This window comes from Eupeodes corollae, chromosome 1 (assembly GCF_945859685.1).
Source record: "Eupeodes corollae chromosome 1, idEupCoro1.1, whole genome shotgun sequence".
Taxonomy (NCBI): domain Eukaryota; kingdom Metazoa; phylum Arthropoda; class Insecta; order Diptera; family Syrphidae; genus Eupeodes; species Eupeodes corollae.
The window spans coordinates 283,775,635-283,847,723 of NC_079147.1; the positions used below are offsets into that span (position 1 = coordinate 283,775,635).

The following is a 72,089-nucleotide window of genomic DNA, read 5'->3' on the forward strand; positions in this document are numbered from 1 at the left end:
AAAATGTATCTCAAAGTCAAGTTGAAAAAATAAGGAGAAAAATCCCACTTCTGATTCCATTATTTTCATTTGTGCTGACAAAATGATGAGAGGTGGTCACAAAAACAAAATAAACACCAACAATCCAAATTGCAACAGTTCACACATTTATGCGACTATAAAAAAGGGGTGGTGGTCAAGAGGTGGACATTCTGTCACATCCCGACCGACCCAATGGCATCAATGGGGCGCTTTCCGCCCCCGTATTTCCTGCGTTGACAATTCAAACTGCTGTCACCCGGACAGAGAGATGGTATAAAATATTTTATAATATGGAGCTTGAGAGTGTCGAGCGGTCCACTTCACGGCCATTTTGAAAGCTTCATATCCCCTTCCACCCAAAAAGAGGGTTTTTGATATGAGCTGTTTGTGTTTTGACAGGACATACACTCGGTAAAAAATCAAATAAAAAAGTTGTGTGCGCTTTTTTGACAGATAAATTGTTGAATGCATAATGCAGCTAGTGCTATGAGAGTCTCACGCCTTCCCATCATCGCCATCCCAATCCCCGTCCCTGCAAAACATCCGTTCTGTACAGTGGTGTGATGGTGAAGATATGAACGATGTGATATATTTCAGCCTTTTTTTTGCACAAAATCTGCAATCACAAATTTTTCGTCCTTGACTGCTTGAAAGGATTTTATATATTTTGTCATCGCACAAATTATATTTAGATTCCTCTCGATCTTGGGGGTTTTGAATTGGGGTTTTATTTATTTTAAGAGTTTTTTCGGTCTTCTCTTGTTTACCGCCTGCCTAAAGTCCAGAGAAAGTTTGTGTATGCGTCCGTTTCGGTTATGAAAGTCATATCGTCCTTTGGTCCATGCCCAGCCTCTAGTAGCTTCCTTGAGCATAACTGATGATGGTCCTACTTCTAATTTGGGTATATATTTTTATTAATTTTGTTCCGCATCAGGACAGGACAAAGTTTTGTTTTCCCCCCATACCCAAAATAAAAAAGTTATATCTAGGTCAGGTTGAATTTCTTTACGTTTTTAAAGAGCAACGATATTATAGAAAGGTGCATTGAAGTTACCTGGATTTAGAGAGACGAGGATAAGATTCGTCCAGGTACAAGTTTGACCCATAAAACCAGTATGTCGTTATTTGTTTCATAGTGGCGATACCGGTGTGCGGTTTGTGGGACTGCATCGGTCGTCGTCGTATCGTAGATATAGATGACGATGGACAGACGGATTGGTGGACTGGACATCTCTCTCCTCTCATTCTTTAGGTATATAATACCCCTTCAATTCAAATGCAAATAAAATGCAAAACTTTTCCAAGGAAAAGTTTTTTAACTTCATCCACAAGTTTTCCAGTTCCAAGAACATAAATATATACCCTTAGCCTTAGACATCATATACATACCTTGGTAAAGTAGATTAAGTCGGTCGAATTTGTATAAGGGTAGAATACCCTATCTGTATATAAACCTTCTGCTGCACAAAAAAGAAAACCCTTTTACTCAAAGTTATACCAATGACGATGATGATGATGACCATGGAAAATGAGACGAAAGGACACGCTGTTGGCCAAGAACGAGAGAGAGAGAGAGTTGGTTTCAATGCTTTTGGTCAACAAAAACTTTAGTTACTTAAGTATGTTAGAGTGTGGTAAATGACATTTAAGTTAAATTTGAAATGCATCATTTCCGGGATATGTTTTTTTTTGTTTTTTGCTTTTGCTAAATTTTGTTTTAGTTTTGGTTAAAAATATATACGGTACATATTTTCCTTCGAATTTATATATTATATTGAAGAAAACTAAGAACAAAAATGTTTTGGATGGAATTTTGTAAAATTTAATGTCGTTTAGGACAAAAACTTTGTAGGTTTCTATAGTTTCAAGGATCAAGTTGAATTCTTGACATAATTGTAAATTGAACCTGAAAGCTAAGTAGGTACTTGCATAACATAGGTGGATGTAGTGAACATGTACTTATGGTATACTTGTGGGTATGTGTTAAACTTTGACGATACATCTTTTGGATTTGTATGATTAAATTTGTTGATTATTTAAGAATGCTTTAATAGGGATTAGGGTTTGGAAGAGTTGGCATACTTTTTCAATAATTTTGATGTATGTAAATGGGTTTTAAAATTACTTCACTACATAGATTCTTGGACTATTTTTATTCTTTCAATTAATGTAACGGCTTTGTACCTTATTCTATATTTGTATGAAAAAATATGTTTGGGTTGGAAAATTTATATTTGATTTTTGTTTCTTAAAAAAAGTTAAGTTAAAATTATTTTAAGAGCTTCTAGACGAATTAAAATCACATACCCACCGCAACCTTGTCGGCACACCGCTGTCCAATGGCACAAATTTTGATGATGCTGAGGCATAATTGAGGTTCCTTAGTTAATGTGCCAAAATATCTTATCCTTCAAATCTTAAATTGTTCCTGGCTTATCGAAGCACACCTTTTCTTTCAATAGCCTCAAAGAAAGAAGTCTTCACCACCACATGAGATAACACTGCCATTGAATTTAAAATGCCAAAGATCCATTTTTCGTTATCTCAAGACAGCGAACACCATTTACTTTAATTGCCTCATTTTCCAAAAAAATACTACTCGATGATCCTACCAGCCCATGAACCATACCAAACATTTACTCTTTGTGGTTGACGTCCAAATACGGCAATTGTGCCTCATCATTGAAGGTGATTTACTTAAAAAAAACGCCTATTTTTATAATAAGATTGACTGACTTAAACTTTCCCTTGGTTCAAACCGCATGATGGTTTGCGGGTTCGAATAACCATGACCTGGAAAACAGAGCCCTACTTAATCACTTTTACTTTCGAAATGATATGACACAATGGCGATTTGAGAACCGCGGTTTCATACGGACCAATGACAATTCCTTGGCAAATGCCATAATCTCCGAGCAAACGGGACTAAGTCCCTTTTTATAGTGACGAAGTTTAAGCTTAAGCTCATCTTAAACTTAATAAAAAAAAATTCAGGAGGTGTCAATGGTGTATCCAACGTTGTACCGTTGCCGACAGAGGCAATTAACATTCACACCACACTCTTCAATAATGCACTGAATAATGCATATTATCCAGTGCATTGGAAGACCCCTGTGGTTCATCCCCTCTCGAAAAAGGGAAAGGACAACTCCAACCCGTCAAATCTTTGGTCGATAAGTCTTCTTCTGAGCATCAACAAAGTTTTCGAAAAAATTATCAATAGGGCTCTGACTAAATGAGCTTCGGACAGCAAAATAATTCCGGATAAATCCGGGATCAAGGCGGGTCATGACACAATTCATGCTGCGTCTAAACTCGCTTCTGATATCCAATAGAATAAATAAATCGACCGAAAGGTCGAGAATATTAAAATTCTCTTGCACGGTGATTTCGACAAGATTCAGCGATATTGCGACGACTGGAAACTGAAAATAAATGTTCAGAAGTCGGAGACAATTCTCTTCCGGACTCCGTTGGCTTGGGCCACTGGGGATACGTGCAAGAATCGGCGCAAGATGGTCATTGTTGATCTTTACGGGCAGCCATTAGCGAACAAAAGTGTAGTGACGTACCTCGGTATCTAGTAAGATCAGTATTTATATCTCGACAGACATATAAATGTTGCTCTGACCTGGGCAAAAGGAGCCTTCGCTCTGAGGAAACGGCTGTTTTTTAGCAGAGTGAATGTAATTTGCTACATGGCCCTCATACGGCCGCTGATCGTTTATGGTTGTCTTGTGTGGTTCAACGTTGCCCCTTCCCAGTTGGAGAAGGTTCGGGTGTTCGAGCGGCAGTGTTTATGACGCTGAACCGGCTTATATCGAACTGCCAAATCATCTTATGTGCATTACTATTCCAACGAGGTCTTATACAACGGGGCTCAAATCAACAGAATTGACAAATTTGTGATAAAACTCGTTCGAGGTCACATTGCAAGAGCTATGTCTTCGACCAACAATTTAATTTTCGGGGCGTTCTATCCGAACGACGAGTATTTTGAAAGTGCACGCTTAAACGGCTTTATTAGACCAGAGGCATTCCTCTTTTAAGATAGATGCGGTCCGATACAGGATAGATGGGCAGTTCCGCTTATCTATCAAGTCTGACTACTAACCGTGGAAAGGCGACTTCTGTACAATTGGGACGTGACGGCATAAGACTAAGCAGAGCTTCTTCGGTTCAGTAGGGCTGTGTCCGAATGGGACGGAACTGATAGGATGAGGCAGTACCAGTTTTGGTGGCTTCAATCGGCAATTTATAGTGGGTAGTCGGGATGGGGCTTAAGGCCTTGGCCGGCTTACAAATTTCTTTTATAGTTTTAGGGTTAAGTTTTAAGTAGAATAGGCATGGTGGCACAAACAAATATTTAAAACAAAATTATTAAGTAAAAAAAAGAAAAAACAAAAAAAAACATTTAAAAAAAAACTTGAAAAAAAGGAAAAGAAAAAAAAAATAATAATAAAAACAAAAAAAGGTAGATAATTAGATTTGCTGCTGTGGTTGTTTTAATTTAAAGTAGTTTTTAGGTAGTTAGTTATATATTTTATTTTAAGGAACTAATTTTAAGTAGTTTTTGAGTAGCTTTAAAAAAAGATATTGAAATAAGTTTTTTTTTCAAATGTCTAATTAATAAAAAACAAACAACATTGAATCGAAGGAAAATAGATCTTCTTGCTGAAAGGCATTAGCATTAAGTATTATAGTTTAACTTATAGTGCCTGTACGGGACCAGTAAGTTAGTTGTAACTTATGGTTTATTTATTTATTTATTTTTATGCTGTTTTAACGTTCCAAGGATCTCGACAAAAAATAACTTAAGACTTAACTCTTGATTACCCACTTTTGAAGTTATTTTATTGCAATAAAATAACAATTTTGTTGGAAAGCATTGGGAAGCTATTAATGTGGACAACAACTTTCTTTTCATTTTTTATTCCATATGGCACGTTTTGAGAAGTAGCAATAAATTTATTCTAAGTGGTTAGATTTTAGACTTTAATAGAAATAAAATGATTTTCTATCACAGGATCGTAGCAGAAATTAAGCTCAAAAACCCATACGCGCGATTTCTTATTCCCAGATCTAATTGTTGCTTTTATTATTAGGCATGAAACAACGTCTTTTAAGAACCACAACTATAATATTATACTTTCAAGTTATGGCTAAAGAAAGCCGGTCTTTATGGTAAAGGTGTCTCAATTTTAAGAGTCGGTTGAAATAATCACGTTTAGATTTATGTTCTGTCATGGATTGGATTGGAGTTCAATCTCAACATTTTCTTTTATGAAAGATGTCCCTTAAGAATCGTAATGGTTTGAATACCTAGTCATGCAAATTCGACGAATCGATATTTTGCGTTTTCAAAAACTATGTTTCTAGTAGTAAAATTCTAAATGCTGAATTTTAGTTGTTTTTTTCCTTAGTATGTCTTTAGAACTTCCTAAAAATCACCGAAAATTTTAAATGGAGCACACAAATGTGAAGCGTATTTTTATCCAAATCACTCAAAAACTTTTTTTTTGGAAACAATTGTTAGCACATATCTAAGGCATAACACTCAATTAACAAAAGATAGGAGAAAAATTCAAAAATATTGGATTTCAATCCATATATCTCAACAGTTAAAAAAAGGCCATTATATTATTTTCTGTGGATTTACATAATGTGCAGTGAATATAATTTTATTTTGAACTTACAGTTCTCTGGTATTTTCAAAACAAGTGTACTGTAGCTCCTTTCAACCCCCCCATTAATTATTGTTTTAGGTTCAATGCTAGGATACTCTTAAAAATTGCTTAAGATCCTCTAAAGGAGGCCCTCCACCAAATTATTAGTCGGAATTTTTAAGAATTGATTCCAAATTTGCATCTAACTTCTCGAACTGTCTTTATTTAAAAAAAAAAAGAAAGTGTACTGAAGTCCATAGTGTGACGAACAAATCACGGTTAGTGGGAGCTTTGCCAGAATTTCCATAATGGATGCCATACATTTATCAAATTATTCGAAATCTAGTTCACATCCATTAAGAATAGCCAAATTAACTAATCATAGTTATAAGGTTGACATTGGACAATTAGAAATTAATATTTCAGAAATAGAACAAGGTCTTTTGTATTTAAATATCAATTGCAAGCAAGGCCCTGATGAAATTCCCCCAATTATTTTTAAGAAATGTGCACTTGCTGTATCTGAGCCCCTTTATTTCATTTTCAATGCCTCTCTTGGGTAAGTTGAATTTCTTTCAGTGTGGAAAAAATCATTTCTTTCTCCAATTCATAAAAATGGTCCTAAGCAGGAAGTAAATAACTACCGTCCTATTTGTAAATTATCATGTATACCGAAACTCTTGGAGAAAATTATATGTGAAAAGTTGACATTTCTCCTTAAGGAACATATTTCACCTTTTCAACATGGCTTTATTGCAGGAAGATTCACTACCACTAATCTTTCTAACTTTTCCACTTTCGTTTTAAATATACTCGAAGAAGGCTACCAAATTGATGTTATCTATACTGATTTTGTGAAGGCTTTTGACACAGTTAGTCATACTATTTTGATTGAAAAACTGAAAAAAGTTGGTTTTCACTCAAATATGTTGAAATGGTTGGAGTCATATCTAAGAGGTCGTGTACAATTCGTTTGTATTGTTCAAGTGCTCTTTAGTCCAATTATTGTTACCTCGGGTGTCCCGCAAGGAAACCATCTTGGTCCCCTCCTTTTTTAATATTCTTCAATGACCTGGTTGATATTTTCTTAAATTCTAGTACACTTTTATTTGCATGTGATTGAAAGCTTTTCAGATGCATTCATTCTTTAAATGATTGTATTCTTTTGCAAAATGATCTCCAAAAGTTAACAGAATGGATTACAATTAACCAATTATTCTTGAACGTTAATAAATGTCAAATTTTTTCCTTTTGTGGCAAATTTTCGAAAATTTCTTTTGATTACAAAGGTAATAACTTTGTTCTTGAAAGAGTTTTGGAGAAAAAGGACCTTGGTGTATTGTTTAATTCAAAACTTAACTTGAGCTAGCATATTGAATATATTGTAGCAAAATCCAATTAAACGCTAGGTTTTATTAAATGTAATTCAAAAGACTTCAAGGATCCTTTTGTCCTTAAATCTCTATTTAACTCCTATGTTAGATCAAACTAAGAATACTGTTGTGTGATTTGGAACCTTACTACAATATTTATTCAAATAGAATTGAAATGGTCCAAACAAAATTTAGAAGGTTTATAATTCAGAAATTAGGTTGGAACATCGAAAACCCGTCGTACTCGACTAGATGTAAACTTCTTGGAACTCAGTCACTTGAAAATAGAAGGAAAATGTTTTCAGTAATGTTTATAAGTGAAATTTTGTCGCATCATATCAAATGCCCTTTCCTTTTATCGTTGATATATTTGTATGCTCCCTCGCGTCAAATAAGAGAACGTTGCTTACTCTGAGAAAAGGAAAATAGGGTAAACTATGCTTGTAATGAACCTTTAACTCGCTGTGTTAGAGAAACTAATCTCATTTCAAATCATATTGATTTTAATTTTCATATAAACAGATACACTTTGAAAAATAATATACTTTTGTTCTTTTCGAATTAATTAATCAAACCACGTTTTTAAAATTGTTATTTTAAGCACATAATGTTATTTATTACTAAGCCTTTTATTTTTGTTATAAATGATTATTTATTTCTTGATCTTTTGTAATCTAATTGTAGATTTTGAGATCTCTAATTGATGTGAATAATAAATAAATAAAAAAATGGGTTCAAAATATGAGGTTTTACTGCTTACGAAAAATATTGCAGTTACCACATTTCATATTTTTTAATAGTTATTTGCTCATTTTTGAAATATTTTGTAGAGTTTAATTAGTTCTAGTTGAAAAACACAGCCTTTCAAATATGTACACATAAAAGATACTATATTTCTTGAGTGTTTACGTTTTTCAAGAACTTTTGCTTGTGTTTTTATATTTCACGACAAAACTCGTGATTCATGACATTTAGAAAAATAAACCCAGTCTTTTATACGATTCATCCTTGAAAAACAAAATCAATACCAAATTATTGATTAAAATAAACTACATATTCAAATATATACGCACACATAGGCTAAGTCCTCAGATTGAGTGGTACTTAAATCATTATATCAATAAATTTCAATTTAATTAGTGTGATATTGTTAAGAAGAATTCCATCCTTTGTTTGGCATTAATATCACCTTTTATATACGACTTCCCAATCTACATAAGGATAGATATGGAGATACATATACAAATGACACAAAGCAAAATAATCTTCATTTCAAGGATATATCCACTTCACAATCCAATTCAACGAATAATACTCCTTGCATAGGTAGGTATTTTGTGTTTTCTGTATAAATGTAGCTTGATTCCTCATTATTCAAGCCAAGTGTGTTTATTTAATGTTCCCTAAGCTGACACCTTTATACACAATCACCATCAGCTTATATGTAGGTACTTTGCAACTGCAACTACAACTGCCTGACGATGACTGGGTTCTTCTGAGAATTTCCAATCGCATCTGCCTCTTAAAGCACACGCACCCCATCATCACCATCGAACAGACAATCAATCTCTATCCAAAATGGGATACGCCGCAGAGCCAGCCACACCGTGCGCCGTAAAGACGTCAATTCACTTTCTGATGAAAAGACCAAATGATCTACTCCCCCTTTTCATCTCAACCCAACCAAAAGTATAAACAAACTTGACTTGGAAACGAACACAATATCCAAGAAATCGTCTCTTGGTTTGGTTTATCTTTATAGTTTGGGAATGGGATGCTGATGGAAGATGTCCTGCAAAATCATTTATGCAAACAAAAATTCTTAAACAAGCCACAAGATATAAGTAAGGTAGGGGCTATAAATTCCAACCTTATAACGTTTCTCGTATTCAACGCTTGTCTTCAGATCGGAGGCGGCTGTCCATCTTCTGCTGGCTATGAGTCTTTTCTTAGGGAAACAGCACAGCAAAAAGAAAAATACATATAATATCTGTCTTTGACTTTTACAGTGTGTGTGGAAGATGAAAAGCACAAATCATTCCTTCAATTAAAGTGAACTCTCCAGAAGATCCACAGAAAAAAAGGAACACCGCGACCGATCCACCACCTCCACCGCCGGCCTTTCGCCGCTACCACACCAAAAACCACCTTGACATTCTCAAGTGCATTCAAATTGAAAAACTCACACTTCAGCACTCTCAACGTCACGTCATCACCATCGTCCGCGTCGCCGCCAATGTTCTTGATGTCGTCGTCTTCGTCGTTGTCGCTGCTGCATGGACCTGCCTCTATCAAGCCCCATCATCATCATCATCAGCGAGCTGACGTCTTTGCAACAATGGACAGCCAAATGATCTACAAAGAATCAGATACTTTGAAGGAAAAGGAATCAAAAGTAACAGAAAACAAACCCAAGACGATATAAAAACACCATAACCAGAAGATTCCCTCATCAAAAAGGTGATGTGTGGCATGAAGTGATCTATTCTAACCGAAGACGACGACCATCACGACAACGACGACTGAGACTGAGATATAGAAGACTTTGACGAACCTGCTTCTTCACGGGATTTTTAATGTTGTTTTGTTATATTTTTCAAGTGCGATAGATTTCCTTGGAACACTTCTTTATTTTCTAGGACCATCTTTCCCAGCACACACTTCACGTGGATTTAGTGACGGCTTGAGATGATCTTGAAAATAAACTTTAAAGACACACCAGCTAGGCTTCATGAGTCAAAGTGTTCGTCGAAGCTACCTGCTGGTAGTTTTTGCTATAAAGATAAAATCTGTTCCCAAACCATTTTGAAAAATATGAAAAGTGCAATGTAGCGTATACGTAAATTTTTTCTATTTATGGATTTTTCATTGAATTTCCTTTCTAAATGAAATTTTCTTTCCGTATGAAATTAAGAGCCTCTACAAAAATTACAGCTAACAAGACACAATTATTACGGATGCTATAAGTTAGCAGGATTAGAGGGGACCTACAAATTTCTGCTAAATTCTACCGGTTTAAGTAGAAGGCACTTTTTATATACTTGGGAGTAGTTTTCTTTAATGAAGAATGGTAAAAGTAGAAATTAGGAAGTTTCAAAGAATTAATTATTTTTTAATTAATTATATTTTAAGTATTAAGTTAGTTAAAGTTTATTTAATAAATGTTAAACATGTAAATATTTATCTAGTAGTCTAATTGTAGATTTTTAAATCTCATATTGATGAATAAATAAATAAATAAATTCCAAAGAAAGAAAGACAACCCCAGTTAAAACCGACTGAAATTGAAATCATTGCAAAGTATTTTATTACAACTTTTATTCTTGCAGTAAGAAAATCTAAATCTCAAGACTCTAAATAATTTTTGACACAGAAGATGAATAAAGTGGTCTAAAATCGCATTTTTACGGATGGCTCAAAATTAACCAAGTGCAATAACTTTGAAATTGTAAGATTCAATCAGGGCTTCCATTTTGGACCACTTTCTTTTTCTACCATCATTTCAGCTGTTTTTGTGAACACAATACTTCCCTCAAAGATGATGTGCCAATCCCATCGCAAAGGACACAAAACTCTATCCGTATACCCTTCATTTCGGATGGGACGTTATCGAGATCAATTTAAGGCAACACGAAAAACCAGCAATAGAAAATTGTTCCTCTGAGGTTTAAGAAACACCCAACATATCTCTTTTGGGACTCAGCTCGCTAGCCTTCTTCTTTCCCTCTCCCCATATATCTGTCTAATTCATCTCAAATAGTTTTCTTTGCTGTCTTGTGTTGTTGTTGTTGTTAGTTGCAAGAACTGCATATTGCTGCAATGCAGCACCACTACTCATCACATCAACATCAACATCACAGTGTCATACAAAACCCGCAGTTGAACTTGTCGCTTGAAATGTTTTTTGAAAAGCAAAGCCAAAAAGAAAAAGGGGGAAAGATCCATGGCACTGTTAAGAAAATGGGGGTTTTCGGAATGGTGAAGTGCTCTGAGAAGTGTTGCCACATTACAAATTTTAATTTTAGTTTTATGTTTTTTTTCACTTATGTAGATTTTGTTTGGGAGTATGAAGAACCGGCGGAGTTCAACAAATACGGATTTGTCACAATGAAGAGTACATCCTATAAGGTACCCTCCAGTATCCTACAAGAACGTAGAGCCCCAAACGCTAAAACTATCATCGGACAATATCATACTTACTTATAAACTTAAGGTGGCACTACAGTCCTGTGTGAACTAGGGTCTCACCCAACAAACTTCTCCATCTAGCTCAGTGCCTGGCTAGACGTCTGCATTTTTGCGATTCAAGTTGGGTGAGGTCACTTTCCACTTGTGCGAGCCACCTGATTCGTGGTTTCCACCTTCTGCGCTGTCCTTTGGATGTGGATTCGAAAACTTTCCGTAGATCACAATAATAACTTTTCTCTCGAAACGACCCAAGGTGCTTTCATTCGCTTTTGTCATAGTCCATGCTTCTGCACCGTATACCAGGACGGGGATGATGGGCGTCTTATATAGCGATGCTTTGGTCCTTCGAGAGAGGACTTTTCCACTCAATTAATTTCTTAGCCCAAAGAAACAAAAATTAGCAAGATTTATTCTTCGTTTGATCTCAGCGCTGTAGTTGTTTTCTACGTTCGTAGGAAAAAAATCGCATGACAGCAGATCACCTTGTCTAAGACCTTTGTCGACAACCAAAGGTTCTGTTAGTTGTTTCCAACATTTATGGAGCAGCGTCCTCCATAGTCATCCCACACAAACGGACGAGTTTGGCAGAGATAGCAAAACTAAACATGGCTCTATACAGCTCGACCCTGTAGATACTGTCATATGCGGCCTTGAAACCGATGAAAAGATGGTGGGTGTTTATTTGGTGTTCTTGGGTTTTTTCCAGGATCTGCCGTTATGTGAATATTTGATCAACTGTGGACTTTCTTGGTCTAAAACCACATTAATAAGGATCTATCAGGTTGTTGACGATGGGCTTTAGACGTTCACACATTACGGCAGAGAAGATTTTATAGGCGATGTTAAGTAGTCTTATTCCTCTATAGTTGGTGCAGTTTAGGGGGTCTCCTTTTTCATGATCGAGCAAACAATACTGAGGTTCCATTCATCGGGCATACTTTCTTCCCCCAATATCTTACAGATAAGTGTTGGTTTATGCTCATAACCAAGTTATCTAGAGATTCTTTAAGGAGCTCGGCATTTAAGCTATCCGCTTCAGCGGCCTTGTTATACTTCAGCATAGATATGGCAATCTTTACTTCGTCTAAGTCGGAAAGACGGGATTGTTGGCTTTCGTCGTCTTAGTTGAATGTATAATTCTGCCTGACAGCGGAATTTGGTTCAGTGCCGTTATACAGTCTACAGAAGTGATCCTTCCATATCCTCAGCATTGACTGCGATTTAACTATGAATTTTCCAATTTCGCCTTTGCAGCCTTCGGTTCTCATAAAAGTTTCGAACTTAATTCCTGATTTTGAAACTGTCAACATCTTCGACGGCACGCTTCTCATGCTCTTTTTTTTTCCTTCTGATAAGTCGGTGTTTCTCTCGCCTTTTCTGCACGTAGAGCTCATGAGCTGCTCTCGTCCTTCTATGCATCACTGCTTTGTGTACCTGTTGTTTGGCTGCATTTACTCTACGATATTTCTCATTAAACCAGGAGTTCCTTGTTGGTTTGTGCTTGAAACCCAATATCATCCCAAGCAAATCAACAACCGATCAAATTTGTACCTTAACCAAGGCGATGGAAAAATGTCTAGAATTTAATTTTCCAACTTATCACCTATTTCAAGGATTAAAAGCCGTCTACGATAGCATAGCCAGGGTAGAACTTTACAAAGCAATGGAAGTATTCCAATTTGACACAACTTTGTAGAATGACCATGACCAATAAAGCAAGCCAAGTTAAAATAGCCAGATTGAGATCCAGATCAATCAACATTTGCAATGAACCCCGCCAAGAAAATAGTTTGGCCTGCCTTCTCTTCAATCTGACCTTGGAGAAAGCAATTCTTGAATCTGGCACCAACAAGGAGGTCTATTGTAACCAGGACATTTAAGATACTTGCTTACGCTGATGACATTGACATCATTTTAGGAACCCAACAAGCTGTACAAGATGCATTAATACAGATCGACCAGGCTTGAAGGAAAAGCAAATAACATGGTGGCGTCGACTGCGAGAGCAAAAATTGGTCAAGCAATCAGTGTAAAAGGGCATGAATTTGAGATAGTGCAATTCTTCAAACGTTCCTTCAAAAATAGCAGCAGCAGATAACAATTACAGCTTTTGAGGAAAGTCTGCAATTTTTAGTCCCTTATGTGAGGATGGACGCTCCGGAGACGCTTCAAGCATGAACTGCATGCAATCTGCCTCGAAGAAGATACCGTGACAAAAATGATGATTAATAGACTGCGGAGAACTAGACACCTAGTTTAGAAGAGGAACCAGCTTAAAAGTCTTTTCTAGTACATTTCATGGTATACGACAGCGTGGCACAATTTCTTACGCTGGAGAGATGGCGTAGATAAGAACACCCGAACCTTGAGATGCCCAACACGATGGGGTCGGCTTGAGATTGCCACAAAGGGAAAAGCTTCTTAATTAAGGCCAGGGCTGGCTCCGGGTTTTTGAACCGATAATGATGATAAAAATGAAAAGGTAAGTATTAAAGAAGATATAGGTATACCAAATGTTTGTTGTCATTTATCTCAAAGAGAGGTTCCTGGATTAAGTATTTAAAGTCTAATAAGCCTTCTAAATAAAATTTTGTCTACACACAAAAAGGTATCACTGATTGTAGCATTTGTTGATGTTATTTTTTCCTAAAATTAATTTCCTGAAGAATGACTCTTCTTTAGTTCTCATTGAATTGTTATTTTTTGCAAAAGTGGCAACACTGGTTCTTGCTTTAGAGCTAGATAGTGAGCATTAGAGCAATCATAGATACAAATACTCTTGGTGTATACTTAGTTTGGTGTACACTAAATCGCACGAAGGGACACCACATGGCATTGGACTGCCAACGGACGGCCGACGACGACGACGACGACGACGACGACGAGGACGACTACGACGACGAAGCCACATGCATGAGTGCATGCAAAGAGGTGGAATTCTCTGCTGCAACAGCAGCACCTTCACCACCAGCAGCAGCACCAGCAGTAATAACATCTTCAAATTGGACATGAAGTCCACGATTTTCTGTAGCATCAGAGACATCGCAAAAAACCTTAAAAAAAAACACAGAGACAGCGGCGGCAGGGAGGTATGGTAAAAGGGAACACATCAGGTAACTTGAGAGCGGTTTTTTTTCGCAAAGCAAATGACGGTCTACCTAAGTCCTCCATCCTTATAGTTTTGTCTGTTTATCTGTTTGTTTATTTGTAGATATGTTTGCATCTCCTCAGAGTCTCAGCTTGAGCTGGAGTGTATATCTGGTGTATCTTTAAAAAGAATCGTGGGGCTGTCGTCCTTCATGACGAGGATATGTGTTCCGCTGCTTCTTTCTATACCACGCCAGGCCAGGCCAGTCCAGGCCAGAGAACTAGTGTGCTTTAGTGCATTCGATTCGAAATGCATCATGGCATGTTGTTTTGTTGTTGTTTTTTTTATGTTGGTTGTAGCACTGTTTTTAGGAGAAGAGGCCTTGATTCGGTTGATGTTGATGTTGTTGTTGGTTTTAGTTTTTAGTGTTTTTCTGTGTTGGTTCGGTGTATTCCTTTTGTTTGAGCATTTAAAAAAGATAATAATGGCTGCAGTCGTGTGTATCCACAGCCAGAGGCCTAGTTAAATTCAGTCCGTCGCTCGTCCGGGCCAGGCTGGGCGACTTATAGGATCGTACTTTTAGCCGTCGACGTTTTCGTAGTTGTAGTCGTCGTCGTCGGTCGTCCGTCCGGCAGGTGTGTTTCTCACGCGTTTTTCCTTTTGGTTTATTTGGTTCTCCTCCTGCCACAGAGACTCCTTACCTTACCTACCTGTTTTTTGTTTCTGTAGAGCGTTTTATTTTTCCTTTTGTCTGGCGTGTATCTGAGCGAATTTATCTCAGCAAGGGCGGTTGAGCGGAGGTCGTGAGGTAGATTTTTGTCTTTTCGTCTGATTTCAGTTGTTGGTAGGTTTGGGTATGAGTATAGAAGTTGGAGGATTTTTGTTGTTGTTGTTGGTATAATTTCTCTGCCCATCAGAAAAAAGCCTTGGGGAGACAGAGATTTGCACTTCTGCAAGCGGTGTGCATATTTTCATTGGACTTTTATGTCTTTTGTAACAGAAAAATAGTATTTAGAGTAGGAATGATGATGCTGATGATGATGATGATTGCGGGTTGTATTTTTTAGTGGAAGGTTTGGTATCTCTCTGGCCAAATCAAAGGAAATAACTTTTTTTCCATCCTTCGCATACTTCGAGAACTTATATGAACATATCTTTTGTTTTTTGCTGACCAGAGGGCAAGATCATCATCAGAGATTACACTTTGTTTGAGCAGAAGAAAATGTAACAATTTTATGGTAAATCTTTTCATAATCAATGACCTGGTTAAGGACGAACATTTAATTGATTTGCAGGCAATCCTTCAGGGGTTAAGGTTAGATATGTGGACGCAGAGTAGTGTACTATTAGATTTCGTGATAAATTACTATTATTAGAGTTTTATATTTCCTATGGGAATGTTATCTAGTTTGAGATTGATGGTGGGAAATTCTACCTTAAAGCGTTATAAAAAATCCTGTTCCAAAAAAATTCAATAATTATACGAAAAATGTTGTTTTGTTTTATTATAAATAATTTTTCGTACTCGTATAATTAACAAATCAATGATTTCAAGCAATTTATTTAAATCTAAAAATGAACAATACTAACTCCTATCAAAAAAGGAGGGTAATGCCAATTTTTGTAATTATTTTTTAGATATACATATTAATTACGACCGTAGTACCTGTGGCATGATGGTTAGTGCTTAGAACAATTTTGCCTTCTAACGTTTTGGGTTCAATCTCTGCCTGTGCCATCTAAAAGTTTTTTTTACGGGTACTGCCTTATTCAAGTAATTGACAAATCCTCTAAGAGTAATTCTTGTCATGAAAAGTTCTTTCTGAAATTAGTCTTTTGAATTCGTCTTAAGACTGTATAAGTGCCCTAGATCAAAAAGATAAAAATGAGAACATGAGCAACGTTTTGAGACAACAATTATCAACCGAACACATTGGGCCGAATTCTGCGGATTCAAAAACCCGAGCAATAAGTCCGCTATGAAAAATAATTTGAACTAGAATTACGTCAAGTTCAAAATTCATAACTGTTATCAATTTATGTTTAGCAGAGTGATATTAAAGTTCTTCTTAATAATAAAAACTTGTTTTGCATGATTTTCTGTGTTTGTAATTTAACAACAAAACATCATTGTGCTACACGTTAGAATTTAATGATAACAATAAATCTTTTAAACTTATTATATATACACCTCAAATTTCATTACTCTAAAGGTATAATAAGTTTCCTACTAACTGAATGATGACAAATATATAAAAAGAAGGTGGATATCACGCCTTTTAAAACTAAATATGTGATTTGCTAGTTCTTTTGTTAATTTGATGTAGCGAGAAGTGTTTCATAACGTTAGCTCTATCTCATTCAGAAATTTAGTGAATCAGTTAGACATTGAATCTGCAAAGTGAGTAAGTCAGTAATTCATTAAGTCAATAAATCAGTAAATCAGTAAATTAGAAAGTCAGTAAGTCAGATAGTCAGTAATTCATTAAGTAAATCAGTAAATTAGAGGTTCAGTAAGTCAGTAGTTCAGTCAGTTAGAAAGTCAGTAAGTCAGTTTTTCATTAAGTCAGTAAATCAATAAATAAGTAAGTCAGTGAGTCAGTAAGTCAGTAAGGCAGTAAGTCAGTAGGTCCGTAAGTCAGTAATTCAGTAAGTCAGTTATTCATTACGTCAGTAAATCAGTAAATCAGTAAATAAGTAAATCAGTAAGTCAATAAGTCAGTGAGTCAATAAGTCTGTAAGCCCCTTAGTCAGTAAGTCAGTAATTCATTAATTCAGTAATTCAGTAATTCAGTAGTTCAGTAATTCAGTAACTCAGTAATTCAGTAAACAGTAAGTCAGTATTTCAGTAAGTCAGTAAACCAGTAATTCAGTAAGTCAGTAAGTCAGTAAGGCAGTAAGCCAGTAAGTTAATAAGTCAGTAATTCAGTAAGTCAGTTAATTAGAAAGTCAGTAAGTCAGTAAGTCAGTAAGTCAATAAGTCAGTAAGCCAGTAAGTCAGTAAGTCAGTAAGTCAGTAAGTCAGTAAGTCAGTAAGTCAGTAAGTCAGTAAGTCAGTAAGTTAATAAGTCAGTAAGTCAGTAATTCAGTAATTCAGTAATTCAGTAAGCCAGTAATTCAGTAATTCAGTAATTCAGTAATTCAGTAATTCAGTAATTCAGTAATTCAGTAAGCCAGTAATTCAGTAATTCAGTAATTCAGTGATTCAGTAATTCAGTAATTCAGTAATTCAGTATTTCAGTAAGTCAGTAAGCCAGTAAGTCAGTAAGTCAGTAAGGCAGTAAGCCAGTAAGTTAATAAGTCAGTAAGTCAGTAATTCAGTAAGTCAGTTAATTAGAAAGTTAGTAAGTCAGTAAGTCAGTAAGTCAATAAGTCAGTAAATCATTAAATCAGTAAGTCAGTAAGGCAGAAAGCCAGTAAGTCAATAAATCAGTGAGTTAGTAAGTCAGTCAATCAGTAACGCAATTTTTTATTGATAATAAAGTTGATTTCAAATATGATATGTTTCTGACTAAGAAGGTTTTGAAGTTTTGACGATAGAAAATTATCTTGGTTTGTTTCTACAAAAGTGAAATATTGGCTGAAAACTTGATAATACTTGATATACAAAAATAGAATTCAATATAACTTTTGGATTAAAAAAATTCTTTAGGTAGAATAAGAAATGCATAAAAAATATTTTAAAATTTCAAAGATTTAGTTTAGTCACACTGAAAGTCATGTAGATCCTCTAAAGGCCTCGTACGACTAGACTATAATCTATCACTCGTTTTTTTTTTAAATATATTTTTTATTACTTATTTATTTACATTGAGGCTTGCTACATTAAAAACACATAATTTTGTGAAATAAAAAAAACATGCACCCGCTTTTTAAAACCATCAGTTTAAACTCTTGGATTATAAATATAGATGCAACTGCAACAGTAAACAATACCAACCTTTCACACTCAGGTGTTTTAATTATTTTCCATCTATAAATGAGTTAAATGCGTTCTAACTTCCTGCTGGGTGTCCCTATGCCCATTAATTCTAAATCACAAGGACACAATAGAATAATAATAAATTGAACATTTTGCATGACTTTCAAAAATATAAAAAAGACAATGTTGAAATCCTATTTGTATACTGATTGTTTTCATGTCCATGTGCAACCAAAAACCTATAGACTATAGACATACAGAGCCTCATTTTATAAAAATATATAAATAATAAAAACACCTTATCCGGTATTGACAGGTATCGAATGTTTCAGGCATTGTTTTTGAAAGTAGTTAACCTCTGGGCAAACAATTTATTATGTTTTTGTCTATATTTTTGTGTGCGGTGTTTGAAGTGACGTTGTTTTCTATAGAAATGTACTTTACCACCCGCTAACACTTTAAATGTTTTATTTTAAATTTGATATTAACACGATTTTAAATATTTTCTAAATTCTAAAGGTACTTGTTTTTTAAGTTACCTGCAGCTCTTATTCCAAGGACATTAAATTTTGTGTTTTTCTAAAAACTCTTTAAAAAATATTTAGAATTCAGTTTTTAGCGTGAAGCATTATTAACTGAAGTGTGTCAAAATAAAAAAATTAAAATGAATTAAAAAAATACTCGAAATATATTTAAAATGCAATACAAAAATTGTATACAAAACCGAAATCAAATGTTAAATATTAAACTAAGTTCTTAGAAGTCTTCTAGTTTATAGAAATGGTGATGGTCAATTTGTTTCAGAAAGGCTTTTTTGTATTTAGACGAAGTCTCCATTTTATACCTCGTAGAGACTGACTTAACTGCGTTATGTTGTAAGGTCTGCCTCTAATAAAATAAACTCAGGAGTAATTTGTAAAGAATTAACATACCTTTAGACTCGAGATCTAAGATAGTGTGTTTCTTTTTTTTAAAGGTTTGTTTACTTTTTTCATTTATAGCTTCCCTTTTATATGAAACTGTGATGATGACGATGAGCATACATTTTGAATGAATAGAACCAAAGGCCGGCGTCGATCAAGATGATTACAATGATAAGAAAGTCAAGGCTTTCGTCTCAGCGTGTTTTTTTCTTTGTTGATGATTTTGATTATCAGCGTTTGTTGCTTTTATACGAGTATACGCACAATGGAGCAGTTTCTTAGTTTTAAGTGATGATGTTTGTCCTAGCTCTTTTTTCAAAGGCCAACAGACAGACAGACAGATATAGGCAGACAAAAAGACCCAAATCAGACGTAAATGAATTGAATTATTTGTTTAAATTTTATGGTATAGAAGTTTTATACAATAATGTCTTGAGAGTGGAAATGAATTAATTGCCTATTTCTGTAGAACGTATCTATACGGATATAAGCTAATTGAGTATATTGTTTGTTTAGATTGGAAATTTATGTTTGTTTATCTTATAAATAAAAGAGAATATATATGAGGCATGCTTTTAAAAACAAAACACAAGTTCATTTGGAGTATTATCAAAACGGATCGAAGTTGAAGTTCAATGCCCATCACGGGTGATTTTCATCATATACATAAAAAATTCTGTATACAAATTTAGTGATTTGTTGTTATCAAACATGAATAATGCTAATTAACATTTAAAACAACAAAATTATTGATAACCTTTCTGGGCCTTCAGACGTATCCCCGTCAAAATGAGATTTTAAAATTTATAGCAATTAGCTTTTTGAATTTTATACGAGAGCTCTTATGGGAATTTTTGTTTTCAAAAATAGAAATGTGCAATAATTTTAATTATCAGAATGAGCTATGAAACAAAATATTGAGATAGGGATCTGTAAGCTCGTGTGTACCTAACTTTTTAAGTTCTTAACATTTTCAGATTCTACACATAACATCAAGCCTCTATATTGTAAGTTCTAGATGATCAAATGTTACAATAATCTGTTTTTTTTTTCGGGGAAAATCACTGATGTTGCAACAGGTCAAATGACAGCCCCAGATTTTTCAAGGTTACTACAGTTAACGCACTGTGTTTGAGTAGAATGACGTTTAAAGTAAAAACAACAACGGCCGAATTCTTGACGAAATTCTAAAATAAATTTAAAACACGATCTAGTTATTCTCAGTTTGTGTTGGACCTGAACATTTTTTCATATCTTATCATATGTCCGGGCTAAATGGTGGATGCAATAAAGCCTCCCATCCGAGCTCCTGTAGCATCTACAGAGTTATCAACGAAGTGTGTGGCTTGGCATTGTCCTTGTGAAACACTGCATTATTTCTGTTGGCTAATTCTTAACGCTTCTGGTCGTTCGCCTGTTTTTAGCGGTTGATCGCAGTTGAAAGTAGAATTAGTCGTCTGGACATGGGAACAGCCTTTTGTGGATGATCAGCAAGACATTTCTGGCCGTTAATCGCGGCTTGGCCACTTTTTGAGACGATTCACCGGCATTTGACCACGACCGTTTTCGTTTCATATTGTCGTTTGTAAACCATTTTCCGTCTCCAATTACCATCCTCTTGAAAAATGGGTCGGGTTTGTTTCGTTTAAGGAGCATATCGCAGGCTTTGATTCGGTTCACAAGTTTTTTTTTGCGTCAAATTATGCGGGACCCAAACATCAAGCTATTTTGTATCCAACTTTCTGTAGTTAGTTTAAAATCGTTTGGTGATTAACTTCCATCTCCCAGGCGATGTCACGAGATGCCACTTGCCGGTCTAACTTGATGTTTTCCATGATTTGATCGGTATTCGTCGTCACCGGTCTTCCGCCTGGTGGTTTATCCATGGTGTCGTTTTAACCGTCTCTTAATCGTCGAAACCGTTCAACCGCGGTTTGAAGTGCTAGAGTACCATATCGCCTTAAACACAATTAATCTCACGGAACGTTTTTCTACCGGATTTGCCTTTAATGAAGGAAAATTTTTAATAGCCCGAATTTCGGCATAGTAAAATCCATTGTTTACACGTCTATAACACTGTTGAATACAATAATCCAAACTAATCATGAATAGCGTTTTTTGTACGTTATGTCAAGACCTTTGAAATGATGTACAGTATTTCCAGATACGAGCTCCGTAGCGCTTTTCACATATCCGCGAAATTTAAAAGACAAAAAGGCGAAAGGGAGATATTTTCTAAAAATATTTCATTAGGCCACATTACAAGTCTTAGTGGTCTGGAATTTAATGCAAAATTGGAATAAATCCCAAAATTAAGCCTTGAAAAGAAGTGAAAACATTACTGAACTGGGTTCTAATATCCTAGAGCCATAATTTTGACGTTCTATTTAATCGAAGTTCTATCTCCGACTGAGATTTTTAAATCAGTGTTTTTTACCTCCAATTTTGTTCAAAAACCTTAAGGCAAATACGGACTTTATTGTCAATTGATTGCACTTCAGCGTTGTTACACGCCGTTCAAAGATTGGCAAGAATTGGCTGCTAAACATAATACGACATTGAGTTTAGCCTTGAAGAACTTTGGTTCATGAAAGATGAATATTATGACTGCATCTCAGCAATTGACAAAAAATATTTCAAAATTCTCTGAACCGTGCTAATGAGTCCATGTCAAGAACGAAACTATATACAGGAAACTGAATCACTGTTTTGAGAGTTATTTTCGAAAAGTATTCACAGTTAACGAGATGAGTTTAATATTTAAGATCCGAACTGAAATGCTAGAGCTAAATTACAGGCCTCATAGGGTTGATATAAATCATAATTGTAATCTTTGCAACCTTAATCAAATCGAAAACGTTTATCATTTCCTAGCAAGATGTCCAATACTACAAGAAATTCGACGTTTATACTTTAGGAAAAGCTTTCTTTTTACAGAAGGGAGTTACTGGATTCTAAATGGTGAGTATGTGGTTGAAAAGTCCTTATTCGGTTTGTTACTGAAGTTATCGCTTACAGAAATACTTATGTACATCGCTTTTAGAAACAATCTATTTATTTATTGTATTAATTTACTTACTCTTTAATTGATTAATTCGTCAATCTTTAAAATTTAAATACATTAGTTTAAATAGTTTCCTTTTCTAAAAAATGTAACTTTTGCAAATTATTTATATAAGTTTCTATCAGTTTTAATTAGATCTGATTAAAGTTAAGTCTTAAACTTTTATGATATTTTGATAAAACATGTCTATGTTAACTGGCAAAATTATATTTAATGTTAAAATACTCTACACTTTTTCACTTTCAATTTTCTTGCTGTGTTTAAAATTTATAAATCTAAATTTTATTGTAATAATTTTGAATATATTCAGCATGCTGGTTAATCTCTTAGACTAAAAAAATTGTACTTTATCTGTTGAAAAAATAAAAATAATAAATCAGTGTTTTAACGTTTGATAACTTGATGAAGAAATAAGTTAGAGCTCAATCGAGTTCTAATTTATCAGTAAACAGAGTCTTAGAGACTAGAACTTTGTTAAGAAATTATCACTGGACACGTTGGCTCTGAAGGTAGATGGTCCTCGGATCACATATATCTTTAAAAAGTCTTGATGCGCTTTGTGAAAATGTACCACTTAAACTGTGTTGGAAGAAGTTGGAACATCGATTATTTTCAAAACTTTAGCAGTTGAGATTTGAACCAAGCCTGCGATTATATTTAAACTTTTGTTGCATGACAAATTTGTTTCAAGAAAAATGCTCATAAGCCCGGGCTATTTTGGACGTAGAGGCCATTACAAAAAGTCTGAAGAGTGTATTAGCTGGAGGTGCCTGTGGAGTGTGTTCCAAATCCAACGAAATGATAGGAAAAGCTTCAAAAAGGCGGCAATTTTGATTGAATACCGAACGTGTCAAATGCTTCTGTACAATTATTACAGAAATTTTGAATTTTTGACTAACAATTGAAAGTTTTTTAAAAGAACTTAAGTGATGGCCTTTGAGCTTGCTCTTATTTCTGCTAAATCCAAACTTTTCGACGGAATCTTTAACTTCGTTTAGTGTTCAGCAATTTGTACCTTATATCGTTTGATCACATTTATATAGCAACCGTACTGAAATGTTGGCTGTGGAGGGCTTTGTGATTCATATTAAATACCACATCATATAACATGTAGAGCCAATATGTATTGTTTAGTCTGATATGTAACTCAATCCTTGTATCAAAACACTTGCCCTAAAGAAAGCAAAGATATGGAACTTAAGTATTGGATGTTTTTTATCACTTTAAGTAAATGTTTGTAAATATGAACGAAAATTGTGTCTTATTGGAAAAAAAACCAGATACAAATTCCCCAAGGTTAAGTACCTACTTATTCACCGCAAAGCCAAAGCAACCAACGGAGAGTATTATTTTCTATCACAAACTAAAGCCCTTTGTACGTATAACAAAAGCCATTTTTATATTTTCTAAGCATATTTAATCTGCAATTAATTGATCAAGGGAGGAAATAATCACATTTTTAAAAGAATTTAACATTTTTAATTCTTTAATAGCAATCATTTCAACGCAATTACTGCGTAAGCTTAAATTGATTATAGACAAAAATGCTTGCAATCTATTTGATTTCATATGATTGTTTTTTTTTTTAAGTCTTAAACAGTCTTAAAAAGTATTGAATGGATTCAAGGTGCATTTTGAACTCATTATTTATTGAATTCAAAAAATTCTCAAATACCTATTTCGTCTCTGAAGGTCACCTCTTCATCACCTCTATCTTTTGACTAATTTTGCTTAAAATTCCTCCAAATTATTTTCTGAAACCTTAAAAGCACCCATTAATTAACCTCTATACGTTTATAAAGTTGGTATAGGTACTTACAGTCTACACCTACATACTATTTCAAAAAATTTCTAAAACTCAATTCGTTCTTCGTTTCGCCTCACTAGAAAAACTATCTTATGCCACATTTATAAAAATACATAATATCCCTGTCCACAACCTGCCAAAGTATCAAATTTCTTCTGATTTTAATGTTACGATTTACTTGCAACACCATTAATCTACCTAATCTCAACCAGATGACACCATACTGTCTCAATTTAAAGCGGCATTTAACACTTCTTCATACCACAAATATACACTACAAAAACAACAACAACCAAGTACGTACAATACCCATTAAACTGATCTAATGACGATGACATTTTAGTGACTAAAGAAGAACTTACTTAGAAAACCCATAAGTAATTTGAATTCAAATGAAAAATTACACAAAATAACAACCCATGTGGTAAGTGCCACAAAAATGAAACTCTCAAATTAAAAAAAAAATGTATCGTGTTTGTGTAACCTGATAGATCATAGGTCTTATCCACTTCAGCACCAAAAATTAAAAAAATAGAAAACATGTTCAAGTGCCTAAATATATACCTACCAACCCTCTGTAAGTAAGCCCTCTATGCACACATCTAGTACGTACTTAGAGGAATAGATAGTTTAACATCATGTAAAGTATGCACTTGAATTTAAATCTCAAGTCAACAAGAACTTCAACTTAGCCAAGCAACTATGCCAATGATGATTTTTACTCCATCAGAGTGAGGGTGATTAATATCCCTTAATAACCTCTAAACCAAACCACCTCAAAATTGTATTCCTATTCGTATCTTTATCTGAGTCATTATCTTGCAGATCAGAAAACTACACATTAAAATAGAAACATAGGACACAATATTTCTAAATCGCATGGGACTTTCAATAAGAGCCACGAAAAACAACGTTAGCGAAAACAAAAAATCAATTTCAACTTGGTACACCCGCATATGTTCACATTTTCAACCCAAAAACTTTGTGCTTGAAAATGATGTTTCGAAAGTAGAATATTCTAAGGCAACCTCAACCTCAGCCTCACCAAGTCGAAAAAAAAATACATACTGCGAAGGCGAACTAAACTTCCCTTGCCACTTCTAATTTACGATTGAGAGCACGTTTTTGTATCAGTGAACTCAGGAGGACAAGACAACATGTGGCGGTGGCCTAGCAAAAGTAAAAAGTAACCAACAAAATTTCTGCTGCCTCCCTCACAAAATAATACACAAAAAAGAACAAAACAATTGCAATGTGCAATCAAATGGAAACGAAGATGAACAAAATAAAATGCACAAAAAGATTGAGAACAGATGGGAATGGGAATAAATTGAGAAACGAGAGACAGAGAAAAAGGGAGAGAGTGAGCGAGAGATACAAAAAGTATCTGTGAGATACTTCTCTCTAACTACCCATCGCCCTCTGGTGGCCAGATTTAATGACTCTCAATTCTCTTATACTCGCATTGTGTCTCACTCTAACTCGAAAAATAAAGTGAAACAGAATCCTAAGAGAACAGAAAGAATTTCCAATTTTCATACAATTTTGTCCACTTCTTGCGTTTTTTTGTTTGTTTCGTTGCGTGTATCTTTTGGATACATTTTGTATGCATTTCATTCGCTCTACACCCAAATTAGATATTCTCATCCCTCTCTCGATGGTATTTCAATTCCAATTGTCTATACTCTTTGTTACTCAGCAACTGCTAACTGAACTCAGGCAGCCAAAACACACAGAAACAGAAGACAGAACAGAAATTATTTACGGTTTTTCGATTTTCAATCGAAACCGAGCTAATGTATCTTCGTTTGGAAATGCAGTTAGGTCAGTTGAGTAAGATACTTTACCGAGAGCGGACGTGAATTTTGAATCTTTATCCGTTCGCTACACATTTTTCTACACACACACACAATTTCTATCTTTATAAAGAAAAGAAGCAAAACAAAAAAATACTGAATGTACACGGATTTATTTCAATCTTTGGGTGTTTGATTCTTTTTTATTATCATTTTCTTATAATTTTAATTGGCAAATAAAATCACAAAGTAATAGTTTACGAGAACGCGGTATTGTGCGAGATTTTCAAAATAAATAAAACACGACAAACATATAAGAAGAAGAAGAAGTGTATCTCCTATCATAGAGATAGTATCTCTAGCAAACAAAAAATATATCAAAGTATCTACGAGATACAATAAGAAAATTTATAATTTTCTTAAATGTTTTATGTTTAAATTTTCGCGACGACTGTGGATATTCAAAAAATAAAGTTCTTATGATTTTTTTTCTCAAATGAAATTAATTCTCTACGATAATTAAAGTGAAAAAGGATTTACTACATAAGAAAAGAAAAATAAAGGATAACCAACCTATCAAATTCAAATCTTATCTTCTATTTGAAAAAAAAAAGATACAATTTTGTAACAAGTGATTTTTCAAATTTTGTGAAGTGAAGTTACAAGGGAAAAAAAAAAACGAGTTGAATTTTAGTGATATATCAAAAAGAAATTCAAAATTCAACTCTAAATTTTATACGAGTGAAAATTATACGAAATTTTAAACCAAAATAATTAAAAATCATATCAAATTGGATACCATTTTAAAATTTTATCAAAGTGATCAAAAAAGACATCGCGGTTATTTTTTTTGGATACTTAAGAAAAATCCTCAAAAAAAAAAAATTCTACCTAAATCGAAATCTTCTTGGAATGATAAATATTTCAAAATCAAAAGGAGCTCAATTTTGAAACATACAAAAAATAAAACTAAGGTAAGTTTTTAATAAATGATTAATGGACTTATTTTTAAAAAGTGTGAGAGGGTACTAGGAAGGCACCTAACAAACACTTAGGTGTAAAACGGATGTTCCATAAGTTAGGCAGGGTCGATGTTCAAGTTTAGATGATACCTACATATTTTGTGTAGGTAGGTATCATAACTGATAGAGTTTCCAAGAAATCAAAGGATTAGTACCCTTTCGAAAATAACTAAAATTAGGCAATCTCTTAAATTTGAGAATTTTTTCATAACTTTGGTAATTAACTTCCTCCAAAAAGCTAGCAAGAGGCCTTGAAAAGACATTGCGTTTTCTAAACAGTTATGTATACCTATAGTGAGTCATTAAATAATTTGGTAGAATTAATAATTAAAATCAACTCTTTTGAAACTAAAGGTTCGTAGGTAGTTTAAGTCGGATTAATTCTTGTTGGTAAATTAATGATACTGTCTATTTTTGTAGATACTCAGTTCTTAGGTTCCTTAAATAGGTTTCTAAGAGATTAATTCATGAGTATTTTTTCTATAGATTATAACTATTATCAGATATGAAAATATTTAGGTACCTAACTTCCCTCCCTACATTTTTAAAACACAAAAAGATGAAGAGAATTAAGGGTTTACGAAGATTAAAGGCTCGTGAGCTTATATGGGAACCTATTAAGGTGTACCAATTTAGCTAATTTTGATCATGTTTTTCAATTGAATTCTGATTTCCGTTTTCAAAGAAAAATTGAAAGTTTTAGACTTAGTTTTTGAATAACTTCATTTAAGTGTAAAATCTTAAATCAAATGAAATTCCCATTGGAGATTTCCTTACAATTACCGGTACCTACTACTGGTCTATTGCTTTAGGAAGAAGTGCTCTACTGGGAATAAGAAGTTTCGAATAGTTATTAATTGTATACTTATTTTATAAAAAAAAGTCAATTTCTTCGAGCTAAGATGTGGAAAGCTCTGTAGGCATCTGTTTTAACGTTAAGTCTTACATTTTAAAAAGCCTTTGATAATTGTACAAATTTGTACATTGTCTTCTTCTTTATGTTAATAGAATTTGTGTTTACAAAAATATTAAAGTTTTATAATTGGCTCAATTAGCAATTTTTCATAAAAGAAACAACTTATTTAACACTGTTTTCTGAATAAAGCTTCAGATTGCTAAATTATGACCTTTATTATTTCTGCAAACTCTTGCAATGTCAAGTTTATTCTAGGTATAAACAGAAGTCGATAGCTTACCTTATCTAGGTAACTCGAATAACACTTGGTAGGCAAATATTTGAAACGGTTTTTTGTTCAAGTTCTTGGGTGAAGTTTTTAATGGAATATTTTTGATATGCAAAAAAAAGAAAATTAATCTTTTATTGTTGTTTTATAATGAACTTAAAAATAGTTTCAAATAGGAATTGTAGATTGAAAATAAGTTTCATTATAGGTGTCTTAGCTGGAAACTACTTAATAAGTATATAGGTTAAATGTATTTTGACTTAGAGTTTCGAGCAAATGATTTTTGAAGAAGCTAGGTACATGGTTGAAGAAGTCATGCACTATCAAAAAGACTCAACTTAGAAGACCTCATCTCATCTAACAAACTAGAACAATTATGGTCTTAAAGGCTTCATAATAAGCTCCAAATGGATTTAATAGTTGCTTTTTCAGCCAGCAAATAACTTGGAGTATGTAGGTAATAAAAACCTTAGTGGATTTTCAATAAATTGTGACAAAGGCATTTATTCAGGTTCAAGTTTAAATTCTTTCGAAATTCAAAAACTGTATTAAAATATTTTTGTCTTAACTATAGAATTTAATTATTTTAATTTTAAATAGGAATTCCCCTTTACTTTCGAGTTCAAAAACCATCCGCCTATATTTATTTTGAGTCATATCTTAGTGAGTAATGATTCCGAAAGAATTCTTGGAAAAAGCAATCTTAAAATAGAAATTAAGAAAATGTATATCAAGTCGATATAAGTTCAAAACTTCAAAGAACAAACAATTGAAGACCAATCAAAGATAGGTAAACCCTGCTGTTAAACATTATATTTATAGGTATCTCCCCACTTAAATACGTACATTTATCGTGCTTTGCAAAATGTGATATAGATAGGAAGGTATAGGCTCTCACAAAGACCCTCGATGTTCCTGAGTCAAAAAGATATAGTATTTCCGTTCCAGAGCAACATTGTTGGTATTCCTTTAAAGTATATTATTTTCTTTGTTATATCTCCTCGCATAAGCATATTCTGCAATAAATTTACTTACCTTATACTTATTATTTATATCTTATCATTTTGGTTCTTGTGCAAATGGAGCAAAAGTGATATCAGAATAGGTAGCAAGTATTAGTCATACTCTAGATACAAGCTTTAATAATCTTATCTCAAACAAAAAATATTTATATATACTGAGGTATGAAGGTACTTGTGACTTGATGATTATTCACTACCTTCATTTACCTTAGTACGTAGGTCTATATTTTTAATCAAATAAGTCAAACTACTTTATCCAGGCCACATCATCATTATCATCATCATTTACTATAATATGGTATAACACTTGAGTATACATTCTAAAAGTTCCTATACCTAAATACCATTTACCCTAAAAACTATTCCATGTGGAACTAAGTAAATTATACCTAAAGTTAAGTATAAGTCTAATGCCAAAACAAAATGGTTAAAAGTTTTCTTGACACAAATAACTAACTAAGTGCGAGAACAAGAAAAACCTTTTTTATTTATTTTTGTTGTATTTTGAAAGTGAAGCAGATATCTATCTATGAGAACTTTACTTCGTATCGTTGGTAGTTCTGTATGTATCTATGAGTATTTTAGGTACTTCACTAATTAAATTATATTATTATTAAGACGCACCACAACCGCAACCATCTTTCACAAGCTATATAGAACGTATATAACATTATTTGACATTAACGGTACACTATAAGTTGTATAGGATTCGACATCTTATTACCTTCTTGTGCACACCTAACCTACCTATAGGTGTTTTCTTTAAGGCTGATAGTCGGCTTATGTATTTTTGCCTTCAACTACTGTAATGTCTTTTTATAATACAACAAATAATTATTTTCATTGAATTAAATGATTATTTTCTACTTAGGTTGAAAGACTTAAAAACACAAAAAAAAGTCTGGTGTGTAATTTTCTACTTTAAACACTTTTTTAAAAGTCTCAAGGTAGAATAATATACACCTGTTTTTTATGTGTTTACCTCATGCCTAATGGCCTATACACTATGTCATCATCAGCATTAAAATAAATTTATTACTGACTCGAATTGAATTAAGAGGCTTAGAATAAAAGATCGGGGCAAGAGACACACAATTCTATATTCAACCATTAATGAGAATCTTTGTTTATTTATATTCTTTTGGGGGGCTGGAAATCATCATAACTTATTTAAGCCTACCCTAGATTTTTAGAAATATTAAATATAATTTTCATTTAAATCATATTTTTTATTGCTTATTCTCCTTTAAGTTAAAGGCCAAAAAGAGGTTAACCAAAATTTGTATAAAGTTAGTGTTGTTAATTTTTCTATTATTTATTGTTATTGTTCGAAATTAGGTTTTTTCTCTTTGTTTATTTCTTCAAAATATGATTTTTTAAATAAATTTATTTGATTCCATATTCTGACATAATTAGACGAAGTTTCGTGTGTATTTTATTTTTAAATTCATTCTGATTCAGAAAAAAATAAGAAAAAGAAAAAAATAGAAGAACAACATCGATAAATTAAATTCGGTCAATAAAAATTAGGAAAATGTAAAGAAAATCATTTTGTTTTATTTTTGTTTGTGTGTTTTGTTTTTTTTTTGATTTCTTGGAAAATTTATTGATTGGATTTTTTATTCAAGATTAATATTCACATATAAAAGATAAATAATATTAAATGGGTATATTGATCTCTTTTCGAAGATGATGATTTTTATTTATTTAAGTTAAAATTATTAGAATTTTCAAAAACACACTTCATTAATAAATTTTGAAATTTAGACAGAAATGTAGGTATATCATTTTTATATCATCAACTTTGATATTTGATAAATAAATCAAGGCTTTAGATGAAGTGATTAATAGGTGTCTTTGATAAAATTTAATATATTGTTTTGTGGAAATTAAATTCTGATATAAAATAAATTGGTATGGTAGTGACAAGAGACTAATGTGTGTTTTCTTGTAGAAAATCTGTGCTTGCAAAACATTCACCATTTCTTTCAGTGAATTTTAATAACTTCATTGCATTGTTGAAGCAAAAATCGTTCCAGTTTTAGTAATGTCATAGTTCTAACTTGTCATATGTGAAAAGACGACATCTCTAAAAGTGACAACCTACAATATTGTGGCCTAATCAAAATGCAACCACTTAATGGAAACAATAATTGACTAATAAATCAGTCTTACGCAATAGAAATTATTGAAATAATTTATTTAGATAAAAAACCAAAACATTAAAATTGGATTTAGTTTAAATTTGCAAATATTTACTTATTAATATTTAATTTCTCAGAAAATACTGATATCTATATAAAGTTTTCAGAAATAAAGCAGAAAATTAAATTATCCAATATTCTTGATTATTTTTACAATCAACTAAAAAATTACGAACAAAATTTCAATTAATATTGAATTCAATGGAAATACTAAGAATTTATACTGTCGTAAGTCACGATTTATCTTTTTATTGTTGTAAATTGTTGTTTGTTAAATAAAAACAACAAATTCGATGTCAATAAATAAACAAAAAATAACACCATTTCATGACTTTGATGTTATTTTTTCGATGTTGGAATTCTTTGGAAAACAATTACAAAAATTCGCATACCATTGAAATCATATATATCAAAAAAAAAAAAAAACAATACAAAATAAAAAGCTCAGTGAAAAGTTGTTTATATATCAACAATTTATTGATCTTTTTCAAGAGAATTTATTTATTTTTTTTATTTTCAAAATCAACAAAAAATCCGATTATGTGCATTGAATTTTCCCCCAACTCAAAAGAACCAAAAACAACAACAACGAAAAATAAAAAAAAAGGTCAATCACTATGAGATAACCTAATTTCGTGACTCTATCAAACTTATTTACACCAATTCAATATAGAATAGCCCAGCAAATCGAGGGTGAGAGTAAGAGAGAGAGAGAAGGAAGAGGATATAAATTTTCCTCATTTATATAGAATTTCGTCACATTTATTTGTATAATTTATCACCTTCAATTTCGATTTAGTTTTCTATCATCATCATCATCATCATGGATACTTTTGTATGACATGAAGATTGTATTTATGTACGTCTGTCAATAACGTCACAACCTTGGTAACAATTTGAAATCAGATTCGTGTTTGAGTACTTACAGAACTCAAACAGACAGAACGTGAGCTTTCCAATCGATGGTGATTTTCTATCTACCAAAAAATAAAGAAAACCTTTTAACTTAAATCAAAGGCTAGAAAAATTAAATATTTACAACACCTCAGTCTTTCTTCTCTGTGTGACTCTGTAAGGTTTATTATTTTAACCTAAAAACAGTCTTCATGATGTTATGTTTGGCCCTAAATTGATAAACAAACATTTGGCTTTTTTGAGCTGCTGTCTTGCCAACGACCAACCGCATGCACTTGAGGAGGCTACAAACAGTCTTGTTAGTTTTAGACATCTAAGCATCTACAATAATGAATTGTGAAGGCACTTTAGAAAAATGTGTTTATTTGTGTGCTTGGGCCTAATCATAAGTAAATATAAAAATATATTCTTCCCCCCCCCCTCCTATCAATTTTTGTTTTCTGTAGATATTGGAATACAATTGAAAGCTTGTTTGGGAGTAAACAATTGTTTAAGTGCCGGCATATTAAGCTATTGGAGTTTTGAAAATAAACACAATCATGTAAAAGACTCGATGACCTTAATTTTGGGTGTGACTGTGATGTATTTACACTAAATTTTCAAAAACTACCTAATTGATTTTGGTTTTGATTTTGTACCTAGTACAAATTGGCTTTTGACAACATCTAGATTACGCAATTTAGAGAAGTACCTGTGATAACGTGTATCTAAGTGGGGCTGCCGGAATAGTCGGTTAAGAAGCTTTAAGTGTGTTTATGTAGATGGCGCCAAAACTAGGGGTTTTTAAGCTATTAAAGAACATTTTAACAGTCCATTTAGCACTTTAAGAAGCCTTTTAAAAATCAATAGACAACTTCGCCAATTCTATTTCTAGGGTCTTGAATCGATTGATATGCATTGGTATGGTTAAAAAGGTATTAAATCACAAATTCAGATGCAAATAAAAGGAAAACTCTTATTGGAAAACCTTATATTTATGTTAAAAAGTTTGAGGATAAACACAATTTTCTAAAATCACATAATTTTTCCAATATTCAAGTTCAAATAAAGTCACAACCATTCTAAATTCAGAAAAGAAAACATTTGTATCGTTTATTTTTAAAAATCTTAAAAAAATTACATCTATTTACGTTAAGAATCTATTTTTCAAAAATGATTCACACTGACTGAAAAAAATACTTCATGTTCATTTCATTACCTCACAATGATTAGGTACTTTATTTTAGTTCTATTTTTATATTTTAATCACACAAAAATTACTAAACATTTTGTAGAGTGTATGAATTCATTTAAACTTTTGAATATACCTGTTAGCAGTATAAAAAAAGTTCAACAAACTTAAATTGTCAATTTATCGTCTTTTTTTTGTTTTGTTTTAATTCTGCAATTTCTGTGAATCAACAAAAACAAATATGAAATTTCCAGAAATAGCAACGAAATGCAATACCATTGAAGTTAAGAAACTAATTGGGACACCATTAGTCCGATTCACCGGAAATTGACTGTTTTTTTTGTATATCTTTCTCCCTTATAACTTCACTGTAAACTTATCTGCATGAAGTTAAAAAAGTTGCATGTCATTTATTTATTCAGAGAAATGGAATTTTTTTGTAAATAGTTATTTTAGTTGGAAATATCATTATGAATTTTGTGATTTGTGAAAATAAATAAATTTTGTTTTCATCAAAAAATTCAAGTTAAATGACTTTTCTAGGAAATACCCCGACACAGACCACAGAACGATGACACGTCATCAGAACTCAAAACAGAAGCAACAGGTTTTTTTGTTAAGTATGCACAAAATGTTTGTTTACTTAAAATCGACTTGTCATCAAAAAATCAGTCATCAAAAAATCTGAGTAAAAGATACACAACATTTTGATTGATGTATCTTTTAATTTTTAAATATTTCTTGCTGTGGTAGATACGTTGGCTTCATCAGCACCATTAACATCAATATCAAAAACTTTTACTACTCTTGTCACTCATTATGTCCTTTATAATGAACTGTAAAATAAGCTTATACCTCACAAAATTATTATGACTTTTTGCATCCGTAAGATAGCTACTCGTACCGTACAATAAAAAAAAGATACACATCTTATTACCTTACCTTATACTCATTATAAATTAACTTCGCATCTTAAAATTTCGCAATGTTTTTTGTGTATGTTTGTAGATATCTGTCACATCTTGATAGCTATACAAATTTAATCACACCACCACCGTACCTTTCTTCGAAAGAAAAAAAAACTAATTTTAATTATCAATCTTACAAGTTGTTTCCTAAGATAAATATCTTAAGACAGCTCTAGGGCACAAAAATACGAACATACAAATGTAGAGAGAGAAGGACACAAAAAAAATCTAGTAAAAGTGCTAATTAACTTTGGCACTCATTTAAATAAATAAAAAAAAGAAAAAGATAAAATTTTTAAAATTGTGTGAGTTTTGTTGGCAAACCAAACTTCCTCAAATAAAAAAACAAAAAGTATCTATCTAGATTTAATTTATAGACTTTGCGTTTTGTAAATGATCATGACACTGTATACCTTCAAGTACACAAGTTCGTACCTATCTCAGTGAGTTACGTTATCAGATGCAAAAGAGCAAATAAAAAAAGCAGTATATAATTAAATCGCAATAAGTATCTACAAGTTCATAGGTACTCGCGAATTCTCTAACTACTTCTTGTGTAATTAAACCTACATCTTAAAATTTTATTTACATATAGAAAATGTTAAGATTAATTCTATATAAGTACCTTAAATAGACAAAATCTTTCCATATAATTTATACGTAGAAATACTTATAAATTTCAAGTGAATGATATCATAGATACATTTGTATCTTAATTTTATATTTCTCAGTATTTGTCGGTTAATTTTTGATTATTATTGTTTACTTCAATATAATTTGCATTGAAATTATGCAAGATACTTAATGGCTGTAATAACATATAAGAAAAAATAATGCTTAATAGTGAATAATCACGATTTATTTCTTGTAGATAGTTAATTTATTGATGAAAAAGATAGATAGATATTTAATTTTTATTATAATGTGCCAATGGGTTTATACACGGGGGTTAGGTGAAGGTCTTTTTGAGTAGTGTAAAGTAGATTTAAGTGTGATTATAATTCCGGTTCTGCCAGTCTTTTTTTTTTATTTGTATGGATATAATTATTAAATGTATCTATTAAACATATTAACGTATCTATGAGAATTAAAATTGACGTAAGTGGTTAGAACATTATTTAATTCTATTTCAAGGAAAAATTTTATGATATTTGATGTTATTTTTATTAAATCTTGTTTGTAATATTTAAGAGTTTGTTTGTCAAATACTTCAATTTCATTACGAGAAATTGCATTTAAATACAAAGTTACGATTCTCTTCTCTAACAAAAATCAAATAATTAATAAAACATCAATTAAAACAAACAAATGTAAATTCATTTAAGTTAAATACTGAAAATATATTTATTAACTACCTGCCCATTTGTTAAAAAAAGCAATAAAATTTACAAATTTTCAACATTTAACACTTGAAGTGCTAAAACAAACACCTTTTAGACTGTTACCAACCACCTCCACAATAAATTGACAATATTTACAAAAAAATAATTATTTTTCAAATTGCAACATAAATTCTAATTAATTTGCAAAAGCCTCATTACATTTCACGCCATTAAAAAAATTAAAAATAAATATAAAATGAAAGAGAGAAAAAGATAAATTTCATGTACACAATTTAAACTTAGGTAACTGATTTGGCTATAATATGTCTGATATTTCCAGCAACAACAATTCCACCACGAATAAAGTACAAACAAAATAAATTGTAAATTAAAAAAAATATCAATTTAACTTTTAAATTTCAAAGCACGTATAGGTAACTATGAGCGATTAATGCACGGCAACCACATTTTACTCTTTTATAGATACTTTTTATACATATACCTCTTTATAACAACCTTTACAAACCGGACCGGCATTTGACCAACTATTCAAAGTTAATTTTCCATTTCGATACCATAGATTTATAGATAGATTGATTTAGAGATAGATAGATAGATACAAAGTGTATGTAACCTAACTTTTAACTTGTCAGTAATTACTTGTGTGTCTGTCGCTACTGACTGAACTCAACAGAAGACACAGACACACATGAGACATAAAAATAACGAACAGAAAAAAAAATAAAAATATATTTTAAATTGAAAAATATTTTTGTATTTCCATTTTCTAAATGGAAAAAATAAATAAAAAATATTTATTTCTCTTTTTTACAGAAAAATTTAGGTGCATATTCACAATCTACAACATAACACATTATATCTATATTTTTTACACTCATGCATCTGAAAGCCAGTTTCAATTTTTTAAGCTTTTATTATTTTTTTTCTACATACCTCGTATAGATATGTTAAAAGATACAAAATATAATAACTACCTACATATTTGTATCTAGGCATAAAAATATATTTTGAACAACAATTATTTCTGGTTAGACTACTTGTCAAATAGATTTTTTTCGCTCATAGATACATTTGTACTGTAGACACACACAAAAAGATACAACGCATATAACATAAAGAGTTATAGACGTACGAGTAAATCGAAATGCAGAATTGCATGACAGTAGCATGGTTTATTTATTTAGAACTATATCTATAAGTATATAGATTGAAGTAATACATTTAGATACATTTATGCAGATACAAATGCATTCGAAATAGTTTTGAAGGTTCTTTCTGTGTCTGATTCCTTCTTCTCCACTCTTCTGAATTAAATGTATGTATCTTTTTTTTTCAAACTAACAACAACGTTAAACATGATCCTGAAGAATTTCAAGTGAGAACAATCTCACAGCAAATAAGTGAAGTATCTATGTATCCAGAGATACATTTATAGCTAAGAGTAGTTAACATAAAAGTATCTTAACACTTGATTTATTATATTGGCGTGCCTGTGTGTAAATGGATATGGGGAGCAAAATTCCAAAATTCTTGTCAAGCAAGTGTCTTTCCAAATAACAAAAACAAACCATTAAACATGACGGTTTTTGTGGGATAGGGAATTGACATATTTGCAGATATCTTTCATTCGCATTAATGTAATTTGGGTTTTTTTTGTTTGCCCTAATATCTATCTCTGTCTTACATATTCGAATACAGAAAAAAGATACAAAAAAATTGAATTTTTCACAAAAAAGATACATGGCGCGACTTTGGTTTTGTTTCGTTGTTGTTATAATTTGGGATATCAATTTCAATTGATTGTTTGTATTATTATACTCAATTTGTATATCTTTTTTTGTATCTTATATCTGTATATATTTTTATTATTATTATTCTTCCAATTCATTGGTCATTTTTGCTTTGATTAGGATGAATTGCGAGGACAAGAGATTTTGTTTGTTTTTATTTTCGTGTAATTTTATTTTGTTTATATCAGATTCTTGATTCTGAGTAATTTGTTTGGTTTTATTGTTTTTGTGTTTTACTCAATTTAATCAGAGATTTCTTTGAAAATTAATAAAAACGATAAACAAAAATGGACAATTTTATTTAAATTGACATCTGAGTTTTATGAGACTTCCTGTTTAACACTCTTCAAAATAGAGTCGTAATTCAATTATAAGGATTTAAGAAGAAATTAAAACAAGAGATAATAAACTCTTGGAAACAATTGTAATTTGGTTTGAATTTTGTGTGTTTGGTTCAATGATCTCGAAACATAATTTGGTAAATTTTAAGAAACAAACAAAAATACTTGACATCTTTTTTGTATAATTTCATTTGACTTTTCTGATTTTCTTTTAAGAATCAAAGTGTGTTATAACTAACCAAGGATAATTTTATGGAAATTCTTTATTTAATTTGGGAAAAGACTATTTCATAACGTATTTGCTTTAGGAAAGACTTTAAACCTATTTTTATTTTAAGTTATCAACTTGATATTCAAAAATTTTTTTCAAACATGCAACTTCATTTTCATAAAATTGAAAACAAATAAAATATACCTCACACCTATACATTCTATATTAAGAGACTAAACTATCTCATTCCTTAGATAGGTTGGTGACTTTGCCTATATAACTTAGATAACCATAAACTAAAAAAACAATAAAAACCAACAATCAACTTCACTCTCTAGATCGATTTCATTGCATGTGATGTGGAAAAACTTTCACTTCACACGACAAACTTACACAAAAATATGTATCTATTTTTTAACTGTTTTAAGAAAAGATAAAACTATAAAACATAGAAGATATACAAAATTACAAAATCCCAAACACGCAAGAAAATATAGCTACAAATATCTGCCTACCCAAAATAAGAAGAAATATGTCTACAACTTAAAAAAGCTCATATTTCTTTTGTTGAAAAATACAAAATAAAAGAAAAATCAATCCGAATGACACATCTTTTTTTTCTATATAAGAAAACAAAAATTACGTATTAAAGTTTATTCCTCCCATTTTGGATGAACATAATATCTTTTTATCATCGTTTATACAATTTAGTTGTAAGGTGATGGGTAAACATTTTATATGCATGCATTTTTTCCTAATTGATTTAAAAATGAAAAAAAGAAAAAAACATGACATACATTATAAATGAATGCACACAGAAAAACATGATATTTCTCATTCTTCGAGGGAAATAGGATCCATGTATCTTTTAGTTTAGATTGCTTTTTTTTGCTTTTCTCAAAAATCATTCTCATCATCATCGCATGAATGAAAGTGAAGGAATGTGGTTTAGATTTTTACCCATGATATGATGATGAACATCAATTTAACACAAAAATAAAACACACAAAACTCAATCACACACCAACCCGCAGTCTTGACGCTGCCGCGCCGTTGGCTGCCATCGCGCCGTCATGTCAATCAAAGTTAATAGACAAAATCCACACAAGACAGATACAAAACCTAAACTATCTACAGAACAACTCCACTTAAGAAAAAAAACATCTGAAAAATGTCCCATTTTGACCATGTATCTATCACTAGTCTAGTCAGACAAAAAAATAGAAAAAAGATACAAAACTTCTACTAATAGATACATTAGTACTTTTTTCATGTCTCTATCGAAGAATGAAAACTATTTCTCACTACATAGTAAGATTTTTCTGATTTTTTTTATCTCTTACTTTATTTTGGGTTGGGTTATTTTTTATATATATATATATGTTTCATTAAATCACATTGCGGTGTTTAAACATGCCTTCAGATACATTTAATTGCCTATCCATGTGTCGAAATTGAAATCATTCGAGTTTTTGGTAGCGGTAGGTAATTGATTGATTACATAAATAAAAAAAAAACTTTAAATTAAATACCCCGAAGGAAATTACACTCAAAGTCAAACACAAAATAAATACAAAACCACATAAAATAATGCGAATTATAAATTTAAAATCTATTCATGCATAAAATTGCAATAAAACGAATAAATAATATCTAAACCATCAAAAAACAAACTAATTTGGTATGCAAAATGCATTTTTGAAAAATATTCATAATTAAATTAAAATTTTTAAAATGCAAATTTTATAAATACATAAAAAAATTAAAAATACTTAAAATACCAACATAAATTTTAAACGATGAAAAAAACTATTTGCTCAGCCTGCGTGTCGCCACAAATGGTGTTTTAAATATCTTTGTTTTTGTTATTGTTTTCTTTACATATATATATTTTCCAGACAAAAACAAAATATAAAAATCATGGTGAAACCACAATAAAAATTAATGAAAAACAAAAACCAACCGACAGTGAAAAAAAAATTCCACTCCATGTGACTGATATTTTACATTATGTATCTTTTATACTAAAAAATAAAATATGAGGTATCTTTTTCCTCTTAAAAGATACTAAAGCACGTTCTTCATTTTTTGTTTCTTGTAGAAAACTGCCAGAAACATTTTCCAACACTTACAGCACACAGATGTTTTTAAGTACCTGTGTGTAAAGTGCTTGTAACAATCCATTTCAATGACATTTTGTGTGCTTCGTGTCGACTTAACCATCAAAACAAAACAGAAAAAAAAATTCTAAGATACAACACGAGAAAGTATCTATAACTCATATTTCTTTCAAGAGGGGGGAAAAAAACCTATCCTGAACATCAACTTTAAGGGGATATTTGATTTTATATAAGAACTTGGATACTGTTTTTGTAGTTTAGATATTTTTTTTAGGAATAAGAACTCATTTTTGCATTAAAGGAAATAAAAAGCTCAAACAAATTAAATTCAATTAAATCGGAAATTGAAATCGAAATAGAATTAAATCTCAGCAAAAAAAAGATATAAATAATCATTTTTCAATTACAGATATATACAAAAGATCTTAAAGATTAGCTTGGATTTCTTATTGTAGCTAATATTTATATCTTTTTGTTTTTACTTTTACTCTCTATAAAAAATTATTCTTTTTTCATCGCTTGTTTCTTGTCATAAAATTAAATGCCAATAAAAAAATCAAACGAACCCAAAAAAAAAAGATACAGTATCTATAAATGTTTCTATACATCGATATCAATTGTATGTATAAGTAAAACTTCGATTGATGAGATCTACTTCTAGACAAAAAAGAAAAAGCAGAGAAAAATAAGGATAAGTTTCCTGTTCGATATTTTCGTCGGTATCTTTTGTGGATAAATTGCCATGTTCACCTATTTCTTTTTGTTTTTTTTTATTTTTACGAAAACAAAAGAGGCCGAACGAAAAAGACAATAAAGGTGAATCAAAATGACCTAATTTAAATGGGTTTCGATTTCCAGGTAAAAAGTAAAGGCACAAGGATAGGTCAGCCGAGGTATAGGCAGGTAAAAGTTATTGAAGGTGGGGTCAAATATTCTTTTTTTTTATTATTATTGGGAGGCTCTTTAAATTTGAATACGTCTGCAGTATTATCCTCATGAAAAAAAAAATCATAGAAAAAAAGTAATTTATTGATAGGTACCCGAGAATAAAAAAAAGTATAAATCCTTTGATTTAAAATTTAAGAGTGCTCAACTGGAATTTCTAATTTAAGTTGTTTTCTAGTGTTTATCTTCTTCTTATTTTTTCTTTGCCTACGACAAAACATAAAGCTGCAGGATAAAATAAAGGCAAAGCCAAACCATAGACAAAAAAGCTAATAAATTCAGTTAAAGAAAAGTTAAGGTAAAGCATAATACTTAAAATGTTGGGATGGTCAAACAGACTTTAAGTCGCTAGGTGTCTTAGAAAAAAGGATTTTTCTCTTTTTTTCTATTAAAAACAACATTTGACAAAAAAAACTTAGGGGCTCAACCGGGATTTATGTCTTAAAACGAAATGATAATAATAAACTATGTTCACAAGACTAACTAATAGACATAAAAATAACTATTCGAAGTCATACATTTTCCATTATTTTTTGTTATTTAACCTTTAAGCTCATTTAACTTTTACATATAAACCATGAAATAGCGTAAGTTTAGATATAAATTAATAATTCACAAGCATTTTTGAATAATTTTGTCTTTTTATCGAACAACCTGCTAAGTATCAAGTTTGAATACAAAAATAATACACCATGTAAAAAGACAACCAACCAACAACAACAACAAAAAACCTGTGTGTCTGTCTACCTGTCTGGTAGATTTCTTTAATATATATTTAAAACAATATATCTCCCTCGAGGATTTTCATATAAAATTCAATGTTTTATTTTTTGTCGCATGGTTGATACCAAACCAAAAACTCACTTGTGTTGCTTTTAACTTTTGATTTACATAAATTTACATTGCTGAACCACAAAGAAATTGACAACATGAAGGTTATTTTCGTTGTTGGTTTTTTTTTTTTATTTTTCTTCATCATAACAACAAAAAAAAGTTTCTCACGAGTTTTAAGTAAATGAAGAGACAAAGATTATAATAAATATTTAATTTTGTATCTTTTTTTGGACAGATATATTCTTTTTTTCTAAATGGATTGAATTAATAAATTTTTATTTAAATTTTAAACTTTTATGAGAAAATAACAACCGTCAACAAAAAAAAAAAAAATGTCGCAAAACCTCATAATAATTTATCTCAAAGATACACGTATGTTTACAAAATTAATCAGGTTTCAAAGATAGATAAATATGTATATCTTTTTGGATGGTATCATGAGCCAGAAACAGCAAAGATGACAGAAAAAGTTTACATAAATCATTCTACTCACTCCCCTGTCCCTCCCCTCACCCCTCATCATTTAATAAGTGAAATATTCATGCAAACATACATTTCCTGAGATAATTTAGTTCCACTTAATCGATTTCAATACAAAACTTATAACCAAACAAAAAAAAATTGAAAATAATTTCAGAAAATTGGCTTGAAATGAAAATCTATATTCTGGCAGAAAAATACAAAAATAAAATTGTAAACATATTACGACAACGAACGACAAATGACAGTAAAGGAAGTTTGTAATGGCAAAAACATTTTATGAAAGTAGCTATACTCGTATAGGATCTCTTAAATCTTTAGCTGAACCAGAAATTATTATCGTCGTCGGCATCAGCAGCCTGTAAACCCCCTCCCTCCTATGTATCTATATAGAAGATATAATATCTTTGAACTTTTAAGAGATTCATAGATACACCATCAAGAACCAAACCACTGATGCCGGAAGGCAAACGACAGATTTGTGTTTAGGTTGTCCTCTTCGTCGTTGCTGTCGTCTTCGTCGTCTATTGATCCTCGCCATACAAAGTACAGCCAAAAGTAGACGACACAAACAGCAACAGCTAGCTAAGCTAAATGAAAAAAAAGGGCCACCCAATTGGCATTAGCCATAAGGAAGGCAAAGCAAAAAAAGCACAAAATAGCAACATAAAAAAGTATATAATGGAAAAATATATTTAAAAAAAATTAGGTATCTGCCGGATGGAGAGTTATTTAATGGGCACATTTATGCTTCGTATCACCCAACAAATAAAAGAATTCATGATATTTTATTCTATTCTATACTTAATGTGAAAAAGATACATTTTTCTTCTTTTTTTTCCTAATATCTATGTTACCCTAGATAATGGAGAGATACCTAGATATTCTGAGCATACCTTTATTTTCCCACAAAACTAACTTGTCAAAATGTAACTATAATTTCTTTTGTGAAAGTGTAATTTAAAACTCACCTAGACACCTTTTTTTCTTTATATATTTTTGTTTGTCATATTCACTCAGAGTGAATGATGCACAAAAGATACACAGAACAATAAAAATAACCAAACAAACAGTCGGATGGATTGGACAGTTTGTTTCATATTTCTTTTTCTCACAATCTGAATGTGAAGGCAAAAATGTATCTATCACATGAAAAAAGATTCAAAAAATAAAGTAATTTTCAAATTTAAAGAATAATTAAATTGTTCACACTATAACAGCTCCCCTACAAGGTTCACATCATTAATTCGACATTAAAAATATTTCAACTACTTTTTGTATCTCAAACAAAAATAACAAACAACACGAAACCAGAAACCATTGGAATTTCATGTAAACCAATGGTAAATTATTCATATTACAGTAAAGAAATAAAACAAAAACACAAACAATAGAAAATCTGCGAAAAAGAAAACCGGTCCAAAGTGATACTCTTGAGGTACTTCATTTCCAGAGTGTGGTTTGCTTAGCTCATGGTGTTGTTTGGGCTCGGCTTTGGTTAGGTTTTTTAGAGTTTGCACGTGCCTGTTGAGGTTTTCTATTGCTTTTGCTTATGTAGCTTTGTGATTGTATTTTTTGTTTGTATTTATCTATAATTGGAGTTCATTGCCGCTATCAAGTTTTCAACACCAATCAATTGACAATTAGATACAAGTTTTTTTTTATTTCTTCTTTGTCTCCTAAACCACATGATCATCAACAACTATCCTTTCTCTGGTGTATAGATACACCAAAGTTATTGATATAATTCACTGAATATGAAAAGCAATTCAAGTGTTTATAATGAATCAACTCTGTGTCTGTGAAGAAATATATAAACTAAGATAGATTAACAGAGAAAACGTACGAGTAAGTTAAAGCGAAAGAGAGATGAAAATGTATCTTGAAGATCGTCAAGTTCTTCAAGATCGCCTTCCTGCTTTCAAGTTGTGTTTTCTACGAACAAGTTCAGTGGTTTTTTATTTTATTTTTTTCTGCGTCTTGAACACACAATCCAGATCGTCAAGTTGATTGTCATAAATGCAAAGATATATGATGAAGAAAAATAAAAAAACAACAACGATCGACAAGAAGTTTAGGTGAATGGAGATCGTGCGATCATTAAATCACATGTTCTGTGTATCTGTTGTTGATCTGCAGTGGATCCCGTTTTAATAAGAACAAAAACAACCAACAAAAAAAGGAGGAAAATATGATCCCAAGATCGCCATCATCATAAATTTTATAGATATTATGATCTCTTATTGGGTTTGAGAGGATCGTTTTTTTTTCGTTTGTACGAATGATCGGATTATGAAAATTATAAGGGCCCTGAAACTTCCTGTGGAGGGAGACGATAAAAAGACCACTATAGTGGGTCTAAATTCTTGTTAATTTTATTCCCACAAAACAACAAAAAAAACAACATATCCCTTCAACATTTATTTATATTATTCCTATTGAGACATTAATGGGACTTCAATTAAAATGATTCCAGGTTTGTTGTTTTTTTTTTTGGTTTTCTTGAAAATTGGTTAAATACGAGAATGCAATATTTAAATTAAGATCACGTACGAGAATATGTCTCAATTCCATGCTCAATCGAGTGAATAATTTATTAGAATCGGAACGAGAGTGAAGGGAAAAAGAAAGCAAAATGTGTGTGTAGATACATTTTTATATGGTATACAAAATTGTATCTAAAGCAGGAAAAATGTATCTAATGAATAACAAAGTGACAAACGGTCAATGGTTGGTTGGTTAGTTGATAGTTGTTTATGTTTGTATCTTCTTTCTATATTACGTGAATGAGCATAACTTAGAAAAAAAAGTATCTAAAGCATACAAACATTCTCGTATGTATCTTTCCATTGAGTATGATTTTAAAGTCAGTCACATATAAAAATAAAGCAAAGGAATGAATATGAATTGTTCGTGTGTAAGCGCGCTTTTGCTATGACGATGATGAAGATGATGGTTGCATAAATGTATCTCATAGGTACTTTTTTTGTTAGATGTATATCTATGTATGTGCAATCGTAGAGAAAGAAATAGAGATGACAGGAGGATGACTTTTAATGCGAAGCGGTGTTCAAATGTGCGTATGTGCTCCTTTTTGAGTGACAACACTTCGTCTGTCAGTTTCTTATTTGACATAATTTGTTTAGTTTTTTTTTTTGCGTTGCCTTTTGCTTTTCACATTGTAATGCAACATGCAAAGAGCAAAGAATAAAGAGCTTATTGCGGCATATATAGTATGACATGAAGTGTGAATAACACGTATTTAAAAAAAATTTAAAAACGTTGATGTCGACATCGCAGATCTTTTGTATGAATGATGAATTGAAAAGCAAATTTATTTCAAGCGTTTTGCAATACAAAATATTTATACAATTTTGCTATTTTTGTTCATGTAATCATGTAAATTAATTTTCTGGTTTTTCTTTCTTTTATTTTTAGATTTTTTTTTTGGAAAACAACCAAAATAAGCAAGAAATACAGACATGAAAATGTCCGGATCCTATGTGCCAACGATGATCTTTAAAGATATTCAATAAAAGGTAAGCATCAATTGAAACCCACAAAAAATTCATTACTTTTTATTAAAAATATTCAATGCAACACCTGAGGTATTTCTAAATAATGAGTGAATTGCTTGAGTGGCGCCCGGGAAATAATATTAAAAATTCATCAATTGTTGAATATTGTACCATATTTTACTCCCAATAATCAATGTTACACCTAAGTTCTTTTAAAATTGCTTTAAACTAGATTTTTAAATAGATTGGTAGGTGATTTGCTTAAGTGGCGCCCGGGAAAGTTAACAAAAAATTCGTATTTTTTAATAAATACAACTAAAATATTTCAAAATTTATTAAAACTAGATATTTAAGAAGATTAGCGAATAATGTGCTTAAGAGGCGCCCGGGAAGTTACACCAAATTTTCAATTTCTTGAACATTTTATAATATTTAAGTGTGTACTTACATTTTTCTAAGAAAAGACATTTTAGTCATGGTTGTCTTTTATTCATATACTTCTATTTCCGTTTGTAAAACGATCTACACGACAACCCTGTCATCTTAAACTTATTCAAAACACAAATTCATGTCATGTAATTTTAAACAAAACTTAATGTAGTCATAAATAGTAAGTCGCAATTGGTGTGCTTCTTACCGCTAAACAAAAAAGAAAATCAAAACAACTCACTACAAATACAGCTTTGGCAAATAATATAATTTACAATTCTTATTTTGTGTTAATAATAATATTAATAGTAGTTCGTGTTTTTGCATCAATAATAAGGTTATCAGAAGTAGACTAAGGAGACTGGCTAGAGGTATATAGTATATTGAACTTGTAACAAAAGGTGACGCCTTTTTAAACGTAAATTACAATAAACTAATACAAAATACTTCCTCACTCTGTGTCATAGCACCTGGGTAATAATAATATCTATAAAATAGTGAGCTACAATTTGAGTAAGTTCATTTATCATATCGTAAACGTGCTTTAGTTTTGCATACATAAAATATTCAGGGTGTAGTTTTTGTATTTATATTCATATATTACTCTAAATACCCAGATGTGTAAATATTTAAAAACTGTTTCTGGTTTATGAAAAATTGTCACGACTCCAGATAAAGTTAACAAAATCCACACAATCAATACTCAAAAAAGCAGTTTTCATAATATGAAGCTTATATGAGAAGTTAAAAGTACCTTTTTCAAGTTAGTTGTCATATTTAATTTTTATCCACCCCTAAGAGAAAATAAAATTACTACGAGAAGAATTACACAAATAATAATTGTCACGCAATTGCGCTCAATAAAATAATAATTGTTGGGTCTAGTGATTTTGATTCGTAAATAGAGTGAAAAATATCAGGCGTCATATTCATAATATGTACCTTAATAATATGGGCGTTGTGTGCATTCCAAAAAAAAAAGACTGACTGAACACAGACACACAAATACAAAACCAAACAACAATTGTAATACATTTTTCATTAATTTACGAGGGGTCATTTAATTTTTGTATTTTTATTTTTTTACAATTTTCCATTCGAAATGGAGGGTATTTTATTTTCTGTTGGTTGGTTTGAGGAGTGATTGTTGGATTATTTTTATTTTTTTCCAAGGGTCATTGTTGGGTATAAATTAACAGCAGCAGACCTTGGCTTTCCCTTAAATATAAACTTAATTGAGTGCAGGAAAATTAAAATTAAAAAAAAATCTCATATTACTAACGAGGCATGTGTATAAGAGGTACTGATGGAATGCAGTTCATCATAACTCACGCTACCAACTTTATAGACTAGGTTGGTACTTTTTATATCAAAAAAAGAATTTCTATGATGTGAGGATTGAAAATTAATGAACCCAAAAACTTAACTCTCTCATATTCGAGTACAATGATATGCATCGATTCATATTTAATTAAGTAGAAAGCGTTTGGCGTTTTGCTTCAGAAAACACTTCATATACAAACACAGCCTTACATACCTTTCATATCCACACATAGGTTGAAATACACCACTATATAAACACTAAATTGTATTTTATATTCCCTTAAAAATATTATGTGAAGTTTTTGTTTTTTTTTTTGTTAATTCTGGAAAAAAGTCACGTTGGCGCGTGCAAATATGAATTAAACTTTCAGTATCTGATTCTCGTAAAAATTCAAACCATACCAAACCTCGAAATCCATACCCCCTGGACCTGTATCTTTTAAGCAAAAAATATGCACAAGCATGAGCGTTGAGCGCGTGCATTGCACACAGAATATTATTTTCTTTTATAGTCGTTTTTAACAAAAACAAAAATTCTCTTTTACTGGGGGTGTGGGTGGGGGTGTGCGATGTGTATAAAAATATATGATATCATCAAGCAGACATCTAAATGGGATTTGAAATGAGATGAAAGCCAGAAAAACCGGAAGGATGATGGTGATTCTTAAAAAACTATACTCAAACCAAACAACAACAAAAAAGTATCTCAAAAAAAAAACTAAAATGGATGTCTATGTATCTTTAACTGAACGAACAAAAAAACAATAGCTGTATCGATTGAGTATCTACATATATCTAAACTTGATATTTAGATACTTTTTGGATAAAAACCAACAACAGAAATACAAACAACTTTCAAGGTCTATGCTATAGAGAAGTGATTTTCACTCAGTAGCGTAGGTATAGGTAGGAAATCTATAGATACTGATAGACATTGACTTTAGGCAATATGTGTTGGATATATATCTTTTTTTTCACCACCCAAAAGAGCTATAAATCTTGATCGTGCCACACAGCCATTGCTTACCAGAGAGACACATGAACATGGACACTCGTTTTCAACTTGGTATATAAAGTATCTATATACATTCCTATGGGAACATAAATATATCCAAAGATATTTGTATTAAAAACAAAAAAAGAATAGAAGATAAATGGTGGTTATAAGAGAAAAAAACAAAGCAAGTGCATAGAGAGAAAGATTTATTTTTGTTTACATTTTTTTTTGCATGCATCTAAGTCAAAACAATATCTATCTTTACAAAAAGCAAAGCATACAAAAAAAAGTATCTTAAACTCACAGAGCATAAAACTGCTTTCGAATACCATATAAACATACAATTGCGCTGACATAATCCCTCTTTCAGATAAGCTATAGGTATTGATATCGCAAAAATATATCTTATATACAATGAAGTGGGAAAAAATACGTATATTTTTTTCGATAAGGATATTTATGTTGAGAAGAGCTTACAATAAAAAATAAATACAGTATTGTATCTCAAAGTTTGTGTATGTAGGTACCTTAAATATCTACTTGAACTCACAGTGTGTGTCATCATCATCAACATCATCATCTTCTTCTTAGGTTTCAAAATATAATAAATAAATGAATCTCAATAATATTTTTGTTTGGGATCGTTATCCTCTGTTTGGTATCTTTATACAGTTAAACCTGCTTAAATGAATTTTTATTTTCATATTTTAGTTTGAATTTAACAATGGATAGAAATTGCTAAAGAGGGGGAAGGGGGTGGGCGGATTTCAGACTTAAATTAGGTGGTTTCTAATTTTTAAGAAAATAAAGTCGCATCAAAAGCATCTTTTTTAAAGAAAAACTATTTAATAATGTTTTTGATTAATGCCATCAAATATTGAAGCTTGTGTTTCATTTAAAATAAAACATCTGAATTCCCATAAGTGGCGTCGATTGTATTATCATGTGGTTCATTGCCACTGAATGTGTTTTCATTTTATAAATTGAGTCAGACTCTTCGGAAAAAATGTATCGGATGACATTTTTTTTCTTCTATAAAGGGATTTTTCTTTCTTTTTTTATTTTAAATAAAATCTGCATGAAAATTTGAAAGGAATTAAATGGATGGTTAAGCAAATTCTTTGACATTTTCAAGTTGATTTGTTTTATTTTTCTTTTAAATAAGATATCAGAGCAAAGGAATGGTAGATAGGGTTCTTTAGAGGATCAAAAGTTCATTGATGTAAATGAAATTTATACACAACATTAGGTTTTGGTTTTTTGTTTCTGTTGCCCTAAATGGCTCCCAAAATTGACCACTTGAGTTCTGTATTAAGGAACATATTTGAGAACGTAAAATAAGTTCTCAAGTTGTACTTTTCTATTTCGTATTTCTAAAAATAATTTCTTACTTGTAGCTTCAACCTACAAATGTAATTTTTTTTAATTCTAGAAATTCTGAGGAAATTGATTCAGAAATATAATAGCATCCCAAATACTAAGGTATTCAAATATGTAAACAATATGTTTTATTGAATTACAACTCATCAAATGCTTACATCATTTTTATGTTATTGGTTCCTACGAATCATATAATCAAAACAAAACAAAAGTAAACATTAAAAACAAAATCAATTTCCCAGAAAACAAAACCTTACACATTTACATAATTCTTCATTTTAATAACAATTAGCAAATTAACACTCATAAAACTTGATGAATTCAATTAAAACGAAACGAAAAAAAAACAAGCAAACAAGTAAAACATCTAATGGTAATTGATTTCCTATTATAAGTCATTTCATCAGAATCTCTATATACAAACCCCTTCGAAATAAATTTCGAAAAAAAGTGCAAAAAGCAACCATAATCATTACAAACAAAAAAGATACATATAATAAAAATACTAAAAAAGGTGTATCCTATAAGATACTTTTAACTACCTTCCAACCTACTCACCAACCTTCCTTTGAATTAAAGATTTTTCAAACTTTTGAATGTGAATTCAAATAAAAAGGGGAGAAAAAACCCTTTCGACAGACAGGTATACGAGTTGAGTATCTTTTATGCAAAAACAAAATTTAATGCTAAAATAAAACAGCGAGAATTTATACCGACATATAATTTGTGGTTATACACATGTACTTTCCCACATCCGTCGTTGTTGTCTTCGTGTAGATATAAAATATAAGATAAAAAGCAAGAAAAAAAAACCTTACCCAACATTAAAATGACACGGTGGGGTGTACATACGAATGAATTCGCATTTCCTTTCACCTTTATATTCGCCCGCGTATCTTCATATATATACATATATATATATTCACACACCGGATACCTCCAATAAAATAATGCTCTTTCCTTTCATCATCGTCTCATCGTCAGTCGATCGTCATCGTCATGGTTTCTTCACATCTACCACATGGCGTTACTTTTTATGAGCCTTGTGCGCTAAATGTATCTATTAGGTTACTCAATGAGATATTTGGTCCATTTTCCGAATTCCCTAGAAGCTCTTAGCCCCTACCAAAAACCAAAATAAAAAACAAGTGAAAAATCAAAAGTCCAGATGAAAAAGATACAAAATAAATGTATGTATCTTTTCTTGGCAACAAAAAAAAATTAAATTTATTTTATTCTGATATTGATTTTAAATCAAGCAGAAAAAAAAATTACATACACAGCCTAAAATTTGCAATAAAACAATTTCCTTAACACAAACCCAGAATAACAATACCGTGAAGCCTCCGGGAAGGACCTTTGTGAGTCCTCTCTCGCATAAGCCGCCCGCCTCCTACGCATTCAATGATACTCTCCTAATAGTAGGCAATGGTTTCGGATATCTGCATAGACATACATTCGTTACACAAGGATCAGAAGTAGGTATAAAGTGGCATATATAAATATTAAATTAAATAAAAAACACACAGCAGAAGAGAGTGGAAAGTAAGGAGGGGAGAATAAACATTAGATACCTACTCACAACTTGTTGGATGTTATTTTTTAACATCTTTCCTGGTTTAAAAAGAAGATACGTGGTTTTTTATTTTTGCTCTTGTCATGGTTGGTGTTTTCATCTTTTTTTTTGGGAATTTATAGCAGTTAACCGTCTGGCCTCTTAAGGATATTATGTGTAGGTATGCTGCTGGAACTCTTTTTCGTCTTATTCGGGTTTATGTGAGAGGAGGGTTGCTTTTTTTCCTGGGTCTGACATTGACTTTTTCTTCGTGTTGTGATGTATGCTCTCACTTTGTTTTTCACAAATTTAAATTGCTAAATGCGACATACGTCCCAGTTGGGTTGGTTTTTGAGAATATAAAAAGGCTTTGGGTTTGTGTTTTCTTCCTTTTTTAAGGATATTTTTTGTTTCTTTTAGCCTCAAGTGTGTTGCATACTTTTATATGTTTTTATAACCAACTTTGAGATAAAATTTTATACTGATGGTGTTTTTTTTTCTTCTTCTCTTTTCCAGGATAATCAACTTTGGAAGCACTTAAATCGAAATTTCTTGCATCTCATCACAAGAAGCAGACAAAACAACCAAACAAAACAAAAAAAAACAAAAATTCAAAATGGCGACATCAAGATCATTCACATCATCATCATCACTGCGATCTTATCTCTTTTCGGCGATCTTTCTCCTCGGAGTTATGAGCATCTCAGCACTGGCCAACTGCCCATCGGGATGTCAGTGTGACGATGACACATTGGTTGTAACATGCGGCGAAGGACATTTGGATGTCCTGCCGATCGCGCTAAATCCATCAATTCAAAGGCTAGTGATCAAAAACAATCGCATCAAAACGATCGACTCATCGATACAATTTTACGCCGAACTAACTTTCCTGGATTTGTCATATAATCATTTAGTGACAATACCCCAAAGGACGTTCGCCTACCAGCGGAAGCTTCAAGAACTGCATTTAAATCACAATAAGATCGGTTCGATAAGTAATAAGACTTTTATGGGACTGCAATCGCTGACGGTGCTGAATTTGCGCGGAAATTTCCTGGCTGAATTGGAGCAGGGAACGTTTTCGCCACTCAGCAAGCTCGAGGAACTCAATTTGGGCCAGAATCGAATAAGTCACATCGATCCGAGCGCCTTCAATGGCATGGTTAATCTCAGGGTGTTGTATTTGGATGATAATACTCTGACAACAGTACCATCGGTGCAGACATTCCAGTCGATGCCAAGTTTGGCTGAGCTATTTTTGGGAACGAATTCGTTTATGACCATTCCATCGGGAGCTTTTGAAGATCTTAAAGGCTTGACTCGATTGGACTTGAAGGGAGCCGGTCTACACAACATATCGCATGACTCACTGAAGGGTCTCGAGGGGGTAAGGATCCTGGATCTGTCAGATAATCGTCTTCAGAGGATACCAACTCTGGGACTAAGTCACTTGGAGAGGCTGGAAGAACTCTCATTGGGACAGAATGACTTTGAGGTTGTTATGGAAGGAGCCTTTGTGGGTTTGAAGAACCTTCGACGACTTGAGATCGCCGGAGCCTTGAGACTGAAGAGAGTTGACAATGGGGCGTTTGCCACTAACACAAATTTGGAATTCCTAAATCTTTCTTCGAACAAAATGCTCTCTGAAGTGCAGGAAGGAGCTCTCAGTGGCCTGCCTCATCTGCGACACGTTATCTTGAAAGAAAATGCTCTCACAACTCTTGCTGAAGGACTTTTCCCATGGAGCGATCTCCACACTCTAGATCTCTCAGATAACCCCATGACCTGTGATTGCCGAGTACTTTGGCTGAGGAACTTATTAGTCTCAAAGAACGCAACAAACGATGCTATCGCTAACGTATTATGTGCATATCCCGACAGGCTGAAGGAAGAGAATTTGAAGAATCTCACACCATCTTTACTTGGATGCTCCCACAATGACCCCCGAAAACAAGCGATGATTGGAGCTTTGTTGGTCGGTTCAGCTGCAACGATAACAGCTCTGGCTTTGATCCTCTACAGATGTCGCCGGAAGATCCGGGAATTTCTCAAAGGTGGCTGGGGAAACTCTGCCCTTGGTCGAAAGGAGAGGGAATACCAGAAAACTTTTTCCGATGAAGACTACATGTCCCGGCACCAGCATCCCTGCAGCCTGGGCATCCACTCACAATTCCCACCGACATCCACCTACAACCCACACCACCAACAATTCGGCCTTAGGCCAATTCCAGTTACGGAACTATAGCTAGAAGTACCGCCCCCACCTCCCCGAGGTCGGGGTGCCTCGAACCAAACCTTGCAACAGCTCCAAGTACCAACATCGACCGTCCTCAATGGCAACGTACCATCCCATCCACCTCCACCAACAGCAGTCCAACAACAACAACAACCGAACGACAACTCCTCCTTCGTACAGCTTAGCCAAATCCACCTAATGACCAACAATGCCAAGAACAAGCTGTCCGCAACCCTCCAGGACAACTGCAATGGCACGAATCAAAACCACTACAGCCAGCCCCTGCCAATTGTTCACAACAACGGCAAGTCGGCCACCACAGATCGGCACGTCAGACTCAATCAGGATCACTTCAATCACAATCACTACGGTAGCGGTAAACACCACACAATCGATCCGAATTATATTCACAATAATTCGCATTATTCACTGCCAATTGATCACGACGCTCCACCACCGAGTCCAACGCCAACACCTCCACCACCGGCGTTGCCAATGCGCAACGGAAGTATTGGAATGATCCATGGCAATACGACGGGTCGGCGTTCGTTCAACAATAATAACAACAACAACAACAGCACCAACATCATGAACAACAACAACAGTTTGCGGCATTATCACTGATGACAGGGGTGGATGGCATTTGAATTCTACTCACCGACCATCCGCTAAAACAAACATCACCAACAACAACTGCAATGACAGCTGTCAATTTATGAACAACAACATCATCAGCAACTACAATTTATCTGTCAAACTGTCAAATGAACTGAAAACTACAATTATTGGTGCGAACATTTGAAAAATCTCTGTGGTGCCTCACAGAAATAAATATTCAACTACCATACACACTTTTGTCCAAAAACAAATGACAAAAAGTTTTATATTCTTTTGTTTATTTTCAAACAAATTTATTAATATAATTATAATTTTTAATTTTTTTCTGTAAAATATTGTAAAAATTTGATATTAAAAAAAAAGAAAAACAGTATAAGGAAAAATCATGGAAAAAAAAACAAAAACCAAAACATTACATAAGAAAAATGTGTGTGTTTTTAAGACTTTAAGTGAGACTATATTTATAGATACACTTTTATTAAATAAGTAAAAATTTTATTATTTTCTTCTTTTTGGTAAAAACAAAAACAATTTGTAAATAAAAATAATATTAATTGAAAACTGAAAAAAATATAATACTATTTAAAAGACACGATAATTCCAGTGATGCTAAATTTTAAGTTAAATAAAACAAAAAAGAATTAAATAAATTAAAGTAAAATTTAAATAAAACAAAAAAAAATAATTTTTAATTCCCCAACTGTAAATATTGAATGTATTATTTTATTATATTTTATTTTATTTTTTAATTGTGTACAAAAAACTATTAAATTAACAGAAAAAGATTAGAAAAGAAGAAAACAATTCGGACTGGCTATTATATTATTATTATTTTTTCTCACTAAATTAAATAAATTAAAATTTTAAAAAGAAATCGGTATTATCTCAAAGTCGATGTTATTTTGTTGTTTATTTAATTTTTTAATTTTAATTTTCTGTCCTATTTTTATTCCTTAATTAAATAAAACAAACAAATTAAATATGAAAGAGCTGATAAACAAATAGATAGTCCAAAAAAAAAAGAAAACAATTAAAGGAGAGTATGTATAAATTTATAATGGAAGACGTTAATCGATGTAAAATAAAAAGCAAAACAAACTGAAAATTTGATAATTTATTAAATGTAAAAATTATAAAAAAATACCTAAGACTTTTGTTTTTATTTTTATTACGTTCGCATGGATTTTTTTGGTTAATAGATTTTTTCGTTTTTCGTTGGTTTTCACTTATTTTTGGTTTTCCTACTTTTGTTGAGCATTGTTTTGTTGCAAAGGGTGGACATTTTAGGGAAAGTCCAAACCACCACAGGGGTGGAGTGTACATGAATGGATTATCGCAAGGGGCGCCAACTATTTCACTGCAACTATGAAAAACATTTGATTTGGCATATGGAAAAGATTGACACATGGCAAAGGTAGGTACGCAGCAATATGTCACAGGAAATGTTATCCTAAGTCCAAGAAGAAGGCTTTATGCTACTCATGAAATCTTAAAATTGACCACTAGATGGTGTTGTAGCGCATTCAATATCTTTCAAAAGAATATTTGTTAAGGTAAGAAAACTAAGTGGTAGCTCAAATTTTTCCACCGATAGGCAGCGCTTTGGCTAACGTTGTTATCATATCTCTGGCGTTTTGCTTCTTAAGTAACAGTCTATAAGAACATTGCTTTAAAAGGTCATAGATTTTAGTTATGACACTAGTTTTTGCCAAAATGGGTGATTTTAAAAAGATTGAAATCGTGTTGAGAGATTAAAAAAAAAGAACCTAAAAATAGGAAAGAAAAATGTGTAGCGAACTGAATGCTTCAATGCGAATTGAGACTTCACCAAGATCCTTTATTCTATCAGTTTATTTCATGGTAATCATGATCTTGGTATGGAATAGTAAAATAATTTGGACTCTAAATCATTCAGAAAAAAATGAAAACCATTTCAAATGTTACAAGAATGTGTTTGAATGAAATTAAAACAAGGCTAAATGAGGAAACAGAGTCTTGTGACTCCATTTCATGAGGAGTACCTAACTAGTTTTTCTACGCCATTATTTCAGTTCTTTGGCATATTTAAGTTAGCTTTTCCTTTTTAAATGCTTATTTTTTTGTAAAATTTTATTTTCTATTTAACTAAAGACTTTTCTCAAAAGCAATATTCAACTTCAATGAGTGGTAAATCAACTTCAGTCGCTGAAATAAAAAAAATAAAAAAATTAATTAAAAAACAACAAATTTTCAAACATATTTTTGTAAAACAAAAATATAGATAAACATCAAACTAATTTTATTAACAACAAAAAATACTATAAACAAAAACAACTCTAAGTATATTTAAATAAAACAAAATTATAATCACAAAATTTCATCAAAGAAACATCATTTTTATAAATATGTGGTACAAACAAAAATAATTTAAAGAAAAAAAATTACTTAAATATAAACCTAAAAACAAAAAATTTAAATTCAAACATTTTATTGCATAAGAATTTAATAATAATACCAACAAAAAAATATAAAAAAATTAATTAAAATAAAAACAGAAAAATTGAAAATTAATTTAAAAAAAAAATCATAAGGAACAAAATATGAAAACCAAATACAAGGGAGTTTATACTAACAAAAAAAAAAAAACAAATAGATTATATATATATATATATACTTATATATACATACTAACGTTAATTTTAAGCATAATTATTATTAAAAATAAAATTAAAAAAATATGATAAGAATATTAAAACATAATTAAGAAAAATTTCACTTTTGCCTCATTTTAAGACTTAAAGAAAAACAAAATACATACACTTGAATTAAATGTTAATGTTAAAAAAAAACTAATACCAGTGTGTGTGATGATTTCGAGTGTTTTTTGAATGGAAACAGATTATGATAAAACTATACACGTTTTTGAATGAAAATGGGATCATTTTGCTGAGGAATACAACAAGTGGATAAAGTTGGTATGAAATTCATTTATGATAAAGCTTGAAATCTGCATGTGTGTGTAAAAATATGACCTTAGAGTTTATTTTGTATAAATTTCAATATTTAATCTCACCAAAAAATTTAATTTTTTTAAATATTTTTTTCCATTCAAGCAAGAGAATACAAAAAAAGACACGTATACGCCTAAGTGAACTTCTTTAAACTGAAAAGCATGAAACTCTACTACTTTAATAATAATGTTTTTTTAATAAAAAACATTAATAAATTAATACATTCGGCCAGACTCATAATTCTTTGTTACTTACTTTACATACTTAAGGTGACGCTACACTCCGGGGCGGACCTGGGCCTCAACCAACATGCGTCTCCAGCCAACTCGGTCCCTAGCTAGCTGTCTCCAGTTTCGCACGCCAAGTTGGTTGAGGTCCTCTCCCACCTGGGTGCGCCACCTGAGTCGCGGTCTTCCTCTACTGCGCGCGTCGTCAAACGGGATTGGATTCGAAGACCTTCCGGACTGGAGCGTTGATGTCCATCCGCTATACATGACCTAGCCATCTAAGCCGTTGGACTTAAATTCTGCTAACTAGGTCAGTGTCGCTGTACAGCCCGTACAGTTCGTCGTTATATCTTCTCCTCCATTCTCCATCTATGCGTGCGGGACCAAAAATCACCCGAAGAATTTTTCTCTCGAAGCATCCTTAGACGCTTTCATCTCTCTTTGACAGGGTCCAGGCCTCAGCGCCATAAATGAGAACCGGGATGATGAGTGTCTTATACGAGTAGATGGTGATTTTACATGCTCGAGAGCGATTTGCAAGATTTATTATTCGTTTGATTTCAGCGCTGGTTTCGTTTTCTGTATTAATAGCGGTGCCTAGGTAAACAAAGTCCTTCCCCTCTCCCCATCTGCTCATAGAGTTCACGAGCAGCTCTAGTCCTTTTGTGCAGCGCCGTTTTGTATTCCTCTTGTTTCGATGCGTGTGCTTGCCGGCATTCGTCGTCAAACCAGGGGTTTCACTGTGATCGCCGTGTGAAACCTAGCACTTCAGAGGCAGCATCTCTGATGGCTGCAAGGCAATGTTGCCACTGGTTTCCAATGCTTAATGTAGGCAGCATAGGATTCCTTAAGAGGTTATTAGAGACTCGATCGGAAAAGGACATGGCAGTCTCTTGCGATTGTAGCCGTCTAACGTCGAATCTTCTCACTGTACTTCCTTGTTTTGGCTTGGATCGGGATATCCGTAGCCGCACCTTGGCTACAACAAGGTAGTGGTCCGAGCCAATGTTGCCCTCTCGAAATGTTCGGATATCCTGGATACTGGAGAAGTGTCGTGCGTCGATCGCAATGTGGTCAATCTGGTTGACGGTTGATTGATCAGGAGATTTCCATGTCCCCTTGTGGATATTTAGATGCGTGAACTGCGTACTAGCTACCAGAACGTCTCGCCCCGCAGCGAAATCGACCAGCCTGAATCCGTTGTGGGAGGTGGTGTCGTGCAGGCTGTATCTCCCGATTATGACACCAAAGATGTCTTCTCTTCCTAGCTTGGCATTAAAATCTCCTAAGACAATTTTAATGTCATAGCCAGGGCACTGCTCATATGTCTTGTCCAAGAGCTCGAAGAATATGTCTTTGGTGTCTTTATCTTTCTCCTCTGTTGGGGCATGCGCGCATATTAGGCTTATGTTGGCGAATTTAGCCTTGATGCGGATTGTCGTGATGCGCTCGCTCACACTGTTGAAACTCAAGACTTTTTGCCTGAGTCTCGTTCCAACATCCAAATAGATGCTCTCTTTGTTTTCTGTAGCAGTCGCCGTAGTATATATCGCAGTCTTTAAGTTTGCGTTTGCCCGGTCCAACCAATCGCACTTCTTGGATGGCGGTAATATCTCAGTTGCAGCAGTTTAGGGCTTCCGCTAATTATTCGGCTGCACGTGGTCTGTCAAGGGACCTAACATTCCACGTACAGATCCGAAGTTCGTTGTCCTTATTTCGTTTGCGTGGGTTGTCAACAGTGAATCCTTCCGTATCAGAGGCTTGTTGGTGCTTCGCAACTATGAAAGCTTTTACGTGGCCAGGAAGTCACCTCGACGGCACAACCCACAACCTGTAGAGCCAGATCCTTAGTATAACTCCAAGGAAGGGGAGCCAGATAAACCGCTCCTTACAGGCCTTGGCTCAGAATATGTCGAAGAAGCCCTATTAGGAGTTCACTAAGTAGTTCAAGCTTACTGGAACTGTAGACGCCACCGTTGATTCCATGTTAAGAATTCGTCCGCTGCCGCCTGATAAGGAAAGGTGCCTTGTTGGAAACACCTCTCCCTCCTCTCTCGTTTGATAACATTACGTTGTGAGACATTTTATTTAAAAATATATAAAAACTAAAATGAAAATGTCAATACACTTAAACTTTAATCACGAATTTGATATTTTGGTAAATGAATTCTAAGGCCCAATGGAAAACGAAAGCTCTACTTCACCCGAATCGACCCCTTTGGAAATAGATGACGAGGATTTGTAAGAATTTTGACGATAGACCTTCTAAATACTGAAAATCGAAATTTTATAAAAGATTTGCCAATATCTGTCTATTTCCAAGTAAATAATTTATTTTACTATGACAAGCGACTTACATGAAATTTCTCAACTAAAAGTAATCAGAATAATTTTAAGGATTTCAAAGACAAGCCGGTTTTTATAGGTTTAAGTGAAATTGTACTAGAATTGTAGTAGAATATTCCTTAAAACTGTTCCTCAGTAAACAGATTTGCCGCTGTTTCTAACCTATATAAATATATATATATGTTGTCCAGCTGCAAGTACAGCAGGTTTTTAGCTCCTGCTGGAGCATAGGGCAGCAACGAGATCCTTCCACCTATCCCGATTCACCGCAACTGACCTCAGCTGTGGCCACGATTGAATACCTTCAGACCGAGCCTTTTTCAAAACTGATGAGTTCCAAGTTGTCTTTGGTCTTCCAAGGCGTCTATTACCCTGGGGATTCCATTTTACGGATTGTTTTGCTATATTGTCGTCTGGTTTAATCAGTGTTAGGCCTATGCACTGTCCGGTCCTATTCCACAGCTCAACGTTAGATATAGTTTGCGGCCAGCGGATCTTCAGAATAGAGCTCAGACAACGATTAACGAAAGCTCGTAGTCCGCTCGAGACTTTGGCAGATCATTAGCATGTTTCTGGACCATATGACAGCACTGATTTGACGTTGGATTCGAAGAGTTTCAACTTGGTGCGTAGCGATATTTTGCTAGAGCTCCATACAGGAGAAAGGATTCCAAATGCGCTACGGGTTTTGTTTATTCCAGATATTTAAACTGCTCGACCTCCTCTATGGTCCCCTGCCTTAGAATAACTTGTGTGCTTTGGCCCGTGGTCATTACTTTGGTCTATTTGTGTTAATCCTTAATCCAGCCACCTCTCGATTCAATTGCAGCGAATGACACATCTGACTTAAGCCTGCCGTGTTGTTTTCCATGAGACATATATTGTCAGCGAAACCTATGTGGCTAAGCTTGTCAAAAAGACTCCATTGTATAGCGTGTCTTTCATTTGTACCCACCGTGGCAGTCCTCACATCGTCAATCGCCAGCAAAAACAGAATGGGTGACAAGACATCTCCTTGTCTCATTCCTTGACGCACATCGAAGGAGTTGAAAAGCTGTCCATTGTGCAACAGAAAACACCTTGCGTTGTTGTACGAATCTTTAATAAATGCGAAAAGATTCCTCGCGCAGTAAGCGATCTCCAGATGCTTTCACGATTGACCCGATCAAATGAATTCTCTAAATCTACAAACATTAGGTACAGCGGTGATTGTTAAGGATTCGCAAGGTGTTGATGTGTCTAACCTAAATGTTAAAATTAGATTCCAGTTGAAATAGACTCTGGCTTAAAATATGACTATGAATATGGCCCGCCCCTCCCCCCCCACTTTTTTTTTGAATAAATAATAATTTCCAGCGTAATCAGAAACTTCTCAAAACCCTTACAAAACTATAAATCAATTCATGTGCAATAGTTTTTGTATGAGTTTTTAAATTTTAATGAAAGGATAATGATGACGATGGAATTCGTGAGAGAGTTCAGTTTTATTCGACATATAGACAAATTGGTAACCTAAAGGTTATTAAAGGTCAATGGTAAACAAAATAAAAGTATCTAAGAATACGAACCACCACCCAAAGACTGAAAACACACAGTGTCAGAAATAAGTATTATTTTGTTCCTGTCTTTGGAAACAAGGGCATAAATATATTATACGTCAATTAGTTAATAACAATTTTATTGTTATTATTATAGCTGACTTAGAAAATTGTATGACTTAGTATACGAAAATCAAATGCTTATGAATATTTAAAAACAAAAGCTTAAAGTCAACGGCCAAAATCAAATCACACCGTTTTATAAATTTTGTCTTCAAATTTTTAAACTTGTTTGTATTTCCTCAAAATGTTCCTTTAGTCATCAGAAAATGTAAATAATACATTGAAATGTCGCTTAAATTTAACTAAAACACAAAATTCATACATAAACAATAACTTATTACATCAATAATAAAAGACTATATCCGAATTTTGTACACAATATATTTTGTTTTATTTATTTGAAGTTTTATTTTTGACAAAATTTATATTGATTTGAAAAAAAATCATACTGTTTTTAGTTTTATTATTTTAAATTTAAATAAAATTTTTGATTTTATACAAAAATATTAATATATTCACATACATAATTTTATAAACAAACCAAACTATAGAAACAAACCGATAAGAAACGCCCCAAAAAATAAGACACTCACATAATCTGAACAAGAACAAAATAAAATCATTATTATAAAATATATTAAAAAAAAACAAAAATGTAAAAATAGATATTAAATTTTAAACAAAAAAAAGAATTAATTAAAAAAAACACGATACAAGGAATAATATTAATAAATTAAGATGAAAAAAAAAGAAATTAAGAAAATAAATCAAAGAAAAAAGAAGAAAAAAAAATAAAAAAAGGATTTTTAAAACAATCCTTTAAAATATTTAAAAAAATATACAAAAATCTGGTTTTAATTTTTGAATTTCCTCCTCAAGCATAGGTACATATTCCAATCTCAGCCTGGGCTTTGGGGATTTGTGGAGTATCCTTGAAATAATATTTTTTTGTTTGAATCATCAAAAGGACACAATTGGATGAAATGACATTAATATTCATTCCCTTCTTTCTTAGTTCGTTATTTTTCTTTTTTTTTTTTAAGAATAATTAAATTTTTGTTTTTAGAAAGAATACCCAAAAAATAAGGAATTAATTAATTGTTTAAATTATAATACACGCATTTTACATAGATAAGGCGATTTTTCAAACTTCCAATCATGTTGAACACCACCACCAACCTTCGACGGACGGAATCGCGAAGCAGCGATTTGTAACCCACATACCTGCTTATTTTAATTAAAATGTTAATTTTCAGCTAAGACAGGCTTATTTCTTATTTTATATGCGGTCAGTGATAGAAATAGAAATCCTGATAGCTGAGCCTGATTAAATCAGCAAAAATCCCTTGCAACACAGGAAAATTATTCTAATTGGTTACCACACGCAACAAAACAAAAAAAAATCTAAAGGATAATAGATCCTTTGTGAGTGAGGTAGGTTCCTTTAAAAAAAAAATTAAATGAGTCTACGTCAATAATGAGCCAAGGAAAAAGTTCTTTGAGGATTTAATTTTATGCTTTCTACAATTAAATATGATGTTGTCCTTGTTCTCGTCCTTGTTGGGCCATTGCGTAGTTGGTTTGGTTGGTGTTGTTGGCAAATTTGGTTTAAGGAATAAAAAAGAGAATGGAATGGACTGGAATGGGATGTGTTTATCTGATTGGAATTCTAATGGGACCTTGCTGTAGGTCATTTAACTTGAAAAATGGACGAAGTTCCTATGAAATTATTTTTTTATTGCAAGAGAAAACCAAGAAAAAAAAAATTTAATGGGAAATGTAAGTGTCTGATATGAAAATTAAAGAAATTCCACAAAATTATTCATTCTATTGGGAATACTTATGTAGTAAGTATAGGAACCTATTACAAATCTTTAGTACACACTCGTAGTGACATAAAATGAAATGAAGTCATTTGGAATTATGATGGTAATTTTGAACTTAAAAAAATAAAAGTTCTAAGAAAAGGACAAGCTCTTTGGAATTTTGTGGTAAGTAAATTCAATTCTGTGATTGTGTTAACAAACAAATTAAGTGTTGAAAACGGGGATGTTTTGATAAAACAAGGTGTAAAAAGGAAACATTTAAGGCAAAAGAAGTTACTTGAGGAGGAATATTATATATTATAAGTTGTTTTATAATATAGCAATTGTAAGCATGCAAATACCTAACATGCGTTGATTTGATCATTCTCTCATAAAAAACACATCGTTTTTGTTATTTTAAAACAGCAGAAACTGAGATACAGGGAATCTCTTGAGCTATTTTTGATACTACAATTTCAATTTTGGAGTTATGAAGTTTGAAAATTATCATTTTTTTAATACGTAGATTTTATTTTTTGAATTTGTTTGGTACATACATAATTGCAAAGTCTGAACTTAAGTCCAATCTTCTATCCGCACCCTTTTTTGTTTGTTTCAAAATAGTGCACAAGAGCGTAGGATCCATCAGCCAATGCTTTTCCCTCTTAGTATCGTAAAAAAGTCACCGATATGTTGAAACAGATAGGCGGACGGTTTTTTCTATTCATCCGCATTTAAAAATTTGAAAACATTTGGTTTTTTAACGAAAATGACGCTTCATACATAGAATGGCTGAGTGCTATAGCTAATTACTTATCTAAAATCGACATGATTGTAAAATTATAGATGCAACGTTTAGTACGAGTACGAACCCCCCCCCCCCCCCTTGACCGAGATGGAGGCAATCATCACTAATTGGTTATAAGAAACTTGTTAACTTATTTAGCTGGATTGCTTCTCTTATGATTTATTAGTTTTAAAACGTTAAAAGTACGATTAGGACTAATGTGTGCTAATTTATCCATTCCAATTTTGATTGAGGGTTTAAAGATTTGTTATCCAGCACAAGTTATGGGGAGGACAGTAATCTAACTATGGGAAGCGTTGCAACTAAAAAGGATATCCCAGCGGAAGTCAAATTCCATATTAAAGTTAAAAAAGTTTTTTTAAAAAAACATAGAATTTACGAGTAAACAGGAATCTGATATAACGACATAAAGAGATCCTCAACAAAGATGAAAGAGTGTCTGTTGATGACATGATCGAACTCCACGATTACGTCATCACGTACTGAAAGGACGAATGTATGTAGCGTATAACCCGGAGAACAATTTTGGAAATGACGCTAATCGTTGTCTTTTAAGGAAATTTTAGCTAATCAAGCTTTTAAAACAGGAGCATTTTTTGAAGTAAGGGCACTTTGTTAAATAAAAGTAAGAGAAAGTGATTAAAATAAAAGAGAAAATGACAAAAAAAAAACAAAAGTTCAAAGAAAGAGAAAACTAGATCATTCAAAAACTAATTTTAAATCTAATAAACTTTTAAAGTTTTTAAATATTTTACTTCCTATACGAAGTTATTGTATTTTGTCAGATTAGTTCAGTAAAAAATGTTAACATTTCTCGACGTTTCAGGGTCCCTAGAGTCTAAATAAAAGATTTTTGGAAAGATGTCTGTGAGTCCGTACGTATGCGACCTTTTCTTGTCATCAATAGCTCAAGATCCAGAAAAGATATCGACTTCTAATAAATTTTCTTATACAGAAAATAGTGCAGAGAGTCACAAAGGGCTCTTAAGGGGGTATTCTGGTCTAGAAACATGAATTTTAGGCAATTTTTGAAGTCCTGTAGAAAAAAGCAAGCTACAATTTTACCATCAATTTTTTTATACATTATTTATTCACATTAGAAGCATACAAAAAAAAATAAAAAAGTAAAAAAAAAATAAAAATTCCGTTAGTTATCAGCTGATAGAGTAGTGCGTCTCAAAAAATTGGTGCGTGACCATACCCACGATTTTAACTCTCCTAGAAATCTGAAATCAAAAACTAAAAAAGATTATAAATCTACAATAATATCGCAATGTCTGGAACTACGGAAAAGTTACAAATATTTTTTTTACAAAATGGCGACTGCCTAAGGAAAAAAAAATTTTACCACTTTTTTGAACATTCTTCGTATATTAAAAATAGTAAAAATTAAAATTTGGGGATGGTTGTAGTTCCTAAAGAAGACTCTCTTTAAATTTCAAGTAAATCGGTTCGGCAGAACCTGAGAAATCGTGTGTATCAGATTCAAAAAGACAGTTCTGAAAAAAACGCGTTTAAAGTACCCCATTATGTCTTTTGTTAGATTAGTTGCAGCCCAACCGATTTGGATGGCTGCTCAGCAAAATACTTATTTCTCCGAAAATAATTTCAATTTGGGAAAATCCTCTCATAGACATATTCTTAAATAGTTAAACTATGAAAATATGAAAAAAAATCGATTTTTTTTATTTCTAGACCAGAATATCCCCTTAAGGAAATTGCGTCGGTGTTTTTTTTACCATAGCAGTTTAAAAAAGGTGAACATTTTTGTTAACCCTAAATATCTCCCGAACCAAAAACGCTAGAGGCTTGAAATAAATCTAATATTATATATTGTAACATCATACCAAACAGGAATATTTTTGGAAAAAATCCAACTAACGGTTTTTTATAAATCAAAAAAAAAGTAAAAAAATTTGTCACCTCGAAAATGTTACAAATAAAAAATGGTTTTGTCTCCAAAACAAGTTATCAGGTAAAATTTTAAGAAAAAATTGAATTGACAGTTTTTTTTATAAAAGTAAACATTGAATTTCGACGCACGTACGTATGTGTTCAAAAATTTGTTGTTATGGCTTCCAACTTATTTTATCTTAAAAGTAGGTAACATTGTGTTTAACATTTGATCAAATTTTGAGAAAAATAGAATTGACAGTTTTTTTTATAAAAAATAAAAATCTAAAAAAAAATTGTAAAAGTTAGTAAAAACTGATTTTCTCAAATTACTTTTCAAAATTTTATTGGCTTTGAACTTATTTTAATTTTTTTAAATATTGTTTTCAATATTCAAATACATTTTGAGAAATATCAAATTGACATTTGACTTAACAAAAAATAGTAAAAATTGATTTTCGAATAAAATATCTTTTCAAAAATTTGAGATATAGGCTTCAAATTAATTATTTTTATTATTAAAATATTGTTTTCGATATTCAAATATTTTTTTATAAAAATCTAATAGTTAGTTTTTTCATAAAATATTAAAATCAACAAAAATAGTACGCAACATTGGTAAAACTATGCGTCTTGAATAATAGAAAACAATGGCTTTGAATTAATTTCTCCATCCAACTTGTACTTCTTTGTATTAGAAATAAAAACTTTTAAGAAATGCTACTAATATTGGTAAAAATTGGTAAAAATTGGTTTTCGAATAAAAATCTTGTTAAACAATATGCAAAATATTGCTGGTAATTTTTAATTTTTTTAGAATAATTTAACTGATAAAGTTTTCAACAAAACACGGAAACCTACAAATTTTTTAAGCAAGTCAAATCGAAAGACGTGATTGGAAGTTATCAGTGTTAAATTTAAGCCGCTAAGAAATATGAACAAGCTTAAAAAATATGCAAAAGGCTAAGAACTAAGCTATGTTTGCAAATCTTTTGGTTAATCACATGCGTATAAAAAGCTCATCAGAATGTACAAAATTTAGTTGTTCAAAATTTAAAATACTGGTCCTGTTACCGACGGAATATCAAATGATTTGAATAAACATTTAGAGCTTAGAGCTTTTCAAAAACTAAAAAGCAGTTTTGAGGCTGATATTATTTTTCTTTCACAGTTTTGCAAAAGTTTCTTGATTATGTTAACGTCTGTCTTGATTTTCTGATTTTGTATTTTGTAAAAAGTATTGCAAAGAAGAAATAATGGACTGGTAGAACAAGGTTGAAGGTTAATACATAAGGGGTACAAAAAAACATGATATCGACTTTCGGCATATGTCAACTTATGTCATTTGCCATAGAATAGTGAAGTAAGTGCCCCTCTATCGATATTTCTAAAAGATTTACAAAATATTAATAAAATATTAATAGCCAAATTTTGTCTAAGATACAAACATTTGAAATCATTGTATTTCTTCGTTCTCAAGATAATTGGGTCGGAAACAATTTTGTATAAGTTTTAAGTTGTTTTTTTTTTTTTTTTAATTGTTAATTCGATTTTTCAAAAAAAAAAAACGTGACAGTAATGCTTTAAATTTTATTTTTAAGACAGTATATGGTAGAGAAAAATATTTAAGTCCCCTTAAACTGTAAATATTAATTTTGTATAAAAAAAACTGTCCATTGTTCTTAAAATTATACCAAATCATTAAAGCAATATTTTAAAATACGAATTCAGTTTAATGCCCAATATCTTTTTTTGTAGCCAAGAAATTCGAAACGAAAATCAATAATTTCAAACAACTTTAAGCAATACTTTCACAGCTGTGTCGTTTGGTTTCAACACACTTTGTCTCTTTGTTCACAGTCTTATTGTAGAAAAACACGCTTTACATTTTATGAAAGTTTTTTTTACATTTTTTTATGTTACTTTATGAGTAAAGTAAAATTTACATATTTTTAATCATTTTCTGAACAGGTATGCCCGACGAAAAAAGGATTCCGGAACTTACGGACGTGTATAGAATATTAGTTAAGCTATAAAACGTTTTTACAAGTAGAAAAATAAATCTAGAATGAATACTACAGTCTATAGGTTGTTAAAGTGGGTCTAAGTCTCCTTTTTTTATAATTTAAGGTTTTACTTGTAAATGCTTTGACTTATTTCAAATCAATCATAATGAAGAATAAAAGTCTGAAAATATTTTTAACTTCTCATAAGAAATTATTGTAATGGGTCCGATTTGTTGAATTGAAAACTTTGACATTTCTCGACGTTTCAAGGTCCCTAGAGTCGAAATTAGAGATTTTTAGAAAGATGTATGTGCGTGCGTGTACGTACGTTCGCGACGTTTTTTTTGTCGTCCATAACTCAAGAACCAGTAAAGATATAATAAATTTTATTGTACAGACAATAATAAAGAAATATGCTGAAAAGTTCTCAAGAAAATTGTGTGGGTGGTTTTTTTACCACAGCAGTTTAAAAAAGGTGAATATTTTGATTTGCCCTAAATATCTCACTACCCAATGACGCTAGAAACTTAAATTAAATTGTATTTTATATATTATTACCTTATTCCAAACCAGCATATTTTTGTATAAAAAATCCCATTATAACGGTTTTTTTATAAATCAAAAAAACTAAAACAAAAATTTGTCTCTTCGAAAATTATACGAATAAAAAATTATTGCATCTCCAAAACAATTTTGTGCAACGAAAAATAACGTTTTAAACATCTGGTAAAAATTGGATTTCGACTGAAAATCTATTTAACAAAACTAGATTTTTAAACTAAACTAAAGTAACCAAGTCATCGGAGGTGAAAGCTTACCATGAAAAATATCGAAAACTCCAAAAATTGTTTGTTTTTAACTGCCGAGTGGAAATTAAATTAATTTCAATTTAATTTGTCAAACTTAAAATCAATATTTTAACTTGTTTTCATCTTGAATACTTCTACAACCAACAGAAGCACCTACTCTAAATATATTTTGCTTAACTGATAATAACTTCAAAACGTTAAAAAATAACTTTCAAAAATATCCAAAGATACGATTTAATATTGTCATTTGATTTCTCTTAAAACTTTAACTTTAAATTTGTTTTACAATATGTTATCGTTAAAACTTTTGATGTTGCGTTAACAAATATTTTAGGTATGCAGTTATTTAAAGCTTAATAATATACTTTTAACGTTTCAATTTCCTGAAAAGCTGATGACCCCTTTCTAAGATATCAAATTTGAAAAAAAAGTATTGTAATATTTTTGTTTTAATTCAAAAATAAAAACAATGACATTTTTGATTATCAAATATTACTAGGTAAGTATAAAAGCTCGGAATCGGTTGATTAGTTTTTGAGAAAATTTAAAAACGGAATAACAGTTCTGGAGCGACATAAAAATATTTGTTTCCATAGAAAAAAACCAATTTAATGAAACAAAATTTATAGAAATTTTAGTAAAAATCTATCAGTTTGTTTTTTCGAAAATTTGAATTTTGATTTTCTACCAAAAAAATTATATATGGACTACTCATATTTTAAGACTTTAAACAAAATTTAAAAAGAGGCTGGGATGCGACCCACACTGATAAATTCCCATCCTGTCTGTCGATGGGACAAAAACAAAAAAGAAAAACTTAAAAAAAAATTGACAAAAGTTGGTTAAAATAAAGAAAATTTAACAAAAATTGGTAAAAATTGTTTTTCGATTCAAATATCTTTTCAAAATCTTGAGGCTTTAAACACTCTTATACATTAAAAAATATTGTTTTCAATGTTTAGTAAAATTTTGAGACATGTCGAATTGACAGTTTTCTTTAAAAAAAATAAAAACTTGGAAAAAAAATTGACAAAAGTTGGTTAAAATAAATTTTCGACTCAAATATCTTTTAAAAAATTCGGGATTATGGCTTCCAACAAATTTTAACTTATATGGAATATTGTTTTTAACATTCGGAAAAATTTTAAGAAAAATAGAATTGATAGTTTTTTTGCAAAAAATAAAAACCTAAACAAAAAATAAATAAAAGTTTTTAAAAATTGATTGTCGACTCAAATATCTTTACCAAACTTTGAGATATTGGCCTTAAATTGATATCTGCCAAATTTATTTCGTTCACCTAATTTTTAAAAATTTAAAAAAAGATACTAAAATTGGTGAACATTTGTTTTTTAACAAAACTAGATTTTCAAACTAAACTATTTCTTTATATGAAAATATTGTTGGTAATTAAAACATTTTTAAGAATAATTTGACTAAAAACTTTTTTGACCCAACACGAAAACCTACAAACTTTAAAGCAAGACAAATCGACAGACGCGATGGGAAGTTATCAGTGTGGGTCGCATCCCAGCTTTTTTTCAGTTTCCAGAAATAACGCTGCAAAAGAAATCTAATAACCTCAACCTTTCGGGCCGTTCTGTACGCAATTAGATCGTCAGCGTACGCAATTGCCTTTGTAATACAACCTATCAGATCGCTGGTGTAAATGCTGAAGAGAATCGGCGAATTCACCGCTCCCTGTTGAAGACCATTTTTAATTAAGAATGTTGCGGTAGAAGTTACATTGCCACTTTTGACAGCAAACTTTCTACCGTAAAGTATATACAACAACGGTTTGCTTATGTCAAGCCTGCTCAGTTTTAGGTAAAGATCCTCTATTTTAATTTTAATTATTTTGTTGTCCGCAACCCACTTAGTCAGAGCCCTATCAATGATATTTTCGAAAACTTGGCAGATGCTCGGAAGAAGACTTGTCGACCGAAGATTTGACGGTTAGGAGTTGTCCTTTCCTTTTTTTTTTGAGAGGATGAACCTTCGTCACTAACAAGAGACTTGGTACCGTTTGCACGGTGATTATGGCATTTGCCAAAGAATCGTCATTGAACAGCATGACACCGGGGTTCTCAGATCGCTGCAGTCGAACGCACTTACCGCCATGCCACGGGCACTACAATCATTTCAGGTATATATATATAACAATAACAACACAAAGCGATTTCTCAATTAATTAATTTTGTTTAATTTTTCTGTTCTGTTCTTTGTTCGACAAAGTGTTAAACGACATCGGTTTTAAATAACCACTCCATTTTCCCAAATTTTAATATTTTAATTTTAATATTTCCTTTTAAAATGTTCGGTATAAAAAATATTTTCCAATTAAAATTATTTTCTAGTTCCTCATAAAAAGTGCAACCTTTAAAATTCATTTAAAATTTATTATTTACATTTTTTATAAGAAACTCCACTTAAAAATACAAACAACCTCTGTGAAATTGAAAACTGTTTAAAATTATAAACAAACAACATTATATGCATGAATACACAAAAAACCAACAAATAAAATAAAAACTTTAAATAATAAACAAAAATGAATAACCGAACAATTTCACACGTTTATTTTCAAGCTTGAAAGCTATGAGTCTATATTGACTAAATTGTATAAAACTTCATATAATATAAAGCCATTCACTTTCGCAGCCTGTTCGCAGTCATTAAATTCACATGCGTATAAATTTATCGCCACCAGTAATTTATTAATTAAAATGTTAAAACTAAAACAAAATCAAAATGCGAAATAAAAACAAAAACAAATCAGCCTAGAGGTAGAAGGTAGACGTAAACAGAAAAGCGTGAGAGAAGTCGTGCGCCAAATGAAATGAAATAGTTTGTTTCTGTTTTTCAAATATACGGTTCACATAATTAATAAAACATAAATAATAATCTAATTTTTGAAAGCTTTTACTTTATTATCTTGGCTTTCAAAAATTAAAAATAAAATACTTTATTTTTTAGAAGAAAAATAATGTGAAAGTGTCTCCTAAGTTAATGACTTATGTATGACCCAACAAAAAGTATCAACTTCCTTTAGCCTCCAAAAAACAAATCATCAAGAAAAAGGTGTAGTTTGAAAAGAAATCCACCTTTGAATCAATTTGACACACTATACTCGGACTTGGTCAAATTACT

At 31.8% G+C, this 72,089-nt stretch overlaps 1 protein-coding gene across 1 annotated transcript; it reads left to right on the forward strand.

Moving 5' to 3' along the window:
• The first annotated feature begins 25,869 nt into the window (after window positions 1–25,869).
• LOC129938476 (insulin-like growth factor-binding protein complex acid labile subunit) lies at window positions 25,870–55,602 on the forward strand. Its single transcript, XM_056046081.1, has 3 exons — window positions 25,870–26,822; window positions 45,837–45,937; window positions 52,117–55,602. Exon 3 carries the CDS (start codon window positions 52,217–52,219, stop codon window positions 53,843–53,845), a length of 1,629 nt encoding a protein of 542 aa, XP_055902056.1. The 5' UTR covers window positions 25,870–26,822; window positions 45,837–45,937; window positions 52,117–52,216; the 3' UTR covers window positions 53,846–55,602.
• The last annotated feature ends 16,487 nt before the right edge of the window (window positions 55,603–72,089 follow it).

Coding starts and splice junctions, on each gene's coding strand:
- LOC129938476 (XM_056046081.1), top strand. CDS start 52,217: ATGGCGACATCAAGATCATTCACATCATCATCATCACTGCGATCTTAT.